We start from the raw sequence: 72,089 nt of genomic DNA on the forward strand, positions 1-72,089 counted from the left end.
GAGAGAAGGAACGAAGGGGAGGAGGGGGCGGCGGTGCTATTCGACGCCATCCTTGCCGCTTGTCCTCCTCGCCACCTCAACTCGACGCCGTCGAGCTCGCTACCGCCGGCCTTGCCTCACCCGTCACCCTTGCCAACCCTCCGCCGAGCCGGAACGCCAACCCCTACCATTGCCGCTCGACCTACAAGCCCATTCGCCTATAGCCCCCGACGACCGCCGCTACTACGTCGCTCGCTCTTGCCTCTGCTCGTCCGCTGGTCTTTGCCGCAATCTGCAGCTGCCGAGCTTGCGCTCGCCTCCTTCGAGGTCCACCGCCACGACGCCCGATCGCTTCCGTCACTGACCGCTCGCCGCCTCAGAATGTTGACGCCTGCTGCAGCCACGACCTAGAGCCTCCGTCCCTGCGCGTCTACCCGAGCACCAAATCCCGAGTCCCCGCGACGCCACCTCTGCTCCTGCTCCGAGCCGAGCCGCTGCCCTCCTGCTCGACGCCGACCAAGCCGCCGTTGTCATTCCTATCGCTACTGCCGTCGTCCACCCCCCGCGAAACTGTCGCAGCCTTGCTTCTCCGCCCAAGCTCCAACGTCGACGCCGGAATTTGCGAGCAACCCTCCGCCAAGCCGCTCCGCATCGCCACCGCCACCCGCCACATCGCTGCCGCCGTCAAGCCCGTCGCCACCAAGGAGCCCTAGGGTTTCAGCCCAAAACCGAGTCGGGCGCGAGTCGTGAACCCGGGTAGGGTTTCTATCCACATGGGCTGTCGTAGTGGGCCATATGACTTTGGGCTAGTTTAGTTTGGGCTTCTTGCTTATGGGCTTAGGGACTTATGGGCTTGTTGTGGGCACTTTTTTAAAAATAAAAGAGATTGGACCAGATTGGGCCCACTGGTTGAGCCCAATCCGAACCAAAGAAAGGCCGACCAAGGCTAGTCTAGCCTTGTCCTTCGGATGGGCCGGTTCGCCCCCTTTGGACCGACCGGACCCGATCCGCGTTGATTGGGTCGGGTCAAGCCGAACCCGATCCGGTTCGCCCTTTTTAAATTTAATTTAAAAATTTTAAAAATTATTTTAAAAATTATTAAATAAAAAATTTTGAAAATTTAAAAATGTAGGATTTGGCTGGAAATTGCCATGTTTTGCCTCCTTAGTGTAATTGAGCCTTTATTTACTTGCACATTGATTATATCGCGTGTTTAATTTGCATATTTGATTATGTTTAATTACACTTGTTTAATTTGAATGCAATTAGGATCTTGGTAACTATGATTGTTACTTTAATGATTGTGTGTCAGCATGATCACCTCACATGTTAGTGGATAGGTATAAAATCAATCCAAACTGCTTGACAAAAATCAATTTTGTTAAAATGAACAAGAGTAGGTACCGAAAGGGCACTAATTAATCAATTAGTGTAATCAACTCCCAGACGCTAGATTCTCTGGTTGCGTTGGAAGTGAGGTACACTCCTATGCCTTACTTGGTTTCTAGCTGACCCCAATAGGCTAGTGGCGACTCCTTTTGTGCAAAATTTCTAAAAAATATCCCAACATCACACGAGGTATGCGCTTGGGAGAGTCCGCGCCTAATCATGGGTTATAGGCCCGTCCTTTAGGCAATACCCCTAAACCTGTTCCCTCCCCCCAAGGGTAGGTCGCGACAGCTTGGTGACTCCACTGGGGACTTGGTTTTTAAACCTTAGAGGACTTAGGCCAAAATTAATCTTGTTCAAAAATATTTTTGTTTGGCAACAAGGATTCCAGGTACGCCCCTAATATTAAAGGTGTTAAATGTTTTTGCAGAATCGGAGGTATAAGCGGAAGTGTTTGCTCACCTTTGTCTTGCAAGGAAGTGTAGGAATGTAAGGTTTTTTTTTTTGTATGAAGTGTTGCTTCCCTATAAATTGTCATGCCTACATTTCCTACATTGCACTACACCATGGCACACACTACCAGCCGCCGGACCTGGGCCGCATAGGATCACCTAGGATGGTATTGAGGCGGATACCACTCCGACTACAACCATGTAGTACGAGTTGCCCATCTCAACCCTAAAATTACTTTCTTCACGTCGAAGGTACCCACCCCGGTCTGCAATAGCGTGACACGGGTCGGTTCTTTAACGAAGCCAGAGTCATGGGTAACCCAACCTAGCCGCGACCTTGCTGGTTTAGTACGGTGATCCCATGGCTCCATTTTGAGCCGTTTAGAGTAGAAATCGAACCACATCCCATGTGCATGTCTATGTAAAAAAAAAAAAAGAGATAAAGGTTGGCACCCATTATAAGTGTCATTTTCCTTTTTATTTGCTCATTTTATATTGCATTTTCATCTTGAAATTCGTGGAAATCAATCGAATGCCCTCGGTGATGTAGGCTTATGATAGAAAATTGACAATCACTTTTGACAAGTAAACATTTGAATGCAAGTTCTAAACATTTTGATTTGGCCCTGTTGAACACATGATTTTATTTAAATTCCTAGTTATGGGCTCAAAATCACATTTTGAAAGAAAAAATGCCAAAAAAAGGGCTTGCAAGTTGCGATTATATATTGGGGCACAGAAATTGAGATTGCATTTTTGATCAAACTCTTTCCTTCTCATATTTTGGGACTGAAATGCAAATCACATTTTGTATAGATTTCTCAAAATACAAGTCACTTCATTTTTTGCAGTAAAATCATAAAATCAATCTTTTCCAAAAAAAAAAAAAGAAAAAGAAAAAATCAATGCCACTTTTGCATACGAAACTTTTGGAATAAAAGTGGACATTTGATTGATGGCCGTGGATTGATTATTTTAATGATGCATTCTCTTATGATAAAATCTTGGCGAAATACTAAAATCCTGTAATAAGGACTGTGGGGGCAGCTACCGTCGCCTCAATTTTATTGTAAGAAGCGACCTCATTGAGATATCATTTTCTCTCATTCACGTACTGACATTGTTGTCTCTTTGCAGGTTATGCGTGGTGCTCCTTGACATTAGGACAAGATTTGATTTTTACTCTTATCTATACAAGAGTTTTTATATTTTATCATTGTTTTTATTCTTGTTAAGAATTATGTTTTCCATTTTGAGTTTTGATTGCGAATCCAATTGTTGCTTTTGTAAATTGTGCAACTCAAATTTTTAATGATGGAATTCAGTTTCATGAAAATCATCATTTAAAAAAAAAAAGAGCAAATTCAGAAGTGTTTTAAGTGAACCTATACGTTTACCTTCCAAAATGAATTTCAAGAAAACTTTGCTTAATGCCCTCTCTTCACGTAGTCGTTTTCTTGGGCTCATGGAACTCGAGGAGCAAGGATGCATCGATGCTTCGTTGGCGCCAATCTTCCAATAGAGGTGGAACGCAATGGAATTCCGTTCTGGGAAGTTTCTTTATTTGGAGATGCCTCAGGTGCCAAAATAGCCCATCGATCTCGTTCACTTTGCATGATGAGACAAATGAAGGGAGTTGTCAAGCATCCAAAAGGCGAATTCGAAGGAAGAGTAAACTGTATCGATTCCAATTACCCGTTTCTGATGCCGTTTTTAACATGACTTTCTTTTCATTGTCAAGGAGACATCAAGAGTACCAAGTTTTGTAACGTTCCAACAAATGCGATGGAGCGTTATTAAGTCTTGTTCATCTTAAACAAATAAAGATTTATATGAAATGGATGGGCAATATTATCTCTTCCTCCATAAGAGATACCTTGAGATGTTGATTGCCCGACTTTGAAAAGGATCTATCATGTTCCTAAACTTGATTCTCCTCAGCATAAAAAAAAAAAAAATGAATGACATGTCCTTTTCTTTGATACAGGACATATTCGAACAGAACAAATGTTTGTCAAATAAAGAGTGGGAGAGCAACGTCTGATTTAGAAAAAAAATCTCTCATCCCCCACCAATGAAGTGTGCTGGAACAACATTGTCAAATTCATCGAAAAGGATGTATCGTTCTTTAGTTGAACCTAACTAAGAATAGAGATAACTCGTTTCATATCCCCTTCTTATAGGGCGATAAATGGAAAAATAATTGCACCTTGACCATAGAAGCGACGCCTTCTACCAAGGAATCAGGAAAACATCAAACACTCAAAGGCGAATGCAAGGGAATGGTATTGTCAAGTTACCAAATATCCATGAAGGTGAATCCAAAAGATGTTAGCGCCCAAAGGATAGAAGCGAATGAAGGGTAATAATGTATCGTTTCCAACATTTCAATCCCTAAAGATTTTTGCACTAACATATTCTTTCACGTTCTTTACAGGGGTTACCGGGTCATCACACCGCAGGTAAGTACCCTTCTTCTCAAGTTTTTAAGTAAAAAAAAGAGAAAAAAAGAATTTCCATTACAAAAGAGAACCTTTGGCGCTTTCCTAGAGACACGCAGACACAAAAAAAATGAAAAAAAAATGAACAATTGAGAAAAGAAAAAAAAATTCTTCAAACTTTTCGAGCATCATTTTTATTTTAAAATTGCTTTCTCGTTTTGTGGGTTATTCATTTAAAATCAAATTTCCCTATGGAGATTGATCTACTCAAATGAGCTCGGCAGTGAGGTTGAGATGTTAACCATGCCAAACAAGAAGTGCTTATGATAAAGAAAAGCAAGCCCATTTCCAAACACGTCCTTCAAATACTTTTGAGAGTTGAGTGTCCTTCAAACACTTTTGAAAGTTGAGTGAGAGGCAACCTTCTCTTAGGACGAATGACTCATTCGCATTGAGCGCAAAGATCGAAATGATAAAGGCGTTTCCTTCATCAATCCCAAGCCTTGCACTAATCTCTTACTACCCCTTTCGGTGGAGTAAAGATGATCCTTCAAAGTACCCCTGTCGAGAACAACCCTACATTGGGGCAGTAAAGGAGGTTACGAGCATGTTGTAGAGCGAAAGATTGAGAAAGATACTATTACTTTCACTTGCATCAATCTTCTAGTGATAACTTCATATGAATTCTCATTAGAGCTTGACTCATCCCAAGGTGAAGAAGAGCATTTCCTTCTCTACCCAAACACTCATACCCATTGCTTTAACCAATTTGGGCCTGATTATTCATTTCTGAACCCCAAGTGGTGATCATCTCCCTTCACTGGGGTAAGGCATAAGAATTGACCAAATACATGTGAAAAGTATCTGGAAAGTCATGAGAGCTACAAAAGTCAAAGAGCAAAAAGTTTGACAAACTAGGGGCATGAAAAAGCAGTGTGCCTGGTAAAAGCAAGGCCAATGCCCGTTAAGAAAATGAGCCGAAAGGCTACATCTTATGTGAAAGAAAAATTATCAAGGTCCGAGTGCTTGCGTACAAAAGGAAAGTCATCGCGAGCGCAAAGGAAATTGAGAGAAGAGCAAAGTTCCCGTGCAAAAATGATTAATCAAGGAACTTTCGAGATGCGCCGTGTTTGAAAAGCCAAATGATTTTGAAAGATCGAGTGACTTGGTCACGATGCCATGATGATCACTGACTCTTGAAAAGCCCCTAGAAAAGTTTAAGCTTTTTGAGCCTCTCCCGAGCCAACATTACAACCCTCTTCCAAAGTCTCTTCTGATTGGGATGGTTTGAGTGAAAATGAGAATGCCACAAAGAAGCTATTGCTTGAAGGAGTGGAAGTAATTCTATCTTATCTTATCTTCCAAGTTCTCGACTTGTAAATCGATGAAGATGGCGACAAATGTTCTTTTATCAGCGTCAAAGCAATAATTCCTTTATGTAAGCCCTAACCAAGCCTATATTGTGGTCCTTTCAAAAGACCTTTTTGATCGATCAGATTGTACTCATTGGGAATGTTTCCAAAAGCCTTTGACATAGGGTATGTGAGATACCCTCAGTAATCAATTACTTTCCATGCGAATAGATGGGATCAAGCAGCCATTTTATCAAGAGTGTGTGAGAAGCCATTTCTGACTAAGAAGCTCTAGTTTTGCATGTTTAATGAGCATTTTTGATGAGCCGTAGCCGTTCTGATAAGAACTTGACTCCTAGAGAATTTGATGATTAATGATACATCCTTAAGCAAGATAACAATTTTGCGTTACATGATGCTAATTGACATTGAATATTTTTAAAAAAAATAGTCGAACTTAGCTTGATTAGCTTGTTCAATTAATGCTGTAATATTGCCAATACGTCTCTTGATGACGTCTCTAATGACATTTGCTCAAGTTGAGTTTGACAGGATTCCTCAATGAAGCCATGCAATTTTCAAGGGGTTAGCGGGTGCTTCCCTAAAAACCAAAGGTTCATGGTCATCCTTAAACCATGTCCTCTCCAAAGGTTCACGGTTAACCTTAAATCATGTTATCTCCAAAGGTTCATGGTTAGCCTTAAGCCATGCCATTTCCAAGATTGGTGGATTCATCCGTAAACCACACTTGTTTGCATCCCAGTCGAAACCCATTCGTTTACGATGAGACTATCATACCCGGTCGAAACCCGTTCGTACACGGTGAGACCTCCCTCCCAGTCGAAACCCGTTCGTACATGGTGAGACTATCATACCCGAAACCCGTTCCTACACGGTGAGACCTCTCTCCTAGTTGAAACCCGTTCGTACACGGTGAGACTATCATATCCGGTCGAAACCCGTTCGTACATGATGAGACTATCATACCCGGTCGAAACTCGTTCGTACACGGTGAGACCTCATTCCTCTCATTCTTCTCATGACCTGGAGAGCTTTGTACCCTGGAGTCTTCTCTCTTCTTATGACCTGGAGAGCTTTATATCCTAGAGTCTTCTTTCTTCTTACGACCCAAAGAGCTTTGTATCCTCGAGTCTTTTATCTTCTTATGACCCAGAGAGCTTTGTATTCTGGAGTCTTATCTTCTTCTCATGAACCGTAGAGCTTTGTATCCTGGAGTCCTTTCTCTTCTTATGACCCGGAGAGCTTTGTATCCTGGAGTCTTCTCTTTTTCTTATGGCCCGAAGAGTTTTGTATCCTGGAGTCTTTTCTCTTCTTATGACCCGGAGAGCTTTGTATCCTGGAGTCTTCTTTACATCTTATGACCTGGAGAGCTTTGTATCCTGGAGTCTTCTCTACATCTTATGACCTGGAGAGCCTTGTATCCTGGAGTCTTCTCTTCTTCTTATGACCCGGAGAGCCTTGTATCCTGGAGTCTTCTCTCTTCTTACGACCCGGAGAGCCTTGTATCCTGGAGTCTTCTCTCTTCTTACGACCCAGAGAGCCTTGTATCCTGGAGTCTTCCCTTCTTCTTATGACCCAGAGAGCTTTATATCCTAGAGTCTTCTCTCTTCTTATGACCCAGAGAGCTTTATATCCTAGAGTCTTCCCTTCTTCTTATGACCCGGAGAGCCTTGTATCCTGGAGCCTTCTCTCTTCTTATGACCCGGAGAGCATTGTATCCTAGAGCCTTCTCTCTTCTTATGACCCGGAGAGCCTTGTATCCTAGAGTCTTCTCTCTTCTTATGACCCGGAGAGCCTTGTATCCTGGAGTCTTCCCTTCTTCTTATAACCCGGAGAGCTTTGTATCCTAGAGTCTTCTCTCTTCTTATGACCCAGAGAGCCTTGTATCCTGAAGTCTTCCCTTCTTCTTATGACCCGGAGAGCCTTGTATCCTGGAGTCTTCTCTCTTCTTATGACCCAGAGAGCCTTGTATCCTGGAGTCTTCTCTCTTCTTATGACCTGGAGAGCCTTGTATCGTGGAGTCTTCCCTTCTTCTTATGATCCAGAGAGCTTTGTATCCTAGAGTCTTCTCTCTTCTTATGACCCGGAGAGCCTTGTATCCTGGAGTCTTCTCTCTTCTTATGACCCAGAGAGCCTTGTATCCTGGAGTCTTCTCTCTCTTCTTATGACCTGGAGAGCTTTGTAGCCCGGAGTCCTTCTTTTTATGACACGGAGAGCTTTGTAGCCCGGAGTGCTTTGTAGCCCGGAGTCTTTCTTCCCATGACACGGAGAGCTTTGTAGCCCGGAGAGCTTTGTAGCCTGGAGTCCTTCTTCTTATGACATGGAGAACTTTGTAACCCGAAGTGCTTTGTAGCCCGGAGTCCTTCTTCTTCTTATGACACGGAGAGCTTTGTAGCCCGGAGTGCTTTGTAGCCCGGAGTCCTTCTTCCTATGACACAGATAGCTTTGTAGCCCGGAGAGCTTGTAGCCCAAAGTGCTTTGTAGCCCGAAGTCCTTCTTCCTATGACACGGAGAGCTTTGTAACCCGGAGTGCTTTTGTATCCCGAAGTGCTTTCTAGCCCGGAGTCCTTCCTATGACACGGAGAGCTTTGTAGCCCGGAGTGCTTTTTAGCCCGGAGTCCTTCTTTCTATGACATGGAGTGCTTTCGTAGCTCGGAGTGCTTTGTAACCCGGAGTCCTTCTTTCTATGACACGAAGAGCTTTGTAGCTCAGAGTGCTTTTGTAGGCCAGAGTGCTTTGTAGCCCGGAGTCCTTCTTCCTCTTATTGACAAGACTGCGCTTCCATAATTATGAGTCATTTTCCGTCGACCTGATACATGCCTATGCAATAAGGGACTTTCTACCGTCGAAATAATTTAGGTGTCTTCTGTCTTTAAATGCAACTTCTTCAAGGCTATATTCAAAGAGGGGAAGCTGTTGACACCTAATTTGCGTTTTCAAATATATAAAAAAAATAATGAAAGAAAATAACAAAAAAAAAAAGAAAACAAAACAAAACAAAACAAAAATAAAAGCTAAAACAACAAAAAAAAGGAGAAAAACCGAAAATAGGAGAGAGACCAGAACCCGAGGGGGAGAGAAGCATCGAGAAAGAGCAAAAATGAGAGAGAGAAGGAACGAATGGGAGGAGGGCAACGGTTATGCTGTCCGACGCCGTCCTCCTTCTTTGTCCTCCTCGCCGCCTCAACCCGACGCCATCCGAGCTCGCTACCGCCGGCCCCGCATTACCTGCCACACGTGCCGGCCGGAACATCGAACCAGAACGCCGACCCCTGCCATCGCCTCTCAACTGCGCACTGTTCGCTGCGGCCCCTAACGACCGCCGTTCTTTGCGTCGCTCGCTCTTGCCTCGCTCGTCCACCGGTCTTTGCCGCTATCTACAGCTGCCGAGCTTCCGCTCATCTCCTTTGAGGTCCACCGCCACGACGCTCGATTGCTTCCATCACGATCACTCGCCACCTCAGAACGTTAACGCTTGCTACAGCCACGACCTAGCGCCTCCATCCCTATGCGTTTGCCCGAGCACCAGATCCCGAGTCCCCGCGACGCTACCTCTTCTCCTGCTCCTCGCAGAGCTGCCGCCCTCCTGCCCGACGCTGCCCAAGCCGCCGTCGCCATTCCTATCGCTGCTGCCGTTGTCCACCCCCGCGAAGCTGTCACAGCCTCGCTTTGCTCCGCCCGAGCTCCAACGTCGACGCCGGCATTCACGAGCGACCCTCCACCAAGCCGCCCCGCGTCGCCACCGCCACCCGCCGCGTCGCCGCAGCCGTCAAGCCCATCGCTACTGCCGTCAACACCGCCAAGGAGCCCTAGGGTTTCGGCCCAAAACCGGGTCAGGTGCGGGTCGCGAACCGGGTAGGGTTTCTATCCACATGGGCTGTCATAGTGGGCCATCTAACTTTTGGGCTTGTGGGCTTGTGGGCTTGGGCTGGTTTAGTTTGGGCTTTTTGCTTATGGGCTTAGGGACTTGTGGCCTTGTTGTGGGCTCTTTTTTTTTTTTTTTTTTAAACGAAAGAGATTGACCAGATTGGGCTGCTGGTTGGGCCCAATCCGAACCAAAGAAAGGCCCGACCAAGGCCGGTCGGGCCTTGTCCTTCCGGACGGGCCGGATCGGCCCCCAATTTGGACCGACCGGACCCGATCCGCGTCGGCCGATCAGGTTGGGTCAAATCGGACCCGACCCAATTCGCCCTTTTTTTTAAATTTAATTTAAAAATTTTAAAAATATTTTAAAAAAATATTAAATTAAAAAATTTTGAAAATTTAAAAATGTAGGATTTGGCTAGAAATTGCCATGTTTTGCCTCCTTAGTGTAATTGAGCCTTTATTTACTTGCACATTGATTATATCGCGTGTTTAATTTGCATATTTGATTATGTTTAATTACACTTGTTTAATTTGAATGCAATTAGGATCTTGGTAACTATGATTGTCACTTTAATAATTGTGTGTTTGCATGATCACCTCACATGTTAGTGGATAGGTATAAAATCAATCCAAACTGCCTGATAAAAATCAATTTTGTTAAAATGAACAAGATTAGGTACCGAAATGGCACTAATTAATCAATTAGTGTAATCAAGTCCCTGACCCTAGATTCTCTGGTTGCGTAGGAAGTGAGGTACACTCCCATGCCTTACTTGGTTTCTAGCTGACCCCAATAGGCTAGTGGCAACTCCTTTTGTGCAAAATTTCTAAAAAATATCCCAACATCATGCGGGGTATGGGCTTGGGAGAGCCCGCGCCTAATCATGGGCTATAGGCCCGTCCTTTAGGCAATACCCCTAAACTTGTTCCCTCCCCCCGAGGGTAGGTCGCGACAATTTTGACGAAACTTTCTCACCTATGGCCATGCTAAAATCCATTCGAATTATGTTGGTTATAGCTGCACACCTAGATTACGAGATATTCCAGATGGATGTCAAAATGACTTTTCTAAATGGTTTTCTCGAGGAGGACATCTATATGTGTCACGCCCTGACCCTCGAGCATGTGCCCATCCCTCAGTGGTCAATAAAATTTTGTGACATCCCAGGACGTGTCGCCAACCCATACGTTTTAATGCACATGTGGAAGCGAATTACTAATCCCCTGACAATAACAAATGTGGGATAGAAAAGCATGACAACAAATTTCAAATCAAACACATTATTAAAAACCACAATCTGGTTTACAAGTAGAGGCCAACTCTAGGGTCTAAGTACAGGAAGTCTATCTTCAAAAAGAACTTCTGAGCCATCCATGCTCCTGACTCTTCTGCCTCAAACTCTGGGTTCTTCACCCTAGGGACCTGAAAATGTTATCCCACAACGGGGTGAGACGACGTCTCAGCAAGTTCACCCCCTAAGTTCCGATTAAGAAGAAAATATGCCCCAAGGGCTACCTAAGCACAAGCACAAGCACAAGCCAGAAAACTTACCTTTGCCTCAGTCCCTTCCTGCAAGTCATTACAATTCAACCACTCAACCAATCAATACAACTCAAATCAAGTCATCAAATCAGATCGAACGATCAATCAATCGACTCAGTCGATTCCATGTCATCAAGATTGTCTCTCGGTCAATCCATTCAATACTATCTATCAACTAATACTATCTATCCAATCGTTTCCTTGAAATGATCACTGCTCACCTAAGCTGATACAAAAGAATGCTCGCCAAAGTTGATAAGGATAGATAGTATAGCTCACCGAAGCTAATATAGATAGATAGTATAGCTCATTGAAGCTGATATAGATAGATAGTATAGCTCGCCGAAACTAATAGGTATATCCATATATCATTGCTCACCAAAGCCGATGTCTATATTACTCACCGAAGCTGCTAGATAATATTTGCTCACCAAAGCTGCTAGATAACTATAATGCTCGCCGAAGCTAATATCCATAGTGCTCACCGAAGCTGCTATAATCTTGCTCACCGAAGTTAAACTAAAATAAATTACTCCTGGCCAAAGATCTTGTGCTTTGCACATCAATTCCTCAATTAAATACCTAACTTGGCCTAATTTCATCGTGTAAAAATGTACCCAATAAAAATAATCGTGTGTGGGTACACGCTCGACCTGATCCAAAAATATAATATCTTTATTTTAGAATATCCCACTATTTATACAATGTCTGAAAACATTTTTGGCGTTGTAAACTGATACCCCGGTAATTTCTAATTAATTATTGAAATTATTCAATTTTGGGATGATTACCCAAAATTACAAACAACACTCAATTTGCACATCTAGCATTCAATTAAATAAAATAATCATACAATTACAATAAGCATAAAATTCCGGTCACTGGTTATCCCGATCTAATTTCCTGAATATACTAATTAATTAGATAATTACGAAAATTAATTAAATAAATACCAAAAATGCAACTTAGGCCGGAAAAGCCTAATTAAATACTGAAATGGGCCTGGAAAATTTCTGAACCTGTCTAGATAATTACACTAGTCTAACCACATAACATGCAATATCGAACAATCAAACGGCTAATCTATTCTAACTAACCACATAATCTATGCTTAACTTAAACTAATCAACTCTTAAGCATAATTAACTCCCTCAGCGGAGATTAGTGAGTAAACTCACCGGATTAACACGAAAACCAATTCACGGCGACGGTGACGTGACGGCCGCCAATAAACTCCGAAGCGGCGACACCAAAGGAGGCCAAACCGAGGCCGAAATTGGCCACGCAAAGCTCACGGTTGAGCTAAGTTTTTGCTCCTGCGTTGTGGGTCTTGCTGGTCGAGGCTTCGAGAGGGCTAGCCCCGTCTCGGTTGGGTTGGGCTGAGCGGACTTCGGCGCAGCTGATCGGTGGTGGACACGGGATGGGCTGGACGTGCGTGAGCTGCACAATCCAACGGAGAAGACGGGTGAAACATAGAGGGACGGTGGGCTAACTTCAGGAGTTGCTGTAGGAAAATGAATAGGGGTCGAACGACGCTGCTTAGATGGAGCAGAACTCGCGCGAAGGAGAAAGGAAAGAGGGAGCTACAGTGTTGACCAAGGGCGGTGACGTTGGCGACGTGTGGCAGTAGGCAATAAAGAGGGAAGCAGCTAATGGCATCAGTGGAGTTGCTGGTGCACAAAGAGAGGAAGCAGGCATGCGAGAGATAGAGAGAGAGAGACACCGATTGGAGGGGGAAAAACGTGCGAGAAATGGAGAGATAAGGATGATTGAAAGTCAAAGAAATAAAGCAAAAGAAAGACCAAGCTTGTAGGGGACTGTCGGTTGGGGGAAATGTGAGAGAGAGGGAGTCGTGCGCGATAAGGAGAAGGGAGTGACGTGGGCGTGAGGGGGTCCGGTGGAGGGGAGGAAAAAGATAATTAAAACACAAATATTTTTAGCTCAATTTCACACAACATTATCAATTGGTCATCCAAGGCCAAATTCCACACCAACTTGTCCCAATTGAAGTCCAAATAAAGATCAAAATGTGACAGCCCCTCAGGCCTACGAATTTCCCTCAATTCCAAATTCTATTTCCTTTTTCCCGGAATCCGATTTGTTAGCAAATCTCTCCGATTGGTGTACAATTTTGTTGAAGAAAAAGCCCACACAATTTCCTTTCACCAAGTAGCTCACACAGGAAGCAAAAAATCCCTTCAATTTGGCTAATCCAAATTTCCGTTCATTTTCCGAATCGTCCGAATTGATTTTCCATAAAAATCCCGAACTCGCTGAAAATTCCTCGAAAGATGAGTCGACGTTCCTAAAATAACTTGTGACATGACCGAACTTTCAAATTCTAAAATCGAGTTCAAATTCACGGTTAATTTTAATTGAATGCAATTTTAGCGTGATCTAACCTACTGGGTAGCTTTTAGGGATTTTTAGTACAATTGACCCGTGGTCGATTTTCTTCTAGCCACAATGCATCTCTTCAACACATTGGCGACTCTCGGTGGTCGTGAAAATCTCGAGCTTTCAAATACGAGGCATAGGATACCAAAACGACAGAAAAATCGATCTAGTGCCGATTGACGAGAATTTTGCAATCTGGTGGAATCACCCACACTCTAATCACCTATCTTAGTTGAATCGACCTATCTTTAGTCTCTAATAGATTTTCGACGGTGCCGTAATGACCCTTACAGATTAGCATGGTCGAGTAGTCGATTTCTAGTCAAATTCTCAAATCTATTGTGTGAAATTCCCTTACGGCTTCGCCTGATAGGCTAGTTATCTCGTGAGTGGCCAACTTAGAGAAAAGAACTATAGGCACATCGATGAAAGACCCAACTTATCCAATCGAAATCAAAACTGAATTTTCATGATGTCACAATATGGAACAGCCACGAGGTTTTGAATCCAATAGTGAAAAACGAAAGGTGTGTAAGCTTAAGAGATCCCTTTATGGACTCAAACAAGCCTCCAAAAGTTGGAATATCCGTTTTGATGAGGTAATCAAATCATTTGGCTTCATCAAAAATCCGGATGAACCTTGTGTATACAAGATGATCAGTGGGAGTGCAATTGCATTTCTAGTTTTGTATGTCGATGATATACTTTTGATTGGAAATGATGTACCAATGATATCATCGATAAAACTATTCTTGTCACAGAAATTCTCCATGAAAGATTTAGGAGAGGTAACTTACATTTTAGGTATCAAGATATATAGAGATAGATCAAGACGATTGATTGGCCTCTCACAATCTACGTACATAGACAAAGTGTTAACACATTTTAACATGCAATGTTCCAAAAGAGAATTATTGCCTTTTAGGCAAGAGATCCGTCTTTCTAAAGAGATGTGTCCCAACACTCTTGAGGAAAGAGAGTGGATGGCAAAGATACCATATGCATCTGCTATTGGAAGCATAATGTATGCCATGCTATGTACTAGACCTGATATTGCACATGCTGTAAGTATTACTAGCAGATATCCGTCTGATCCAAGAGAAGAGCACTGGATAGCAGTCAAGAATATTCTTAAGTACTTGCGAAGGACTAAAGATTTATTCTTAATATATGGAGAATGAGAATTTAAAGTTATAGCTTATACTGATTCCGATTTTCAATCGGATCTTCATGATTATAAGTCTACGTTTGGGTTTGTCTTTACATTCAATGGTAGCGCAGTTAGTTGGAAAAGTTCCAAACAAAGCATAACTGCCGATTCCACCACTGAGGCAGAGTATGTAGCCGCTTCTGAAGCAGCAAAGGAAGCCGCTTGGATGAAGAAGTTTATTTCTGAACTTGGAGTCGTTCCCTCAATTGAGCAATCAATTACATTGTTTTGTGACAACAATGGGGCAATGGCTCAAGCCAAGGAACCAAAGTCTCACCAAAATTCCAAGCACATTGAGAGACGCTTCCATCTCATCAGAGAAATTGTTGGAAGAGGTGATATCGCCTTGCAGAAAATTGCCTCTGCAAAAAACGTGGCAGATCCCTTCACTAAGGCCTTACCTCAATCTTCTTTTGAAAGGCATATTGACAAAATGAGTTTGAGGTACCAGACAAGTTGGCTTTAGTGCAAGTGGGAGATTGTTGGATGTATGCCCTAAAGCTACTATGTAATAGTTACATGTTAGGGATTTCAATTGTACTATCATTATTATTATTTAATTAATGGCCAATTATTTTATTTTTATGAATGATTCCGTAAGATCGGTTACAACTAGACTTATTCTTGAGACGTCAAGAATATATGTGACGGGTTTATAGTTAGGCTAAATCTTTAAATCGTTCCTGGTCAATGGATTATTGAGTGGATATTAATAATTCTGTTAAGACCGGTGTGTTCTTATCTTCACCATTAAGTATTAGATACTTAAGGGAATGATGAGTCGCATGTCATTAGGTATTATGATGCCTAAGATTGAATACAGGTGTTTGTATTAGACAAGTTCACTGAACGTGACGCATATGGAATGATTAGTAACATGGAAGCTTTTAGCGTGGTCAATGTCTAATTGTTCATGCTTTGGTCTTGTGTATATAATCCTTAGACCTGAGGCACAGTGTTAACTTGTGTGTTGAACAACTATGGTTCACGGGCGCACATAATGCCTGGTCATTGATCCGTCTTTATACTTGATGGTCATAGTTTGTTCATATACGAAGTTGCACGTGTGCGCAATATGAAATTTGTCTCCTTGTTACATGCAAGGTATAATAATAATGTCCTATGTGATCTAATTATGACACTGCATTGAAATCCTCGGCCGGGGTTATAACCGAGAATAAATTGTTTATGTCTCAAATAAAATGCATGTCAATTAGATTTGTGCCAATGATCGAATTGGTGACTTGACAAATATTCCATGGTCTTTGTTTGATCGGGACATAGTAAGACAGAGGGATTGAATTACACTGTAGCCAAAACTGACAGGTTCATTATGTTCTTAAAGCATTCACACTATCTAGGTAGCCATGACATATTGCTAAATGTCAATCATGGCTTGAAGGACCCAAAGATTAATAGGGACAATTAATTCTTTTGGGAGTACTAATGTGTTAGTAGAAGTCTTACTACCAGCTTAGTGATGAACTTAGGGATGTCACACACCATAAACAATTAGGATAACGTGGAACAAGAGAGAAATAATGTTGCAAACGTGTTTACAATTACTGCAATAGAATTGAGTCGATTTGAAATTAAATTAAATTAGATTTAATTTAATTTAATTTGTATTATAGTCACGAGCCTACTTGCATATGATGCACACGCATGTCCAAAGTGAATATATGTTAATGTATTCCAAACGTACATATAAAAATTATGTTCTTTTTAGTTTTTAAGGGGATTCATTAATTATTTGTTTATTTATTCATTTAATTAATTAATTAATCAATGATATTTGTGTTTCCTTTTTAATAATAATAACTAATAATAAAAAAAAATATGAAGCTTCGTGCACATGCACGATCGTGCTTCGAGAGATGGAGATCAACAATGGTTGCTGATCCCACGATCAGCAACGGTTGCTAATGTCACGGTCAGCAACGGTTGCTGATTTGTGAAATACTATCCGAAAGTCCGCAAAAAAGAGTTGCTCAAAACAAAAAGAAAAATGTGTGCATGTTCTTGTGTTTTTTTGAAACGCGAGAAAGAAGAATGATTCTCTCTCATTCGGGCCGTGACTAAAAACATCAAGGATATGGTGGATTATCTCCATGAGATTGCTAGCACGATCATAGTGGTGATTATCCGAAAGTTTTCTCTTCCGTTCGACGTCCATTTTTTGTGTGTCTGAACAAGAGGTCCAATGTTTGTGGGGCTCAAACTGTAGAACATTCGAACCAATTTGTTTAAAGCGTGCTTCGAGAGGTAATTCGTTTAACTCCCTTTTTATATTCAGATTTTTTATTAAAACGCACGAACAACACCTTCGGAGAATCATGTATAAAATATAATATCTTTATTTCCGCTGTACTTTTTTTAAAAATTTGTTTACCTATACATGATTCATGAAACCCCAACAAATGCGATCTATCCAAATCTATGCTTATCTAGTAGAAACATGACAGATAAATGTGGAAAAGAAATGGTGCATAAGAACATTCCAATTTGACAATCATTGTACCCTTGTAGCTGTAAAGTTATCTGGTAGCTTTGTGGACATGCATTGTGATTGTTCATTGATTTCTGTTAGTTTCCAAATCCCTGATTTGTCTCCTGACTCAACAGCAATTCTAGGCTTCATATTGGCCATGTTCTTACTGTTCTATAGAGCTCAAGCGAGAGGACATCATTGAAAGGTGTCCAACAAACATGCACATACAAATGCAATTACTACATTCAAGTAACATAATAAGCAACAAAGAAAGCCCCTTGAAAATATTTAACTACCTAATCCATACGAGAGCCCCTCTTTTACTTGCATACATGAGCACAATGCATGCATGATGGGAGCAGATGCAATACACACCTACCTAGTTCGTGCTCCTCGTTAAAGCTGCCAATATTTGACGCAGACTGTTCACACAACAATACCGAACACGAAACATGTAGACACAACCCATTAGGACACATCACAATATGTTTAACCAATTTGTTGACCAGTTATTTACATGTTTTTGTCTAATTCGATGGGTTGACATGTCTAATAGAAGTCATGATGATTTGACACAATTTCACAAACACAATTAAGACAAGCAGACACAAATTGACAACCTTAGCCATTTTGCTCCTTTTTCTCTCCATCAGACTTTCTTGTAAACCTTCCAATCCTCCATTATTTCATTAGTTTATCATCTAGTTTAGGGTATTTACAAACCTCAAAACTAAAAGTTTCTCCTGAAGATTCTCAATGCATGATCACATGTTGCAATAGCACCAAAATGAGAGCGCTTTTTGAAGATTTTAGCTCAAAGGCATGTGCAGAAAGATAATTAAGAAAGAGAAATGCAAGAAGGGGTGTTATGTTCCAGCTTCACTTTATAATTCAGGAAAACTGAAATCCCTACTTCCATGAACAGAAGACTTAAAATAGCGTGAAGTACATATAATAAGTCCTAGGAGTTCTAGTTACGAATGTTGAGAAAAGCATCCCATACATAACAGATAATTGATCAACCAGTTAAAATAATTCTCTTTGTAGATGGAACTATTCATTAATAAATGAAAAAAAGATAAAGAAAAAGCAAGAACAAATAAGTACTTCATCTAAGATTCCAAAAGGTCTTGGTCTCTTCAAAACATGTTCAGAATCTGCTGTTTGGTAGTCGATGGCTGAGTTGTTGGCTAGAGGAGTCCTAGAACACTTTAAGAGAACTGTATCACCAGACAAAAAGTAAGTAAAATGCCAAATTAATAGCCTGAACTTGTAGAAATTACAAATCAAGTTTCACAGCTTTTCCACAACGTATTACAGAAGGGAGACACTCAAGCCAATCAAAAAGAGTGAGTTTCTCAAGAAAGGTTAGTTAGGAAAGATCTAGCAATTGTAGGATCTGGTAGGTGATACCTAGAGACAGTACACAAGAGCGCAGGTCCGATAGTTTTTTACGCTTATCTAAATCAAGATTGACTAGCAAAACTTGTTCAGCTGGTCCTTCCGAATTTTTCCCTCCTGAAGCTCTCAACTCTTGGAGTTCTACCAATATTCCCCTGTCATCAAGTAATTCTGTCATGGGATTCCACTAATGTCCAACATCCTCAAGTTTTTCACATTGCCAGTATTTTCTGGTAATTCCATAATCATTGTAGATGTAGTTCCGTCAATGATTCCAACTTTCTGGTTGAGTATGGGATTTCTCTCAACAAGTGGCATCCGAATAATAACAAGCGTTGCAGAGATGTGAAGGAGACTACAGTGTCTGGAAATTAAGCATGTTTATCGCATCCCCTTAGGTCTAGGAGAGATAGAGATGCTAGATGGCCTATGGAGCTTGGGATGTAGGCTAGTGATGCAAAATAAGAGGCATCAAGAGTCTCAAGCTTCTTCAAAGAACCAATGAAGTCAGGTAATTTTTCAAATGTTGTAGATTATAAACGCAGCTCGGTCAATGATTCTAACTTTCCGATGGAGTCTGACGTTCTCTCAATAAGTGTCATTCCAAAATTACAAGCTCTACAACGATGTGAGGGAGCCTATAGTGTTTGGAAGTTAAGCAAGTTTATTGCACCCCCATAAGTCAAGGAGAGACAAAGATGCTAGATGGCCCATAGAGCTTGGTATGCAGGCTAATGATGCACAATCAGAGGAATCAACAATCTTGAGCCTCTTTATAAAACCAATAAATTCAGGTTATTCTTCAAATGTTGTAGATTTTAAACGCAACTCGGTCAATGATTCCAAAATTTCAGTGGATTCAGGAATTTCTCTAAACGAGTGGCATTCCAATAATCACAAGCTCCGTAGCGATGTGAGGGAGCCTATGATGTCCAAAAGTTCAGCAAGTTTATATCACCCCCTTAAGTCAAGGAGTGATAAAGATGCTAGATGGCCTATGGAGCTTGGTATGCGGGCTAATGATACACAATAAGAGGCATCAAGAGTCTTGAGCTTCTTCAAAGAATCAAAAAAGTCAGGTAATTTTTCAAATGCTACAAATTTTAAATGCAGCTCACCCAATTATTCCAACTTTCTGATGGAATTTGGCATTTCTTTCAATGAGTGGCATTCCGACAATAACAAGCTCTGCAACGATGTGAGGGAACCTATGGTGCCCAGAAGTTTAGCAAGTTTATTGCAACCCGTTTGGCCAAGAGAGACAAAGATGCCACACAACCTATAGAGCTTGGTATAGAGCTAATGATGCACAATAAGCGGTATCAAGAGTCTTGAGCTTCTTTAAATAACCCATAAATTCTGGCAATCCTTCAAATGCAGTAGATTTTAAATGCAGCTCGGCCAATGATTCCAACATTCCGATGGAGTCTGGCATTTCTCTCAATGAGTGGCATTCCGATAATAACAAGCTCTGCAAACATGTGAGGGAACCTATTGTGTCCGGAAGTTGAGCAAGTTTATCGCACCCCCTTAGGTCAAGGAGAGACAGAGATGCTGGATGGCATATGGAGCTTGGTATACAAGCCAATGATGCACAATAAGAAGCATCAAGAGTCTTGAGCTTCTTTAAAGAACCGATAAATTTGGGCAATTCTTCAAATGCTGTAGATTTTAAGTGCAGCTCGATCAATGATTCCAACTTTCCGATGGCGTCTGGCATTTCTCTCAACGAGTGGCATTTCGATAATAACAAGCTCTGTAGCGATGTCAGGGAGCCTATTGTGTCCGCAAGTTGAGCAAGTTTTTCGCACCCCTTAGGTCAATGAGAGCAGATATGCTAGATGGCCTAAGGAGCTTGGTATGCGATTTAATGATGCACAATAAGAGGCATCAATAGTCTTGAGCTTCTTTAAAGAACCGATAAATTCAGGAAATTCTTCAAATGCTATAAATTTTAAATGAAGCTCGGTCAATCATTCAAACTACCCGATGGAGTCTAGCATTTCTCTCAACGAGTGGCATTCCGATAATAACAACCTCTACAGCGATGTGAGGGAGCCTATGGTGTCCGGAAGTTGAGCAAGTTTATTGCCCCCCTTAGGTCAAGGAGAGACAGAGATGCCAGATGGCCTATGGAGCTTGGTATGCGGGCTAATGATGCACAATAATAGGCCTTAAGAGTCTTGAGCTTCTTTAAAGAACCCATAAATTCAAGCAATTCTTCAAATGCTGTAGATTTTAAACTCACCCCGATAATGATTCCAACTTTTCGATAGAGTCTAGCATTTCTCTCAACAAGTGGCATTCTGATAATAACAAGCTCTGCAGCTATATGAGGGAGCCTATTGTGTCCGGAACTTGAGCAACTTTATCACACCTCTTACGTCAAGGAGAGACAAAGATGCTAGATGTCCTATGGATGCGGGCTAATGATGCACAAGAAGAGGAATCAAGAGTCTTGAGCTTCTTTAAAGAACCAATAAATTCGGGCAATTCTTCAAATGATGTAGATTCTAAATGCAGCTCGGTCAATGATTCCAACTTTCCGATGGAGTCTGGCATTTCTCTCAACGAGTGGCATTCCGATAATAGCAAGCTCTGCAGCGATGTGAAGGAGCCTATTGTGTCCGGAAGTTGAGCAAGTTTATCACACCCCCTTAGGTCAAGGAGAGACAGAGATGCTAGATGGCATATGGAGCTTGGTATGCAGGCTAATGATGCACAATAAGAGGCATTAAGAGTCTTGAGCTTCTTTAAAGAACCGATAAATTCAGGCAATTCTTCAAACGGTGTAGATTTTAAATGCAGCTCAGTCAATGATTTTAACTTTCCGATGGAGTCTGGCATTTCTCTCAATAAGTGGCATTCCAATAATAACAATCTCTGCAGCGATGTGAGAGAGCCTATTGTGTCTGGAAGTTGACCAAGTTTATCGCACCCCCTTAGGTTAAGTAAAGACAGAGATGCTAGATGGCTTATGGAGATTGCTATGTGGACTAATGATGCACAATAAGAGGCATCAAGAAACTTGAGCTTCTTCAAAGAACCAATAAATTCGGGCAATTCTTCAAATGATGTAGAGTTTAAACCCAACCCGATCAAAGATTCCAAATTTCCGATGGAGTCTGGCAATTCTCTCAACGAGTGGCATTCCGATAATAACAAGTGCTTCAGTGATGTGAGGGAGCCTATGCTGTCGGGAAGTTGAGCAAGTTTATCGCACCCCCTTAGGTTAAGGCGAGACAGAGATGCGAGATGGCATATGGAGCTTGGTATGCGGGCTAATGATGCACAATAAGAGGCATCAAGAGTCTTGAGCTTGTTTAAAGAACCGATAAATTCAGGCAATTCTTCAAATGCTGTAGATTTTAAATGCAGCTCGGTCAATGATTCCAACTTTCCGATGGACTGGGGCATTTCTCTTAACAAGAGACATTCTGATTATAACAACTTCTGCAACGATGCGAGGCAGCCTATTCCGTCGAGAAGTTGAGCAAGGTTATTGCACCCCCTTACGTCAAGGAGAGACAGAGATGCTAGATGTCCTATGGAGCTTGGGATGCGGTTTAATGATGAACAATAAGAGGCATCAAGAGTCTTGAGCCTCTTTAAAGAACAGATAAGTTCGGGCAATTCTTCAAATGCTATACATTTTAAGTGCAGCTCCATCAATGATTCCAACTTTCCGATGGAGGCTGGCATTTCTCTCAACGAGTGGCATTGCGATAATAACAATCTCTACAGCGATGTGAAAGAGCCTATTGTGTCAGGTAGTTAAGAAAGTTTATCGCACCCCCTTAGGTTAAGGAGAGCCAGAGATGCTAAATGGCTTATGGAGCTTGGTATGCGGGCTAATGATGCACAATAAGAGGCTTCAAGAAACTTGAGCTTCTTTAAAAAAACCAATAAATTCAAGCAATTCTTCAAATACTGTAGATTTTAAGCATAGCCCGATCAATGATTCCAACTTTCCGATGGAGTCTGGCATTTCTCTCAATGTGTGGCAGTCCAGTAAGAACAAGTGCTCTAAGGATGTGAGGGAGCCTATGGTGTCAGGAAGTTGAGCAAGTTTACCGCACCCCCTTAGGTCCATGCGAGACAGAGATGCGAGATGGCCTATGCAACTTGGTATTTGTGCTAATGATGCACAACAAGAGGCATCAAGAGTCTTGAGCGTATTTAAAAAACCGATAAAATCGGGCAATTCTTCCAATGCTGTAGATTTTAAATGCAGCTCGATCAATGATTCCAACTTTCCGATCGAGTCTAGCATTTCTCTCAACAAGTGGCATTCCGATAATAACAATCTTTGCAGCGATGTGAGGGAGCCTATTGTGTTCAGAAGTTGAGCAAGTTTATCGCACCCGCTTAGGTCAAGGAGAGACAGAGATGCTAGATGGCATATGGAGCTTGGTATGCGTGCTAATGATGCACAATAAGAGGCCTCAAGAGTCTTGAGCTTATTCAAAGAACCGATAAATTCGGGCAATTCTTCAAATGCTGTAGATTTTAAATGCAACTCGGTCAATGATTCCAACGTTCCGATCGAGTCTGGCATTTCTCTCAATGAGTGGCATTCCGATAATAACAATCTCTATAGCAATGTGAGGGAGCCTATTGTGTCTGGAAGTTGAGCAAGTTTATCGCACCCGCTTAGGTCAAGGAGAGACAGAAATGCTAGATGGCATATGGAGCTTGGTATGCAGGCTAATGATGCACAATAAGAGGCATTAAGAGTCTTGAGCTTCTTTAAAGAACCAATAAATTCGGGCAATTCTTCAAAGGCTGTAGATTTTAAATGCAGCTTGATCAATGATTCCAACTTTCCGATGGAGTCTGGCATTTCTCTCAATGAGTGACATTCCGATAATAACAATCTCTACAGCGATGTGAGAGAGCCTATTGTGTCCGAAAGTTGAGCAAGTTTATGACACCCACTTAGGTCAAGGAGAGACAGAGATGCTAGATGGCTTATGGAGCTTGGTATGTGGGCTAATGATGCACAATAAGAGGCTTCAAGAAACTTCAGCTTCTTTAAAGAAACAATAAATTCGGGCAATTCTTCAAATACTGTAGAATTTAAACTCAGCCAAGTCAACAATTCCAACTTTCCGATTGTTTCTGGCATTTCTCTCAACGAGTGGCATTCCAATAATAACAATCTCTTCCGCGATGTGAGGGTGCCTATTGTGTCCGGAAGTTGAGCAAGTTTATTGCACCTGCTTAGGTCAAGGAGAGACAGAGATGCTAGATGTCCTATGGAGCTTGGTATGCAGGCTAATGATTCACAATAAGAGGCATTAAGAGTCTCGAGCTTCTTCAAAGAACTGATTAATTTGGGCAATTATTCAATTGCTGTAGATTTTAAATGCAATTCGGTCAATGATTCCAACTTTCCGATGGAGTCTGGCAATTCTCTCAACAAGTGGCATTCCGATAACAACAAGCTCTGCAGCGATGTGAGGGAGCCTATGGTGTTGGGAAGTTGAGCAAGTTTATTGCACCCCCTTAGGTCAAGGAGAGATAGAGATGCTACGTGGTCTATGGAGCTTGGTATGCGGGTTAATGATGCACAATAAGAGGCATCAAGATTCTTGAGCTTCTTCAAAGAACCAATAAATTTGGGCAATTCGTCAAATCCTGTAGATTTTAAACACAGGTCGGTCAATGATCCCAACTTTCCGATGGAGTCTGGCATTTCTCTCAACAAGTGGCCTTCCAATAATGACAATCTCTGCAATGATGTGAGGGAGCCTATGGTGTTGGGAAGTTGCGCAAGTTTCATGCACCACCTTAGGTCAAGGTGGGATAGAGATGCTAGATGGCCTATGGTGTTTGGTATGCAGGCTAATGATGCACAACAAGAGGCATCAAGAGTCTTGAGCTTCTTTCAAGAGCCTATGAAGTTAGGTAATTTTTCAAATGATGTGGATTGTAAACCCAGGTTGATCAATGATTCCAACTTTCCGATGGAGTCTGATGTTTCTCTCAATGAGTGGCATTTCGATAGCAACAACGTCCCTAGCGATGTGAGGGAGCCTATGGTGTCGGGAAGTTGAGCAAGTTTATTGCACCCCCTTAGGTCAAGGAGAGACAGAGATGCCAAATGGTCTATGGAGCTTGGTATGCGGGCTAATGATGCACAATAAGAGGCATCAAGAGTCTCGAGCTTCTTTAAAGAACCGATAAATTCGGGCAATTCTTCAAATGCTGTATATTTTAAATGCAACTCGGTCAATGATTCCAACTTTTCGATGGAGTCTGGCATTTCTCTCATCGAGTGGCATTCCGATAATAACACGCTTTGCAGCGATGTGAGGGAGCCTATGGTGTCCGGAAGTTGAGCAAATTTATCACACCCCGTTAAGTCCAGGAGAGATAAAGATGCCACGTGGCCTATAGAGCTTGGTATGCAGGCTAATGAGTGGCAATAAGAGGCATCAAGAGTCTTGAGCTTCTTCAAAGAACCAATTGATTCGGGTAATTCTTCAATTTCTGTAAATTTTAGGTGCAACTAAGTTAATGACACAAGGGAGCCTAAGTATTTTGGAAGTCCTGCAAGTTGTTCACAACATGCAACTTTTAGAGTCTCCAGTTTTGTCAAATTGCCTCCCGCAATAGGAATCTCCCGTATCATAGTGTCATTTGAGAGAAGCTCCCTCAATTCTTCCATTCTACCGACACCAAGCGGTAGTTCCTTTAGTTTTGAACAACCATTGACATTCAAGGAGATGAGGGTGTTGATGTCATTAATAGAAGGGTGGATCTTTTCTAGATCCTCACAATCTTCAAGAATCAAAATTTCCAAGCTCCTAAAGCAGACAAGTCTGGAGTTGTTCTCAGAGCACAACCCATAAGGTTGAGAACTTTAAGTTTGGTTGCCACCTAAATGAAAGAAAGAGAGTATACCTCCATGAGATTGGATATAAATACCCATGCTCCACTGCTCCTCCATAGTTGTCTTATTTAATTTTTGTCATTTCTTTTTTTTAGTATTTTGGCTACACGAAAATATGTATATTTTTAGGCATATTATTGCAAAGAGAACATCAGGGATGTATGAGTGCTAACTACAATTATTGGTAAAATCGTTTCGTAGAAAATATGATGCCTAGTTTTTCAAAGTTATGTCGATGCTATTATTTGTTAATTAGAGATATGCAAATTTTATTATAAAAATAAATGGCTACTTTATTCACGAAAATAAAAGTTTAGATGCTATATGTGCAAGATACAAAAAAATGTTATATTAAAAATATTTAAATGCCATTGGAAGGATGATTTAATGACTCATATAACAATACATCTTTATAATTGTGTTGTACGGTGACTTCAACATTGAACAATTATAATGAACAAATATTGTGTGCAACAAGTCAAAGCAATTCACGTATTATCTACATTACTCTAAAAATAACAATGAATTTTGAATTCTAGTATGTATGTACAAGTCACTGTGAGGAAGTTTTTGTTTCTCCTTGAAAGAAGATCCATACATACATATAACAAGACTTGCTAAAAGGACATACTTTTGCATGGGAAGAAATTAAGCGGAAGCCATAAACCACTTAAATTAAAGTTAACATAGACATAGTATTGTAAATATATTTTTGATATATTTTAATTAATATAGTTAAAAAAAAAATTAGCGTGTCTTACGGTAAGTATGACTGGCTGTTAAGACATTGAAGGGCAGAAGCTTCTGGCATATTTTAAGTGCCTAAAATTCCTCTTATGCTTAGAGGAAAATCCATCATATGAAGAAGGATTTTTAGAAGAAAGAAAGGAGAACTTGGTGCAATTGCACCTGTCGATAACATGTGATTATTTATAAGAGACATGCTACGTCTTACCTTTAGTGGAGCCCATCCTCCCCAGTCCTCCGAAATCTAACTACTCTGCAAATCGAGCACGACTAATTTCTTCGGGTGAAAGTTCGCAACTCCAAAATCCAAGCAACAATTCCTCCATTCAATCCATCTTAATTGAAGAAGTGAGTTTTGAAAATTTCCGGTGAGATTCACACCATCGATTTGAAGGAATCTTAAGTTGGTCAAATCTTTAAATTTCTCAGCTGTGTAACTTCCTCCCCTATCATATTTGCTCAGACAAAGGGCCTCAATCATACTAGTGCCCTGCAGTTGGAAAATATTGTAGATTGTAGTACTGAATAATGGGATGAGACCAACTGTCTATAAGAAAAGATGCATTGATTTCAAATTTTCTGTCATACTATTATGATGCAGGGTTCTCACCTTCAACTTCATGACATGACAGGTTGTGATTGCATATTATTTGTCTATCCTATGTAAAACGCGAAGCTCAAGGGAGGGTCCTTGAATTTTACTTTCCTATCTCGTATCCTTTATGTGTGAAACTACATGGCTCTTACGGTTCAAATATATCTATCAAACTTGCCATCAAATCAAGTATCAATACTAAAGAATCCCAATCGTAGAATGCTCATTTTTTTCTTATGTATCTTGTTTGCAATTCTCAATAACAAAATGAAAACAAGAATTCCATCCCAAGAAGTACGCATATGTTTTACATTCCTTTCTTATAATGTATTTTAACAATGAGTGTTTTTCATTGTATGGGGCAGAAAACATATATTAAATGTTATATAAATGGTTTACCTCTTTTTATTTAGTACAGTTGTTTGATGCTATCTTTTCATTACGTGTCGATTTGTAACAGAGAAATAACAGTCATGTTTGATCAATTTGCCCATAGATTAATAAGATCTTGCTAACAGACAATTGGACATGGAGATTAATTATATTACGTCAATATTACTTCTTTGCAAGCATATGGTTGTGAAGTTGTTTACTTTTATTACTAATTATCATTCTTTTATGAATTTCCAAAAAAGTTGTACGTGTAAAGCTATTTTATTACTCAACTGTAATATTCGATGATTTTCTATTTAAAAGTAGGGTCATGTATGTATTAAGATATTTAAATTCTAAGTTTAATTAGTATTATTCCTAGCAAAAAAAAATTAATAGGTATTATGTTAAAAACCTTAGTTCTGACAATACTTCAACATTCAAATTTTTTTTATAGTTATTGGATTGAAGATCTATGCTTGTCAGTATAAGTTTTGTTGAAAATACACGGTTCTCAAATTAAATTAGTATTTTTAAAACATATCATTGCAAATATATATTCTTATAGAAGTACAATGTAACGTTGTAAACAAATCTATAATTTCATCTCTAAAAATTCTTGCATACACTTTTCACGGAAATCGTGAACTTGGGGATTAATTTTCAGATATGTCTATTTATACAAAGATATCATAATAACTGTTCTTCTATAAAATTGTCGGGATCATGAAATTTGTCGGGAAGTGCTGATTACTCTTCCAAACGAAGTCATTTATTTTTATAGTCTTTATTCTTGACCATACACTATTTTTTGAATAATAAAGGTCGGATCCAAAATAATATAGTGCCAATATTATTTACTTCATCCAAAATAGTACGTTTATTTTAAATAGTGTAGATAAGTAGAGCCTCCATCGAAATTCTCATGAACGAACATGTTTATTCAAAGTATTACATTTAAAGATGTATCACTTTTTAATTTTTTTTTAATGATTACTTAGGCTTCCTTGATTTTTAGTACGGTTCGTTTGTTATTCTACTACCGTTTCTCTGATTTATCAAATTAAAAACAGAAGTACACATTGATCAGTGTCAATGACTTTATTGTTGCATCAAAAAACATTTCTCTTCGAAAAACGGCATTTAACCAATAGTACAATATTCCTATTTGATGAATAGATATTTCTTGGGAGTTACGTGCTTGGAACAGACGCTCCTCTTTACATTTTCAGTTGCATATTTGTAAATGACTTTATTTAACGGTACATGTATTATATTTAGTTCTTTTCTTTCTTTGCCCTTAGCGGTATCAGTTAATATTATTTACTTCTTTTATGTTTACAATAACCTTTTTTTTTCTGAAAGGGCAAGTTTGAATAGACACGTTTCTTCGTATTTATGATAGTAATTTAGAACGAGTTTGTTTTTGAAATAGTATGTTTGTTATGTGATTTGCAATTCATCTTCTTTTTCCAATTAAATAAATAGCATGACCACATGAATTTTCAAATAGACTCAACTTCAATTGTACAATAAAATTCAACAATTTTTAAAGATGAAATACATATCATGTGTCCTTGGAGCTATGCCATGACTCATAACTCAACAATTTTCTGGCTATCTAAAAGATATTGAGAAATGCCTCTAGTCACATGCAGTGCACATGTAATCTTTACTATTAAAATTTAGCAATTTTTCCATTTTCCATCTATAACCTTCCCATATTTATTCTTATAATTGAATGACCTTCGACATCGTGTTCCCGTTAACACATTATTTAAGTACTTACTAACATACTTAGTTACTTCTAACACCTTATTTAAGTACTTATTAACATGCTTAGTTACTTCCATTTGTCTTTCCACTTCTTTATTTTTATTTCTTAATAACACATACTTCTTTATGCAACATCTTTTGCTTTTTTTTTCTTGGTGATAATTTCTTTATATAGTGTCTTCCTTATAATGGAACAAAAGAATGTTTAGATTCTCTATTTTTAGAGTGTGTAGATTGTATTAGTAGTAGAAGTCTACAGCAATGTAATATATCGTATTTTTTAGGATTCAGTAGAATGTAAATACATTATTAACTCAATATGATTAGACTACTCTTTGTGGAGGAGCTTTAAAAGAAAGAGAGAAAATAAATAAATACGGATGGATCAAAAGAAGAATCTGAGTAAAATATTTACGGCTCTCTTAGTCCTGTTATTGGAAAAATTCTACTTTTTCTTCTAACGTCTCATTTTGATCCAAAGATCTTACCACATAACCTATGTCATTTCGGTGTACACATATACTAAGCTTGAGTTACGCATGCGCGTACATGTATTATATAGCAATGCATTATCATGACACATTTAGATTATTGGAGCACGTTTGATTACAGCAATAGCAATTATAGTCTATTACAATATTTACTTGCCGTAATAGCTATTCCCAAAATTCATGTCTCTTTTCCCACCCACTCTATCAATGTTAGATTATTAATTATAACTAAGATATATATTAATTATAATCATATTATAGTATTTATGTCAAGATAACATCAATTATACTTATCTTGACTTTTATGACATCTTATGTGATTAATAAATAAAATTGTTTAATAATACGTAAATAGTTGATCAAAGAGTGATTATGTTATCATAATAGTACGTAATTATCTATTATGTTAGAAATTATATATAACATACTAATCAGCATAATATTAGTTGGTCCCCGTTAGGTACGGTTATCTAAATTTTTCATATTAAAATTACATTATCCCTGACATAATGAAACTCTTAATTACTAATTACATTAATTAACACTCAGTTGTGATATAATTATGTTTATCACACCATCAGTCATGTAATAGATATTTTTAAGTTTTATGGAATCCCATATTACATAATTAAGTTAAAATCAAAATCATGACTTAATTATTAAATTATAAGATATTTTTTATATTAAATTGCAATATCTTGATGATATATATGTTGCATTGCACTCATTATTGGCTATTAAAATGGTAATCGTTATAATATCAGATTTATTTTAATACAATCACATGTTATGTTCTTGATTTTTAATTATAATCATAAATAAATTATTAGAAGATAAATAAATGTGATGCAATATATTATATAATCAATAAATTCTATGGGGTCATAAACTTATGAATCATGATAGATTATTAAAGTGATAATCACTCTAATTATGATTTAGGTGCATTTTGGTAATTCTAAATGCTATTTTCCCCTTATTTACATATGTCGTTTATGACACCAAAGATTATAATAACTATTACATTACTTTACCAATCAGCATATAGCTATTACAACTTTATCACATTTCAGCATTATAGCTATTACATTACAGCCTTACTCCATTACTGCACCCATAGGGGCTATTAGTGTAAGTCGTTGACTACCACTCTAGTTATTGCAGATTCACCGAATTGAGAAGAATATAGAAGATCGAGATCTAAAACTACAGTGCGCAATTGAAGCTAGAAGTATTTTGAGTGTTAAATGTCTAAGTAAGATATCTATGCTTCTATTAGTCCCATCTAAAAGTATATTGAGTGTTACTAGGGACGACCACTGTGATTGGAAAGGCGTCCCATTGTGACTCAAAAATAACCATCCTCACAAAAAAATAAAATAATAACTAACAGGCTTTACAAGTAGATGAATTAATAAAATTGTCCATCATACAAGGTAAAAAAAATGTGTTTAAAGGGCTCTATCACATGACAACATAAACTTCAATAGTAAATATAACGATGTGTATAATAAGTGATAGCCGTTATGATTGAAAGTTCTATGGATACTCATTATGAGAAAATATTTTGTCATATTTTATAAGTAAATTATAATAAAAAAACAGATAAAAAATTTATATAAAATGATGGCTCGTGTTCAACAAATAAATGATAGAAATGTACTAAATATGTGCTAAATAAATTGCTTGCAAAGGATTAAATGACGTAGAAATATTATTATACCGGGTAGTCAATATTTGACAAATAAAAGATAGATAAAAGAATCACACGATAGCCCATATTTAGCAAATGATGATATAAAATTTACTAAACCTTTTTTTTTTAATAATAAGATGCTCACTAAGAGTTGAACATGATAGTGAATATTTGACAAACAAACGCTATTAGTGGATTAAAAGAAAAATTATCCATGATCGCAAAAATAAAAAATAATATTAGCAAATTCATAGAAAAAATTGTCCACTATTGTGGAAAGTCAATAGAATGAAAATAATATATGTTTAGAGGGTTACACTGCAAGATTGTGCATATATCTTAAATAAATATGAAAGTCACATCAGCAAATTGACTGAGCTGACTATTGGTAGACAACAAAGAACTCGCTTACACAAACTGTGAAAGATAAATGACTACATTATAATAAATAATAAAAAAAAGATAGGGGACTAAATCGCATAAATAATAATACTTAGGACACTAAAAGTATACTTAATCCCAATCTTAAAAAATACGTGGCCAAGATAATAGCTAATTAGTAATCACCACAAATGAACGGAGGTCTCATTTCTCATAGCGAACAAAACATAAGAAGTCAATACTCAGTAAAAGAAAAAAGAAAGAAAAGACCTCATAAGAAATCAAAGCAAAAATTCAAACATCAAACACGTGCATCAAACATTAATGTGGGAAAAGCTTGGCCGCCAACAATTTATAGAAGCCAGCTTTTTTTTTTTTTTAAGTGCTCTGTTAAACATTATATTTCTATAATTTTGCAGTTGCATTGAAGTTACCGAAAGACAGTGTCCCCATCACTATATATATAATCAATAACCAAGAAATTGCTCCTCAATTACGTTCGAGAATCAGGTGAGAACAGCAATTAATCGGAAGAGCTCTTTTGCTAGTAGAAGCGACAATTTTTTACACTAAATTTTATCTTAAACATGAAAGAGAAAATGAACTCCCATTCACTGGCTAAGACAAGTGGATAAAACTCTTACCTTGTTATTGTCACTCTTACCTTGTTATTGTCAATCACATCTGCAGCTTCCTCACTAATCCATAATCTGCTACGATTTTGAGGTTCCTTTTGATTTTCTAGACGAACAATTTCCCTTCCAAAATCTCTCAGTTGATCATGCATCATTAGTTTGCCGTCTTCGTCAATTTTAATTAGGGACATAAGACTCAATACTTCAATCCCCTTCTCCGGAAAAAAACTGCAGTCATCCCACATATAAGTCGAACTTTCTTTAGATGATTCAATAAAAAAACATGCTATGTCCAAAAAAATCTGTTGCTCGTCATATTCCAATGCATCGTAACTTATCCTCAATGTCTTTTGCACTTTCTGGTCGGGTGCTTTCTTTAACTTCTTTAATGTATATTTATTGCGAAAAGGCGAGCGATCGAACAATAATATAGACAGATGAAGAAAATAAATCGGACACCGATTTACATGGTTCATCGTAAAGACCTACGTCCACGGAGAGAGCAGCAACGAATTTCACTATAGATCAAGCGATACAAAGAGATTACACACTCAAGCCACTCAAACACTCTCTCAGTGTTTCCCAAACCCCAATTTAACCCCAAACCCAAAGTGCTTATAAATAAACAATTCACTTGGTATAAACTCACGGCACAAAGTTACCGCGCGTTCAAGCTCAAAACAATACGCTCTACGAACGGATTCGCGTATCTCCTCAAAGCTTCGGGTGGAGGACTTGCAGCTTAGTGGACGTGCAGCTTCGTAGACTTCGGCGGACGTACGACGCTTCTTCTTCGTAGGGTTTCTTTACCGACTTGAAGCAAGCCTCCTAAGAAGGAAAATAGATTCTGCTTTTATACGTGTGCGTGTGCGCGTGTTCCCAAGGTCAAAGGTTTGACCTTGGGCCCCACCATTAAACCAATCTTCATTTGCAGAGGGAATCATGTGCAGGGCTTCACTATTCTTTTCTTCGGATTCCGCTGACTTCTCAGCAAAGAAGAAACTTTACTTCAATTTATTTTATATTTCCTATTTTGTAAATTTTCAATAGTCCAGCGAATCTCAAACTCGAGTCATAAATTTAACAATCTTTCCATACTCTTTTTGTCCTTCCACATAAGAATGAACCTATAATTTCAAGAGCTAAGGGAAGCCCTCCAGTAGTAGATACAATATCATGAGAGATGTCTTCATAATCTCTTTGAGGAGAATTCTTTCTAAAGGCATGTCTATTAAATAAAATCAATGATTTATCCAAAGGCAACTCATTGAGTGGGTACATGTGGTCTGCCCTAGCCTCGTCAAGAATCCTCTTGTTTCTAGTTGTTATGATGACTATGGGCCCGTTTGTTTGTATTCTTTTTTTTGTTTTTAAACACTTTTTCTGTTTTTTTTGTTCTTTTGTTCCCGGAACAAAAAAATGAAAAAACAAGAAACACAAAATTTGTGTTTTTGTTTTACAAACACAAATCGAAACAAAAAGGAACAAAAGGGAACATGTCTCCTCCGAGCCTCTCCTCGTGCAACGTCTCCACCGTCGTCTTCTCCGGCGCCTCCCACTCTCCGGCGCCGACAGCCGCCTCCCACTCTCCGGCACCGACAGCCGCCTCGTCTCGAGACCATCCGGCTTCTCCACCGTCCGTCCTCTCCGACGCCGACAGGCCGCTGCGAGCGTCTCCACCTGCGAGCGGGTGACGGAGCCGGGTCGCCGGTCGGCCGGGCGGCGGGCGGCTGCGGTGCGGGGCTCGGCCGTGGGGTCTCGAGCGGCGGACATCTAGGAGCGGAGCGGCGAGGACGGCCGGTCGAGTCGTGGGCCGGCGCGGGGTCGACGATCGAGCGGATCTCGAAGTCGTGGGTCATGGCGCGGTGAGATCTGATGCGGCGGTGGCGAACGGAGGCTCGAGACCTGCAGATGCGTCGATCGGGCGTGAGGCGGAGGGGCGGTCGCCGATGCGGTGGCGGCGAGGTGGCGTCGAGCGCGGTCGCCGATGCGGTGGAGGGAGACGACGGTGTGGCTCGGGTCACCGGCGGCCCGGCGCGGCGAGGCCGACCTCACGCCCGGGCCGGGCGAGCTCGATCTCGCCCGATCCGGCGAGGCCGAGCCGCCCGGCGGCCGGCGACGCCAAGCATCGCCGGGCCGCGACGCCGAGCCTCGCCGAGGGCCGGCGAGCCTCGGCTGCCAGGCCGGCGAGGCCGCCGCCAAAAGTAGAAAAAAAAAGGAAAAAGGAAAAGAAAAAAGAAAAAGGAAAAAGAAAAAGGAAAAATAAGAAAGAAAATAAAATATTAAAATTAAAATATTAAAATATTAAAAGAAATAAAAAAATTATACAAACTTACCAAACGTATTTCTATTCTTATTATATTTCGAACAAGTTTACCAAACGCGTTTTTGTTCGAAATTGTTCCCGGAACAAACACTTTTTTTTTTTTTGTTACTGTTCCCCGGAACAATTTTTAAACGAAACGCAAACAAACGCACCCTATACTTCCAGCTTTAAACCAAGTACTGTCTCCAGCCAGAGCATTCAATTGAGTATTATCATCTATATCATCAAGAATAATGAGTACTTTCTTACTTATAAATCAAGATTTGATGACACTAAATTCCCTCGTACACATTAGACACATCATATGGACTTCTCAATATATCGTAAATGAGCTGCTTTTGTAGGTATTCAATACTCTTGCGCATAGATGTTTCTCGTACATTTTCCATGAAGCTATGATGTTCAAAATGAATAGAGAGATCGATGTATAGGACCCTTGCGAGAGTTGTCTTACCGATACTGCCCATTTCATAAATTCCAATAATCCTTGTCTCATTAAATTTGGGATCTATCAAGCTTATGATCTCTTCCACCCGCTCACCAATTCCAACGAACTGTTCGGGAACAATAAGTTGAAAAGTTCTTCTTAACTCCATCGTAACTCTTCTGACAACCGATTTAACCAACGTGGCTTCATGCCTATAAGATAACAATATAAGTTTCAATATATGATGGCAATAGTGATATTCTTTTTCAAGATCTAGTTATGAAAAACTAAACAATGTTTTGGTGGAGAATGATGTACCCATTTTCAAATTTCTCTAATTCCCATCCTTTCAAATAGCTGACTTCTTGTAATGCTTCTTCCCATTCTTTCACAACCATGTCACCCAAGTTCTTTCTATTTTCCTTGATAGCATCTCCGAATCTCCTTGTAGGATGCCGCACCTGCGACGGTTCAACTTTGTAAAATATGGGCAACACTATTTGCCATTTGCTTCTCTTGCACTTCAACATCTGAGTCAGCTCACGAAGGCACCATTTGCTGGAAGCATAGTTCTCTGAGATAATCGCAATTGAGATCTTGGACTGCATAATACTGTAGAGAAGTTTCGGACCAATCTCCTCACCAAAACGGAGCTCATTATTGTCTCTGAATACATGAATTCCTGCATGAACAAGACTAATATAAAGGTGATATGTAAAGCCTTTGCGAGTATCTTTTCCTCTAAAACTCAAGAACACTTCATAATCATTTCCACCCATCTCGTTGGTTCTGCCTTCGTAATCACCTACAAGTGGAGAGGATGACGAGGAAAAAGCCCCGGGATTCGGATCTTCGGAATGAGTGGGTTCATTTCTTTCCATCTCGAGATAATTGGAGGAGCATAGCCTACAAAGGCAGTAAAAGAGGTTGAGGAAGACGCCCCACATATGGAATCTTTTAGGCTCCGCCTCCGCATCCGTAATCACCTACAAAGGCAGTGAAAGAGATTGATGGAGAAGAGCCTCAAAGGAAACCAGGAAACAGTGAAGAGAAATATGGAATCCCACATCCGGGAATTGCTGAAATGTCTGTCAAAGCTCAATTCGTGGCTACATTCAAACAAAAATAAAGTGTGATTGACCAAATAGAAGATTGATCGAGCAAAGCCTTGAAAAAAAGCGCTGGCTTTCACAGTCCAGATCTTGGAATGCAGAAATGTCTCCAAGGACTCAAACCGAAACTCATCTAAAGAAAATGGAGCAATCGAATACCTGAGAAGTGCTCAAACAACAGAATCCACCCACCGCTGCGATCTTCGGCTGTTCTCAGCCTTCGACGTCGGATTAGCTGTACTCAACACCCTCTACCGTGCGTGCTTAAACAATGCTGAGTTATTGGCGTCCAACTGTCCCAGACCCTCTTATCCTCGAAAACAGAGTAGAAATTTGCCCCGTGGATTCTGCCCAAGTCGTCTCTTCAAGCGGACCCACGTCGCTCCTCCTCTCCACTTTGCTTCACCGCTGCGACGGCCAGCTGCTCTGAAACCGAAGCCCACGAGTGGTCCCCGCCTCGCATCTCGAAGAAGCCTTCGGCCACTCGGAATGTACCGAATTGCCCCCTCAAGCTCACGTAGCGAGTGGTCCAAGCGAGTTCCCGATTTGGACTTTCGGAGATGCTAGATGGCCTATAGAGCTTGGTATGCAGGCTAATCATACACAATAATAGGGCTTAAGAGTCTTGAGCTTCCTTAAAGAACCCATAAATTCGGGCAATTCTTCAGATGATGTAGATTTTAAGCTCAACCCGATAACGATTCCAACTTTTCGATAGAGTCTGGCATTTCTCTCAACGAGTGGTACTCCGATAATAACAAGCTCTGCAGCGATGTGAGGGAGCCTATTGTGTCCGGAACATGAGCAAGTTTATTACACCCCCTTAGGTCAAGGACAGACAAAGATGCTAGATGGCATATGGAGCTTGGTATGCGGGCTAATGATGCACAATAAGAGGAATCAAGAGTCTTGAGCTTCTTTAAAGAACCAATAAATTCGGGCAATTCTTCAAATGATGTAGATTTTAAATGCAGCTCGGTCAATGATTCCAACTTTCCGATCGAGTCTGGCATTTCTCTCAACGAGTGGCATTCCGATAATAGCAAGCTCTGCAGCGATGTGAGGGAGCCTACTGTGTCCGGAAGTTGAGCAAGTTTATCACACCCCCTTAGGTCAAGGAGAGACAGAGATGCTAGATGTCCTATGGAGCTTGGGATGCGGGCTAATGATGCACAATAAGAGGAATCAAGAGTCTTGAGCTTCTTTAAAGAACCAATAAATTCGGGCAATTCTTCAAATGATGTAGATTTTAAATGCAGCTCGGTCAATGATTCCAACTTTCCGATCGAGTCTGGCATTTCTCTCAACGAGTGGCATTCCGATAATAGCAAGCTCGCAGCGATGTGAGGGAGCCTATTGTGTCGGGGAAGTTGACCAAGTTTATCACACCCCTTAGGTCAAGGAGAGATAGAGATGCTAGATGTCCTATGGAGCTTGAGATGCGGGCTAATGACGCACAATAAGAGGAATCAAGAGTCTTGAGCTTCTTTAAAGAACCAATAAATTTGGGCAATTCTTCAAATGCTGTAGATTTTAAATGCAGCTCGGTCAATGATTCCAACTTTCTGATCGACTCTGGCATTTCTCTCAACAAGTGGCATTCCGATAATAGCAAGCTCTGCAGCGATGTGAGGGAGCCTATTGTGTCCGGAAGTTGAGCAAGTTTATCACACCCCCTTAGGTCAAGGAGAGACAGAGATGCTAGATGTCCTATGGAGCTTGGGATGCGGGCTAATGATGCACAATAAGAGGAATCAAGAGTCTTGAGCTTCTTTAAAGAACCAATAAATTCGGGCAATTCTTCAAATGATGTAGATTTTAAATGCAGCTCGGTCAATGATTCCAACTTTCCGATCGAGTTTGGCATTTCTCTCAACGAGTGGCATTCCGATAATAGCAAGCTCTGCAGCGATGTGAGGGAGCCTATTGTGTCCGGAAGTTGAGCAAGTTTATCACACCCCCTTAGGTCAAGGAGAGAGAGATGCTAGCTGTCCTATGGAGCTTGGGATGCGGGCTAATGATGCACAATAAGAGGAATCAAGAGTCTTGAGCTTCTTTAAAGAACCAATAAATCCGGGCAATTCTTCAAATGATGTAGATTTTAAATGCAGCTCGGTCAATGATTCCAAATTTCCGATGGACTGGGGCATTTCTCTCAACAAGTGGCATTCCGATAATAACAACTTCTGCAGCGATGTGAGGGAGCCTATTGTGTCCGGAAGTTGAGCAAGTTTATCACACCCCCTTAGGTCAAGGAGAGACAGAGATGCTAGATGTCCTATGGAGCTTGGGATGCGGGCTAATGATGCACAATAAGAGGAATCAAGAGTCTTGAGCTTCTTTAAAGAACCAATAAATTCGGGCAATTCTTCAAATGATGTAGATTTTAAATGCAGCTCGGTCAATGATTCCAACTTTCCGATCGAGTCTGGCATTTCTCTCAACGAGTGGCATTCCGATAATAGCAAGCTCTGCAGCGATGTGAGGGAGCCTATTGTGTCAGGAAGTTGAGCAAGTTTATCACACCCCCTTAGGTCAAAGAGAGACAGAGATGCTAGATGTCCTATGGAGCTTGGGATGCGGGCTAATGATGCACAATAAGAGGCATCAAGAGTCTTGAGCTTCTTTAAAGAACCGATAAATTCGGGCAATTCTTCAAATGTTGTAGATTTTAAATGTAGCTCAGTCAATGATTCCACCTTTCCGATGGACTGGGGCATTTCTCTCAACAAGTGGCATTCCGATAATAACAACTTCGCAGCGATGTGAGGGAGCCTATTGTGTCCGGAAGTTGAGCAAGTTTATCACACCCCTTAGGTCAAGGAGAGACAGAGATGCTAGATGTCCTATGGAGCTTGGGATGCGGGCTAATGATGCACAATAAGAGGAATCAAGAGTCTTGAGCTTCTTTAAAGAACCAATAAATTCGGGCAATTCTTCAAATGATGTAGATTTTAAATGCAGCTCGGTCAATGATTCCAACTTTCCGATCGAGTCTGGCATTTCTCTCAACGAGTGGCATTCCGATAATAGCAAGCTCTGCAGCGATGTGAGGGAGCCTATTGTGTCCGGAAGTTGAGCAAGTTTATCACACCCCCTTAGGTCAAGGACAGACAAAGATGCTAGATGTCCTATGGAGCTTGGGATGCGGGCTAATGATGCACAATAAGAGGCATCAAGAGTCTTGAGCTTCTTTAAAGAACCGATAAATTCGGGCAATTCTTCAAATGTTGTAGATTTTAAATGTTGCTCAGTCAATGATTCCAACTTTCCGATGGACTGGGGCATTTCTCTCAACAAGTGGCATTCCGATAATAACAACTTCTGCAGCGATGTGAGGGAGCCTATTGTGTCCGGAAGTTGAGCAAGTTTATCACACCCCTTAGGTCAAGGAGAGACAGAGATGCTAGATGTCCTATGGAGCTTGGGATGCGGGCTAATGATGCACAATAAGAGGAATCAAGAGTCTTGAGCTTCTTTAAAGAACCGATAAATTCGGGCAATTCTTCAAATGATGTAGATTTTAAATGCAGCTCGGTCAATGATTCCAACTTTCCGATCGAGTCCGGCATTTCTCTCAACGAGTGGCATTCCGATAATAGCAAGCTCGCAGCGATGTGAGGGAGCCTATTGTGTCCGGAAGTTGAGCAAGTTTATCACACCCCCTTAGGTCAAGGAGAGACAGAGATGCTAGATGGCATATGGAGCTTGGTATGCAGGCTAATGATGCACAATAAGAGGCATCAAGAGTCTTGAGCTTCTTTAAAGAACCGATAAATTCGGGCAATTCTTCAAATGTTGTAGATTTTAAATGTAGCTCAGTCAATGATTCCAACTTTCCGATGGATTGGGGCATTTCTCTCAACAAGTGGCATTCCGATAATAACAACTTTTGCAGCGATGTGAGGGAGCCTATTGTGTCCGGAAGTTGAGCAAGTTTATCACACCCCTTAGGTCAAGGAGAGACAGAGATGCTAGATGGCATATGGAGCTTGGTATGCGGGCTAATGATGAACAATAAGAGGCATTAAGAGTCTTGAGCTTCTTTAAAGAACCGATAAATTCGGGCAATTCTTCAAATGATGTAGATTTTAAATGCAGCTTGGTCAATGATTCCAACTTTCCGATCGAGTCTGGCATTTCTCTCAACGAGTGGCATTCCGATAATAGCAAGCTCTGCAGCGATGTGAGGGAGCCTATTGTGTCCGGAAGTTGAGCAAGTTTATCACACCCCCTTAGGTCAAGGAGAGACAGAGATGCTAGATGGCATATGGAGCTTGGTATGCGGGCTAATGATGAACAATAAGAGGCATTAAGAGTCTTGAGCTTCTTTAAAGAACCGATAAATTCGGGCAATTCTTCAAATGCCGTAGATTTTAAATGTAGCTCAGTCAATGATTCCAACTTTCCGATGGAGGCTGGCATTTCTCTCAACGAGTGGCATTGCGATAATAACAATCTCTGCAGCGATGTGAGAGAGCCTATTGTGTCTGGAAGTTGAGCAAGTTTATGGCACCCCCTTAGGTTAAGTAAAGACAAAGATGCTAGATGGCTTATGGAGCTTGGTATGTGGACTAATGATGCACAATAAGAGGCATCAAGAAACTTGAGCTTCTTTAAAGAACCAATAAATTCGGGCAATTCTTCAAATGATGTAGAGTTTAAACCCAGCCCGATCAAAGATTCCAAATTTCTGATGGAGTCTGGCAATTCTCTCAACGAGTGGCATTCTGATAATAACAAGAGCTGCAGCGATGTGAGGGAGCCTATGGTGTCGGGAAGTTGAGCAACTTTATCGCACCCCCTTAGGTTAAGGCCAGACAGAGATGCGAGATGGCATATGGAGCTTGGTATGCGGCTAACGATGCACAATAAGAGACATCAAGAGTCTTGAGCTTGTTTAAAGAACCGATAAATTCGGGCAATTCTTCAAATGCTTGTAGATTTTAAATGCAGCTCGGTCAATGATTCCAACTTTCTAATTGACTGGGGCATTTCTCTTAACAAGCGGCATTCCGATAATAACAACTTCTGCAACGATGTGAGGCATCCTATTGTGTCGGGAAGTTGAGCAAGGTTATCGCACCCCCTTAGGTCAAGGAGAGACAGAGATGCTAGATGTCCTATGGAGCTTGGGATGCGGGCTAATGATGCACAATAAGAGGCATCGAGAAACTTGAGCTTCTTTAAAGAACCAATAAATTCAGGCAATTCTTCAAATGCCGTAGATTTTAAATGCAGCTCGGTCAATGATTCCAACTTTCCGATGGAGTCTGGCATTTCTCTCAATGAGTGGCATTCTGATAATAACAATCTCTGCAGTGAAGTGAGGGAGCCTATTGTGTCCGGAAGTTGAGCAAGTTCATCGCACCCCCTTAGGTCAAGGCAAGACAGAGATGCGAGATGGCCTATGCAGCTTGGTATTTGGGCTAATGAAACACAATAAGAGGCATCAAGAGTCTTGAGCTTATTTAAAGAACTGATAAATTTAGGCAATTCTTCAAATGCTAAAGATTTTAAATGCAGCTCGGTCAATGATTCCAACTTTCCGATCGAGTCTGGCATTTTTCTCAACGATTGGCATTCCGATAATAACAAGCTCTGTAATGATGTGAGGGAGCCTATTGTGTCCGGAAGTTGAGCAAGTTTATCACACCCCTTTAGGTCAAGGACAGACAGAGATGCTAGATGGCATATAGAGCTTGGTATGCGGGCTAATGATGCACAATAAGAGGCATCAAGAGTCTTGAGCTTCTTTAAAGAACCGATAAATTCGGGCAATTCTTCAAATGCCGTAGATTTTAAATGTAGCTCGACCAATGATTCCAACTTTCCGATGGACTCGGGGCATTTCTCTCAACAAGTGGCATTCCGATAATAACAACTTCGCAGCGATGTGAGGGAGCCTATTGTGTCGTGAAGTTGAGCAAGTTTATCGCAGCCTCTTAGGTCAAGGAGAGACAGAGATGCTAGATGTCCTATGGAGCTTGGTATGCGGGCTAATGATGCACAATAAGAGGCATCAAGAGTCTTGAGCTTCTTTAAAGAACCGATAAATTCGGGCAATTCATCAAATTCTGTAGATTTTAAATGCAGCTCGGTCAATGATTCCAACTTTCCGATGGAGGCTGGCATTTCTCTCAACGAGTGGCATTGCGATAATAACAATGTCTGCATCGATGTGAGAGAGCCTATTGTGTCCGGAAGTTGAGCAAGTTTATCGCACCCGCTTACGTTAAGGAGATCCAGAGATGATAGATGGCTTATGGAGCTTGGTATGCGGGCTAATGATGCACAATAAGAGGCTTCAAGAAACTTGAGCTTCTTTAAAGAACCAATAAATTCAGGCAATTCTTCAAATGCTGTAGATTTTAAGCCTAGCCCGATCAATGATTCCAACTTTCCGATGGAGTCTGGCATTTCTCTCAACGTGTGGCAATCCTGTAAGAACAAGTGCTCCAGTGATGTGAGGGAGCCTATGTTGTCGGGAAGTTTAGCAAGTTTACCGCACCCCCTTAGGTAAAGGCAAGACAGAGATGCGAGATGGCATATGGAGCTTGGTATGCGGGCTAATGATGCACAATAAGAGGCATCAAGAGTCTTGAGCTTCTTTAAAGAACCGATAAATTCGGGCAATTCATCAAATTCTGTATATTTTAAATGCAGCTCGGTCAATGATTCCAACTTTCCGATGGAGTCTGGCATTTCTCTCAACAAGTGGCATTCCGATAATAACAAGCTCTGCAGCGATGTGAGGGAGCCTATTGTGTCCGGAAGTTGAGCAAGTTTATCACAGCCCCCTAGGTCAAGGACAGACAGAGATGCTAGATGGCATATGGAGCTTGGTATACGGGCTAATGATGCACAATAAGAGGCATCAAGAGTCTTGAGATTCTTTAAAGAACCGATAAATTCGGGCAATTCTTCAAATGCCGTAGATTTCAAATGTAGCTCGCCAATGATTCCAACTTTCCGATGGATCGGGGCATTTCTCTCAACAAGTGGCATTCCGATAATAACAACTTCGCAGCGATGTGAGGGAGCCTATTGTGTCGTAAGTTGAGCAAGTTTATCGCAGCCTCTTAGGTCAAGGAGAGACAGAGATGCTAGATGTCCTATGGAGCTTGGTATGCGGGCTAATGATGCACAATAAGAGGCATCAAGAGTCTTGAGCTTCTTTAAAGAACCGATAAATTCGGGCAATTCATCAAATTCTCAGATTTTAAATCCAGCTCAATCAATGATGCCAAATTTCCAATCGAAGCAGGAATTTCTCTCAACGAGCGGCATTCCGATAATAACAAGCTCGCAGCGATGTGAGGGGAGCCTATTGTGTCCTAAGTTGAGCAAGTTTATCACAAACCCCTAGGTCAAGGACGGACAGAGATGCTAGATGGCATATGGAGCTTGGTATACGGGCTAATGATGCACAATAAGAGGCATCAAGAGTCTTGAGCTTCTTTAAAGAACCGATAAATTCGGGCAATTCTTCAAATGCCATAGATTTTAAATGTAGCTCGACCAATGATTCCAACTTTCCGATGGATCAGGCATTTCTCTCAACAAGTGGCATTCCGATAATAACAACTTCGCAGCGATGTGAGGGAGCCTATTGTGTCGAAGTTGAGCAAGTTTATCGCAGCCTCTTAGGTCAAGGAGAGACAGAGATGCTAGATGTCCTATGGAGCTTGGTATGCGGGCTAATGATGCACAATAAGAGGCATCAAGAGTCTTGAGCTTCTTTAAAGAACCGATAAATTCGGGCAATTCATCAAATTCGTAGATTTTAAATGCAGCTCGGTCAATGATTCCAACTTTCCGATGGAGGCTGGCATTTCTCTCAACGAGTGGCATTGCGATAATAACAATGTCTGCATCGATGTGAGAGAGCCTATTGTGTCCGGAAGTTGAGCAAGTTTATCGCACCCGCTTACGTTAAGGCGATCCGAGATGATAGATGGCTTATGGAGCTTGGTATGCGGGCTAATGATGCACAATAAGAGGCTTCAAGAAACTTGAGCTTCTTTAAAGAACCAATAAATTCAGGCAATTCTTCAAATGCTGTAGATTTTAAGCCTAGCCCGATCAATGATTCCAACTTTCCGATGGAGTCTGGCATTTCTCTCAACGTGTGGCAATCCTGTAAGAACAAGTGCTCCAGTGATGTGAGGGAGCCTATGTTGTCGGGAAGTTTAGCAAGTTTACTGCACCCCCTTAGGTAAAGGCAAGACAGAGATGCGAGATGGCATATGGAGCTTGGTATGCGGGCTAATGATGCACAATAAGAGGCATCAAGAGTCTTGAGATTCTTTAAAGAACCGATAAATTCGGGCAATTCTTCAAACGTCGTAGATTTTAAATGCAGCTCGATCAATGATTCCAACTTTCCGATGGAGTCTCGGCATTTCTTTTAACGAGCGGCATTCCGATAATAACAATCTCTTTAGCGATGTGAGGGAGCCTATTGTGTCCGGAAGTTGAGCAAGTTTATCACACCCCTTAGGTCAAGGACAGACAGAGATGCTAGATGGCATATGGAGCTTGGTATGCGGGCTAATGATGCACAATAAGAGGCATCAAGAGTCTTGAGATTCTTTAAAGAACCGATAAATTCGGGCAATTCTTCAAACGCTGTAGATTTTAAATGCAGCTCGATCAATGATTCCAACTTTCCGATGGAGTCTGGCATTTCTTTTAACGATCGGCATTCCGATAATAACAATCTCTTTAGCGATGTGAGGGAGCCTATTGTGTCCGGAAGTTGAGCAAGTTTATCACACCCCCTTAGGTCAAGGACAGACAGAGATGCTAGATGGCATATGGAGCTTGGTATGCGGGCTAATGATGTACAATAAGAGGCATCGAGAAACTTGAGCTTCTTTAAAGAACCAATAAATTCAGGCAATTCTTCAAATGCCGTAGATTTTAAATGCAGCTCGGTCAATGATTCCAACTTTCCGATGGACTGGGGCATTTCTCTCAACAAGTGGCATTCCGATAATAACAACTTCTGCAGCGATGTGAGGGAGCCTATTGTGTCAGGAAGTTGAGCAAGTTTATCGCAGCCTCTTAGGTCAAGGAGAGACAGAGATGCTAGATGTCCTATGGAGCTTGGTATGCGGGCTAATGATGCACAATAAGAGGCATCAAGAGTCTTGAGCTTATTTAAAGAACCGATAAATTTAGGCAATTCTTCAAATGCTAAAGATTTTAAATGCAGCTCGGTCAATGATTCCAACTTTCCGATCGAGTCTGGCATTTCTCTCAACGATTGGCATTCCGATAATAACAAGCTCTGTAGTGATGTGAGGGAGCCTATTGTGTCCGGAAGTTGAGCAAGTTTATCACACCCCCTTAGGTCAAGGACAGACAGAGATGCTAGATGGCATATGGAGCTTGGTATGCGGGCTAATGATGCACAATAAGAGGCATCAAGAGTCTCGAGCTTCTTTAAAGAACCGATAAACTCGGGCAATTCTTCAAATGCTGTAGATTTTAAATGCAGCTCGGTCAATGATTCCAACTTTCCAATGGAGTCTGGGATTTCTCTCAACGAGTGGCATTCTGATAATATCAATCTCTGCAAAGGAAGTGAGGGAGCCTATTGTGTCCGGAAGTTGAGCAAGTTCATCGCACCCCCTTAGGTCAAGGCAAGACAGAGATGCGAGATGGCCTATGCAGCTTGGTATTTGGGCTAATGAAACACAATAAGAGGCATCAAGAGTCTTGAGCTTATTTAAAGAACCAATAAATTCGGGCAATTCTTCAAATGCTGTAGATTTTAAATGCAGCTCGGTCAATGATTCCAACTTTCCAATGGAGTCTGGGATTTCTCTCAACGAGTGGCATTCCGATAATAACAATCTCTGCAGTGAAGTGAGGGAGCCTATTGTGTCCGGAAGTTGAGCAAGTTTATCGCAACCCCTTAAGTCAAGGCGAGATAGAGATGCTAGGTGGCCTATGGAGCTTGGTATGCGGGCTAATGATGCACAATAACAGGCATCAAGATTCTTGAGATTCTTCAAAGAACCAATAAATTTGGGCAATTCGTCAAATCCTGTAGATTTTAAACACAGGTCGGTCAATGATCCCAACTTTTCGATGGAGTTTGGCATTTCTCTCAACGAGTGGCATTCCAATAATGACAATCTCTGCAATGATGTGAGGGAGCCTATGGTGTCGGGAAGTTGAGCAAGTTTCGTGCACCACGTTAGGTCAAGGTGAGTTAGAGATGCTAGATGGCCTATGGTGTTTGGTATGCAGACTAATGATGCACAATAAGAGGCATCAAGAGTCTTGAGCTTCTTTGAAGAACCTATGAAGTTAGGTAATTTTTCAAATGCTGTGGATTGTAAACCCAGGTTGATCAATGATTCCAACTTTCCGATGGAGTCTGACGTTTCTCTCAAAGAGTGGCATTTCGATAGTGACAACGTCCCTAGCGATGTGAGGGAGCCTATGGTGTCGGGAAGTTGAGCAAGTTTATTGCACCCCCTTAGGTCAAGGAGAGACAGAGATGCCAAATGGCCTATGGAGCTTGGTATGCGGGCTAATGATGCACAATAAGAGGCATCAAGAGTCTCGAGCTTCTTTAAAGAACCGATAAATTCGGGCAATTCTTCAAATGCTGTAGATTTTAAATGCAACTCGGTCAATGATTCCAACTTTCCGATGGAGTCTGGCATTTCTCTCAACGAGTGGCATTCCGATAATAACAAGCTCTGCAGCGATGTGAGGGAGCCTATGGTGTCCGGAAGTTGAGCAAGTTTAACACACCTCGTTAAGTCCAGGAGAGATAAAGATGCCATGTGACCTATAGAGCTTGGTATGTAGGCTAATGAGTGGCAATGAGAGGCAACAAGAGTCTTGAGCTTCTTCAAAGAACCAATTGATTCCGGTAATTCTTCAATTTCTGTAAATGTTAGGTGCAACTGAGTTAATGACACAAGGGAGCCTAAGTATTTTGGAAGTTGTGCAAGTTGTTCACAACATGCAACTTTTAGAGTCTCCAGTTTTGTCAAATTGCCTACCGCAATAGGAATCTCTCGTATCATAGTCTCATTTAAGAGAAGCTCCCTCAATTCTTCCATTCTACTGACACCAAGCGGTAGTTCCTTTAGTTTTGAACAACCATTGACATTCAAGGAGATGAGGGTGTTGATGTCATTAATAGAAGGGTGGATCTTTTCCAGATCCTCACAATCTTCAAGAATCAAAATTTCCAAGCTCCTAAAAGCGCAAGTCTGGAGTTGTTCTCGAGCACAACCCATAAGGTTGAGAACTTTAAGTTTGGTTGCCACCTAAATGAAAGAAAGAGAGTATACCTCCATGAGATTGGATATAAATACCCATGCTCCACTGCTCCTCCATAGTTGTCTTATTTAATTTTTGTCATTTCTTTTTTTTTTTTTAGTATTTTGGCTACACGAAAATATGTATGTTTTTCTTTACCAAAAAAAAAATATGTATGTTTTTAGGCATATTGTTGCAAAGAGAACATCAGGGATGTATGAGTGCTAACTACAATTATTGGTAAAATCATTTCGTAGAAAATATGATGCCTAGTTTTTCAAAGTTATGGCGATGCTATTATTTGTTAATTAGAGATATGCAAATTTTATTATAAAAATAAATGGCTACTTTATTCACGAAAATAAAAGTTTAGATGCTATATGTGCAAGATACAAAAAAAAAATGTTATATTAAAAATATGTAAATGCCATTGGAAGGATGATTTAATGACTCATATAACAATACATCTTTATAATTGTGTTGTACGGTGACTTCAACATTGAACAATTATAATGAACAAATATTGTGTGCAACAAGTCAAAGCAATTCACGTATTATCTACACTACTCTAAAAATAACGATGAATTTTGAATTCTAGTATGTATGTACAAGTCACTGTGAGGAAGTTTTTGTTTCTCCTTGAAAGAAGATCCATACATACATATAACAAGACTTGCTAAAAGGACATACTTTTGCATGGGAAGAAATTAAGCGGAAGCCATAAACCACTTAAATTAAAGTTAACATAGACACAGTATTGTAAATATATTTTTGATATATTTTAATTAATATAGTTTTAAAAAATTAGCGTGTCTAACGGTAAGTATGACTGGCTGTTAAGACATTGAAGAGCAGAAGCTTCTGGCATATTTTAAGTGCCTAAAATTCCTCTTATGCTTAGAGGAAAATCCATCATATGAAGAGGGATTTTTAGAAGAAAGAAAGGAGAACTTGGTGCAATTGCACCTGTCGATAACATGTGATTATTTATAAGAGACATGCCGTCTCTACATCTTACCTTTAGTGGAGCCCATCCTCCCCAGTCCTCCGAAATCTGACTACTCTGCAAATCAAGCACGACTAATTTCTTCGGGTGAAAGTTCGCAACTCCAAAATCCAAGCAACAATTCCTCCATTCAATCCATCTTAATTGAAGAAGTGAGTTTTGAAAATTTCCGGTGAGATTCACACCATCGATTTGAAGGAATCTTAAGTTGGTCAAATCTTTAAATTTCTCAGCTGTGTAACTTCCTCCCTATCATATTTGCTCAGACAAAGGGCCTCAATCATACTAGTGCCCTGCAGTTGGAAAATATTGTAGATTGTAGTACTGAATAATGGGATGAGACCAACTGTCTATAAGAAAAGATGCATTGATTTCAAATTTTCTGTCATACTATTATGATGCAGGGTTCTCACCTTCAACTTCATGACATGACAGGTTGTGATTGCATATTATTTGTCTATCCTATGTAAAAACGCGAAGCTCAAGGGAGGGTCCTTGAATTTTACCTTCCTATCTCGTATCCTTTATGTGTGAAACTACATGGCTCTTACGGTTCAAATATATCTATCAAACTTGCCATCAAATCAAGTATCAATACTAAAGAATCCCAATCGTAGAATGCCCATTTTTTTCTTATGTATCTTGTTTGCAATTCTCAATAACAAAATGAAAACAAGAATTCCATCCCAAGAAGTACGCATATGTTTTACATTCCTTTCTTATAATGTATTTTAACAATGAGTGTTTTTCATTGTATGGGGCAGAAAACATATATTAAATGTTATATAAATGGTTTACCTCTTTTTATTTAGTACAGTTGTTTGATGCTATCTTTTCATTACGTGTCGATTTGTAACAGAGAAATAACAGTCATGTTTGATCAATTTGCCCATAGATTATTAAGATCTTGCTAACAGACAATTGGACATGGAGATTAATTATATTACGTCAATATTACTTCTTTGCAAGCATATGGTTGTGAAGTTGTTTACTTTTATTACTAATTATCATTCTTTTATGAATTTCCAAAAAGTTGTACGTGTAAAGCTATTTTATTACTCAAATGTAATATTCGATGATTTTCTATTTAAAAGTAGGGTCATGTATGTATTAAGATATTTAAATTCCAAGTTTAATTAGTATTATTCCTAGCAAAAAAAAATTAATAAGTATTATGTTAAAAACCTTAGTTCTGACAATACTTCAACATTCAAATTTTTTTTATAGTTATTGGATTGAAGATCTATGCTTGTCAGTATAAGTTTTGTTGAAAATACACGGTTCTCAAATTAAATTAGTATTGTTTAAAACATATCATTGCAAATATATATTCTTACAGAAGTACAATGTAACGTTGTAAACAAATCTATAATTTCATCTCTAAAAATTCTTGGATACACTTTTCACGGAAATCGTGAACTTGGGGATTAATTTTCAGATATGTCTATTTATACAAAGATATCATAATAACTGTTCTTCTATAAAATTGTCGGGATCATGAAATTTGTCGGGAAGTGCTGATTACTCTTCCAAACGAAGTCATTTATTTTTATAGTCTTTATTCTTGACCATACACTATTTTTTGAATGATAAAAGTCGGATCCAATATAATATATTGCTAATATTATTTACTTCGTCCAAAATAGTACGTTTATTTTAAATAACGTAGATAAGTAGAGCCTCCACCGAAATTCTCATGAACGATATGTTTATTCAAAGTATTACATTTAAAGATGTATCACTTTTTACATATTTTTAATGATTACTTAGGCTTCCTTGATTTTTAGTACGGTTCGTTTGTTATTCCACTACCATTTCTCTGATTTATCAAATTAAAAACAGAAGTACACATCGATTAGTGTCAATGACTTTATTGTTGCATCAAAAACATTTCTCTTCAAAAACGGCATTTAACCAATAGTACAATATTCCTATTTGATGAATAGATATTTCTTGGGAGTTTCATGCTTGGAACAGACGCTCCTCTTTGCATTTTCAGTTGCATATTTGTAAATGACTTTATTTAACGGTACACGTATTATATTTAGTTCTTTTCTTTCTTTGCCCTTAGCGGTATCAGTTAATATTATAAATCTATCCTTTTTCGACCAAAAAAAAAAACTTGCCTATTTATTTAATTGGAAAAAGAAGATGAATTGCAAATCACATAACAAAAATACTATTTCAAAAACAAACTCGTTCTAAATAGCATGACCACATGAATTTTCAAATAGACTCAACTTCAATTGTACCATAAAATTCTCTTCCACAGAAATTCTTTCTTTTTAAAGATGAAATACATATCATATGTCCTTGGAGCTATGCCATGACTCATAACTCAACAATTTTCTGGCTACCTAAAAGATATTGAGAAATGCCTCTAGTCACATGCAATGCACATGTAATCGTTACAAGTAAAATTTAGCAATTTTTCCATTTTGCATCTATAACCTTCCCATATTTATTCTTATAATTGAATGACCTTCGACATCGTGTTCCCGTTAACACATTATTTAAGTACTTATTAACATACTTAGTTACTTCCATTTGTCTTTCCACTTCTTTATTTTTATTTCTTAATAACACATACTTCTTTATGCAACATCTTTTGTTCTTTTTTTTCTTGGTGATAATTTCTTTATATAATGTCTTCTTTAGAAAAGAATGTTTAGATTCTCTATTTTTAGAGTGTGTAGATTGTAATAGTAGTAGAAGTCTACTGCAATGTAATATGTCATAATTTTTAGGATTCAATAGAATGTAAATACATTATCAACTCAATATGATTATACTACTCTTTGTGGAGGAGCTCTAAAAGAAAGAGAGAAAAGAAATAAATACGGATGGATCAAAAGAAGAATCTGAGTAAAATATTTACGGCTCTCTTAGTCCTGTTATTGGAAAAATTCTACTTTTTCTTCTAACTTCTTATTTTGATCCAAAGATCTTACCACATAACCTATGTCATTTCGTTGTACACATATACTAAGCTTGAGTTACGCATGTGCGTACATGTATTATGTAGCAATGCATTATCATGACACATTTAGATTATTGGAGCATGTTTGATTACAGTAATAGCAATTATAGTCTATTACAATATTTACTTGCCGTAATAGCTATTCCCAAAATTCTTGTCTCTATTCCCACTCACTCTATCAATGTTAGATTATTAATTATAACTAATATATATAGATATATTAATTACAATCATATTATAGTATTTATGTCAAGATAACATCAATTATACTTATCTTGACTTTTATGACATCTTATATGATTAATAAATAAAATTGTTAAATAATAGGTAAATAGTCGATCAAAGAGTGATTATGTTATCGTAATAATACGTAATTATCTATTATGTTAGAAATTATATATAACATACTAATTAGCATAATATTAGTTGGTCCCTGTTAGGTACTGTTATCTAAATTTTTCATATTAAAATTACATTATCCCTAACATAATGAAAATCTTAATTACTAATTACATTAAATAACGCTCAAATGTGATATAATTATGTCAATCATACAATCAGTTATGTAATAGATATTTTTAATTTTTATGGAATCCCATATTACATAATTAAGTTAAAATCAAAATCATGAAATAATTATTAAATTATAAGATAATTTTTTTTTATATTAAATTGCAATATCTTGATGATATATGTTGCATTGCACTCATTATTGGCTATTAAAATGGTAATCGTTATAATATCAGATTTATTTTAATACAATCACATGTTATGTTCTTAAGTTTAAAATATAATCATAAATAAATTATTAGAAGATAAAAAATGTGATGCAATATATTATATAATCAATAAATTCTATGCGGTCATAAACTTATGAATCTTGATAGATTATTGAAGTGACAATCACTCTAATTATGATTTAGGCGTATTTTGGTAATTTTAAATGCTATTTTCCCCTTATTTACATATGTCGTTTATGAAACCAAAGATTATAATAATTATTACATTACTTTACCAATCAGCATATAGCTATTACAACTTTATCACATTTCAGCATTATAGCTGTCACATTATAGCCTTACTCCATTACTGCACCCATACGGGCTATTAGTGTAAGTCGTTGACTACCACTCTAGTTATTGCAGATTCATCAAATTGAAAAGAATATAGAAGATCGAGATCTAAAACTACCCTGCGCAATTGAAGCTAGAAGTACTTTGAGTGTTAAATGTCTAAGTAAGATATTTATGCCTTTATTAGTCCCATCTAAAAGTATATTGAGTGTTACTAGGGAGGACCACAGTGATTGGAAAGGCGTCCCATTGTGACTCAAAAATAACCATCCTCACAAAAAAAAAAAAAAAAAAAATTAACAGGCTTTACAAGTAGATGAATTAATAAAATTGTCCATCATAGAAGGGGAAAAAATATGTTTCAAGGGCTCTATCACACGACAACATAAACTTCAATAGGAAACATAACGATATGTATAATAAGTGATGCCGTTATGATTGAAAGTTCTATGGATACTCATTATGAGAAAATATATTGTCATATTTTATAAGCAAATTATAATAAAAAACAATAAAAAGTTTATATAAAATGATAGGTCGTATTCAACAAATAAATTATAGGAATGTACTAAATATGTGCTAAATAAATTGCTTGCAAGGGTTAAATGATGTAGAAATATTATTATACCATGTAGTCAATATTTGACAAATAAAAGATAGAAAAAAGAATCACACGATAGCCCATATTTAGCAAATGATGATATAAAATTAGCTAAACCTTTTTTTTTATTAGAAGATGCTCACTAAGAGTTGAACATCATAGTGAATATTTGACAAACAAAAGTTATTAGTGAATTAAAAGAAAAATTATCCATCATCACAAATATATATATATATATTAGCAAATTCATAGAAAAAAATTATCCACTATTTACATTGCAAGATTGTGCATATATCTTAAATAAATATGAAAATCACATCAGCAAATTGAATCACATCAGCAAATTGACTGAGCTAACTATTGGTAGACAATAAAGAACTTGATTGCACAAACTGTGAAAGATAAATGACTACATTATAAGAAAAAAAATATATAGGGGACTAAAATGGGTAAATAATAATACTTAGGAGACTAAAAGTATACTTAACCCCAATCTTAAACAAGACGTGGCCAAGATAATAGCTAATTGGTAATCACCATAAATGAACGGAGGTCTCGTTTCTCATAGCGGACAAAACATAAGAAGTCAATACTCAGTAAAAGAAAAAAGAAAGAGAAGACCTCATAAGAAATCAAAGCATTCAAATATCAAACACGTGCATCAAACATAAATGTGGAAAAAGCTTGGCCGCCAACAATTTATAGAAGTCAGCTTTTTTTTTAAAAGTGCTCTGTTAAACATTATATTTCTATAATTTTGTAGTTGCATTGAAGTTACCGAAAGAGAGTGTCCCCATCACTATATATATAATCAATAACCAAGAAATGGCTCCTCAATTACGTTCCAAAATCAGGTGAGAACAGCAATTAATCGGAAGAGCTCTTTTGCTAGTAGAAGCAACAATTTTTTACACTAAATTTTATCTTAAACATAAAAGAGAAAATAAACTTCCATTCACTGACTGAGACAAGTAGATAGAACTCTTACCTTGTTATTGTCGATCACATCCGCAGCTTCCTCACTATTCCATAATCTGCTACGATTTTGAGGTTCCTTTATATTTTCTTTACGAACAATTTCCCTTCCAAAGTCTCTCAATTGATCATGCATCATTAGATTGCCATCTTTGTCAATTTTAATTAGGGACATGAGACTCAATACTTCAATCCCCTTCTCTGGAAAAAAACCGCAGTCATCCCACATATAAGTCGGATTTTTTTTAGATGATTCAATAAAAAAGCATGCTATATCCAGAAAAATCTGTTTCTCTTCATATTCCAATGCATCGTAACTTATCTGCAATGTCCCTTGCACTTTCGCGTCGGGTACTTTCTTTAATTTCTCTAATGTATCTTTCCATATTTTTTCTGACCTTCCATATAAGTATGAACCTATAATTTCAAGAGCTAAGGGAAGCCCTCCAGTAGTATATACAACCTCACGAGAGATAACTTGATAATCTCTCTGAGGAGAATTCTTTCTAAAGGCATGTCTATTAAATAAAATCAATGATTTATCCAAAGGCAACTCGTTGAGTTGGTACATGTGGTCTGCCCTAGCCTCGTCAAGAATCCTCTTGTTTCTAGTTGTTATGATGACTATACTTCCAGCTTTAAACCAACTTCTGTCTCCGGCCAGAGCATTCAATTGAGTATTATCATTTATATCATCAAGAATAATGAGTACTTTCTTACATATAAATCGAGATCGGATGACACTCTTTCCCTCGTACACACTAGGCACATCATATGGACTTCTCAATATATTATAAATGAGCTGCTTTTGTAGGCATTCAATACCCTTGTGCATAGATGTTTCTCGTACATTTGCCATGAAGCTATGATGTTCAAATTGAATAGAGAGATTGTTGTACAGGACCCTTGCAAGAGTTGTCTTACCGATACCGCCCATTCCATAAATTCCAATAATCCTTGTATCTTTAAATTCGGGATCTATCAAGCTCATGATGTCTTCCACCCGCTCATCAATTCCAACGAACTGTTCGTGAAGAATGGGTTGAAAAGTTCTTAAATCCATCATAACTCTTTTAACAACCGCTTTAACCAATGCGGCTTCATGCCTGTAAGATAACAATATAAGTTTCAATAAATGATGGCAATATTGATATTCTTTTTCAAGATCTAGTTATGAAAAACTAAACAATGTTTTGGTGGAGAATTATGTACCCATTGTCAAATTTCTCCGATTCCCATCCTTTCAAATGGTGGACTTCTTCTAGTGCTTCTTCCCATTCTTTCACATCCATGTTGGCCAAATTCTTTCTTTTCGCATTGATAGCATCTCTGAATCTCCCTGTAGGAAGCCGCACCTGTGACGGTTCAACTTTGTAAAATATGGGCAACACTATTTGCCCTTCGCTTCTCTTGCACTTCAACATGTGAGTTAGCTCGCGAAGGCACCATTTGCTGGAAGCATAGTTCTCCGAGATAATTGCGATTGAGATCTTAGACTGCGTAATACTGTTGAGAAGTTCCGGACCAATCTCCTCACCAAAACGGAGCTCATTATTGTCTCTAAATACGTGAATTCCTGCAGCAACAAGACCATTATAAAGATGATCGGTAAAGCCTTTGCGAGTATCTTTTCCTCTAAAGCTCAAGAACACTTCATAATCCTTTGCTTCCATCTTTTTGGTTCCGCCTTCATAATCATCTACAAGTGGAGAGGACGATGAGGAAAAAGCCCCGGGATTCGGATCTTCTGAATGAGTGGGTTCATAATCCTTTCCTTCCATCTTTTTGGTTCCGCCTTCATAATCACCTATAAGTGGAGAGGACGATGAGGAAAAAGCCCCAGGATTCGGATCTTCTAAATGAGTGGATTCATTTCTTTCCATGTCGAGAGAATTGGAGGAGCATAGCCTACAAAGGCAGTAAAAGAGGTTGAGGAAGACGCCCCACATATTGAGTCTTTTAGGCTCCGCCTCCGTAGTCACCTACAAAGGCAGTGAAAGAGATTGATGGAGCAGAGCCTCAAAGGAAACCAGGAAACACTGAAGAGAAATATGGAATCCCACATCTGGGAATTGCTGAAATGTCTGTCAAAGCTCAATTTGTGGCTACATTCAAACAAAAATAAAGTGTGATTGATCAAATAAGAGATTGATCGAGCGGAGCCTTGAAAAAAAAAGGGCTAGATTTCACATTCCAGATCTTGGAATGCAGAAATGTCCCCAAGAACTCAAACCGAAACTCATCTAAAGAAAATGGAGCAATCGAATACCTGAGGAGTGCTCAAACAACACAATCCACCCACTGCTGCGATCTTCGCCTGTTCTCAGCCTTCGACGTCGGATTAACTGTACTCAACTCCCTCTACCGTGCGGCTTAAACAATGCTGAGTTATTGGCGTCCAACTGTCTCAGACTCTTTTATCCTCGAAAACAGAGTAGAAATTTGCCTCGTGGATTCTGCCTATGTTGTCTCTTCAAGCGGACCCATGTCGCTCCTCCTCTCCACTTTGCTTGACCGCTGCGACGGTCAGCTACTCTGAAACCGAAGCCCACGAGTGGCCCCGCCTCGCATCTCGAGGATGTCTTCGGCCATTGGGAATGTACCGAATTGCCCCCTCGAGCTCACGTGGCGCGCGGTCCCAACGAGTTCCCGGTTTGGACTTTCAGAGCGATTGCTTTTGGCTTTTGACGAAGGAGATGGGAAATACGCAATGCTCCTTGACAGCGCTAATTGAGGTGGCTCTATTTCGGCCTTTTTCTCTAATGACTAATGAGGCGCATTACCTCTTTCTAAATAAAAGAAATTTTTTTATTTTCCACGTGGATTTTTTAATTATTTTTTATTCATTTTTTAAAAATTAGATTTAAAAACTAAAAAAATATTTATTCATTTTATCTTATTTTTACCAAAAACATTAAAAAAAGTTAAAATATTTATTTAAAAAAAAAAAAAAAACAGAGGATCCTCTCCCCGCCGCCGCCGCCGCGCCGCCGCCCATCGCCGGAGTGGCCGGGCGACGGGCCGCCGGCCCGGGCGGGGGTGGCCGGCCTCGCCAACCCCAAGCAAGGGCGGTGAGCCTCGCCGCCCGAGCGAGGGCCGACGAGGCCTTGCCCAGGCGGGCGACGACTTGCCCGAGGGGGCGACGGTCCGCCCCCCGCGAGGGCGGGCGGGCCCGATCCGGGCACTTGCGCCAAAGCCGAGCGAGGGTGCCCCAATCTGAGCCCGTCGACCCTCGCGGGGCCGGTGGTCGTCGCCCGCACCGGGCGAGTCGTCGTCGCCCTGGGTGAGGCCTCATCGCCCTGCCGCCGAGCGAGGGCCGACGAGCCCCTCACCTGGGCGGCGACGATCAGCCGGCCCTCGCCTAGGGCCGGCTAGGCCCGCCACCCCGCCTGGGGGGCCGGCGACCGTCGCTCGCCCTCGACGATGGGCAAGAACGGCGGGGAGGGGGAGGAGCCGCACCGATTTTTTTTTAAACAATTTTAAAAATAATTTTTTAACTTTTCTTTTTAGTTTTTGGTGAAAATAAGATAAAATGAATAAATCTAATTTTTTTTTAGTTTTTAAATCTAATTTTTTTAAAATGAATAAAAATAATTAAAAATACACCTGGAAAATAAAAATTATTTAAAATGCCGCGTCATCATTTTTAACGGAAAAGGCTAATGGCGTTGATTTTAGGACTCGTTTGAAACAATTTGACAAGTTTTAGGACTTAAATGCACTTTTTCCAAGTTTTAGGACTGAAATGCATTTTCGTGACAAGTTTTAGGACCTCTTAAACACTTATCCCAAAAATGTAATAAATGTTTAACATTTAAAAATTAAAAATAACCATATTCTTTAAGTTAAATTACTAAAATAATTGTATAATTACCTATGTGACGATATTTACGTATTTGAAATCTTTCGAGTGTTTTCCATTAACAAAAGTTTGATTGTGACCGTTGCTAGGGAATAGAAAGTAAAAATTAGTATACGAAGACTAGATACGCAATGTCTATAAGCATAAACTATTTCATATTTGGGGGCTTGTTTCTTACCCCAATACTTTGCATTAATGGAGAATTTGTTGATCTGTGAATTCAAATTGCTAAGATCTAAAATATATTCAACAACGTACTCTAATAATGGCTTAACATAAATGATTGCACAAGTAATTTCAAGTCAAACCTTATGTACTATAACTAGACTTTCAACTCGACTCAACTTTTTTATTCTTTTTTTTGTCAATTCTGAACCTAATTCATCTGTGAAAAATAAGCTGCGAGTACATGCTCGGTTAGATAAAACTGAAAAATAATTACTGAAAATTTCGAGTGCTGAATTTCAAATATGGACCATTTTAAGTACATGCGGAAGGTGCGGGGAACCTATGCACCTGCCAACACGACTTGATTATAAAATCGGGGCGTGGAAAGTATTTTTTTACTCACAGTGTGGCACACAACACATGGGGCTTTCTTTTTCCCTCATCTCTTCTGGCGATGGCTTCACGGACCGATATTATTACTCGAGCACTTGTTGGGTTTTGTCGTTTTTTATCGGTCATTTATTTATTGGATGGGGTATTTGTCACTGTCATTGTTATCATTATCACTTAAACAATGTCATATTTGAGTATTACACTAAATATCTTAGCCATTAGTATGTGTATATATCTTTAATAAAGAAGGTAATGCAAATGAAGCAATCTTAAGGTATTTCACAACTTTTTAGTCATTTTGCTTTGTTGGAATGTAAGAGCTGTTCTCTCTTTTAATATTCATGATCCAATAAATATAAATCCTCCTCATATTAATGAAAAAAATGGAGAAGAACAACTCATGCTCGTTGTAGTTGTTTATCATTAGTGATTGGATATTATGAACCAACTATACTGCAAAATCATGACCTAGATCAATTATTTTGCTTTATAATATTGCATCATAACCAATGGTTTTAATTTTTTTTTTCCTACGTAGAATCTATGTTGTTAGCATCTTTAATGTACTATCTCAAATTACAAATGGAAAAAAAAAGTGATAAATCAATGGATATGGTAGTTCATTAGTATGAGAATTTACCGGTTATGTGTTTCATTATGAAAAGAATAAGCAAGTATATGCATATAATAAAAATCAAATAGCAAAGAGAAAGCAAAATAACGTTTAGGGAAGACCATGAAATGCAATATCTTTCGCATTATAAAGTTCATTTTTTCCTGCTAATCGTGCTTTTACTAACTAGTGCGTGTGATCAATGGATATAATCGGGGCAAAATAAATTTTATAAATTGTTTATGCTGTCGAGAGAAAAGATATATGCACACTCAAAGCTGCTCGAGAATAAAGAAGTGTAGCAACAAAGGATGAAATTAGTGAGGTGCTAGACTTTTATTGGTTTGGAAGGCAAAATATTTAGAGTGAATGAACCGACCTTCTATTATTAGAAAGAAATAATGGAAATTTGTCTACCTAGCTAGGGTTCCCTCTTCATACCAAGATATAATATGATTATTAGTGACTATTTGTGCAGAGTCCATAATTACCTACTACTCTATGAAAATGCGTACTGCAACTTTTATGTTGTGTTTTAGCAAATACTTCATAGTTAGAGTACCTCTAAAGTTACTGCAATTTAAAGTGTTACAATTGTAAAATATGTTTTATCACATACAAAGATTGCAACACTTCACAATACAGCACAATTACGTTTTAATTATAGTTATACCAATGTAATCGAGACTAGAAAAAAAAAAATTAATCATTTATGTTGTCCAGAGGAAATATATATGTTTGCCCACTATTGTGACCTCCATCAATTCTTAGCCTCTGATGTTGGATACGCAATGCTCTTTAATGTGCATCCTTGAGCAACGCCGAGCAACGCAGAACTGTGTGGAAGGTGTCTTGATTTAAAGTGTGAGCACAATCTTACCCTGACTCGACTTGACTTGACTCGAATTGCTTTTTAATTAATAAAGAAATAGGAAAAAAACCAAAGGGCAATCATTGCACGCGTAATTTCCACGGCAATTTTGCAGAAGGTGCGCGGAACCATCCTATGCAAGTGCTTCTTGACTTAATTTGCTTTTTTTCCTATTAATAAAAGAAAAGGAAAAGGAAACTAACCAGCAGGACTCCCATGCTCCCGGTGCTCATAGACATGAGTCAATCACAAAAACATATTCTGACGTAAATGTCGGTAGGACCCTTTGTTAAGATATTTGTATCAGGAAAGTTTTCGATCCAAAATCAACTTTTTTTTTCTCTCTCACAAGAGATTCTTCCAAAAATGTACGTAATGCTGAGTTGCCATCCAAATGGTCCAAGACGCATGCTACACGGAAAGGATCATTATTGCACACTAACATCATGCGGAAGGTTCGTGTGCATTTTGACTTGACTTGCATTTTTTTATGAATAAAGAAAAAGAACCGAAAACCAATCCAACAATCGATTCTGATTGTGTAGATTGCGATAATGCCTACTCTCTCTCTCTCTCTCTCTCTCTCTCTCTAGCATGGATGTGCAGGATCACTGTCCGATTCGACTTAAAATCACGAAGATCCCTTACTCACCCATGTTAGTGCCTAACGATCATGACATGCATATTGACATAGAGTTATGAAGAGAAGACCTATTTTATCAAAAAATCAGAAGACGACCACCAAATTCATGTGCATAGAGTCACCTCGTTATATGTTGTTTAAGGTTAATTGAAGATTCAATGTGGACATTGTACCAAATATTGGAATCGGGTGAGACCCTATATAGATTATCGAGAAAATTAAAAAACGATATGATAGTATATATGGGCAGGTTTGTTTATACTTGCTTGGACAAGTTGAACGATTACGATGATTGCATAATTAACAACTAATTGAGCTGTTGCCTTATGTTAGATCCATCTCTATACACACCATAAACAATCCAAACATTTTGATTGGCGTCCGGCTATAACATGTGAACAATGAAATCCATAGATTTTGAAACTTCTACCAAGTATGTGTGAAGCTTTAATCGAAATTTGAGATTCAAAACGTTTGACTTGACTCCTGAGTAGAATATGTTTTTGTTAGCATGTTTAATAGGTACAAATGGAAAAGGAAAACGAGACATGGAAACATAACAGACATTGCAGTTCTCAAGAACGACAGTTCACTGATTACATGTATCTTTACGTAAGAAATTTATAAGTATATCATGTGATGAAGGTTAAATAGCACTCAATAAACAAATTAAATTTCTGAGAAAGAATATGAAATGCAATTATTTTTTTCGCATCGTAAAGTGTATTTCTTTTTTTTCTTTTCTTTTTTTGACAATGATTTTAGTAATTAGTGGGTGTGCTGGATGGACAAATCCCTGCGTACGCTGTCCAGAGGAAAGATGAATGTTCGCCCACTGCTTTGGTCTTCACTAATTGTCAGCATTTTACTTGACCAGCCTCGCCTTTTCTATCGATAAGAGAAATAGAAAAGAAATCCAAAGGGCAATCATTGCCCGCATAATTTCCACTACATTTTGCAGATGGTGGCAGATGGTGCCGGGGACCAACTTATGCTTCTTGACTTGACTTGCTTTTTCTACTAATAAAGGAAATAGAAATGAAAACCAACGATCAATTCTCCACCATCTAATTTCCACGGGCCAATCAATGCACGAGTAATTTCCATAGCAGTTTGCAGAAGGTGCGTGGAACCATCCAATACCAGTGCTTCTTCACTTGACTTTGCTTTTTTTTCCAATTAACAAGAGAAATAGAAAACTAACCAGCATGGCAATGCTCCCTCGCTCCCGGCGCTAATATACACAAGCCAATCACAAAAACATCACTCGTTGCATTTTATTTCCACGGCATTACGCGGAAGGTGCGTATTCTCTGCCGACTAATTTCAATAAAATTAAAAAAGTAAATTGCGATAGCATTTAATGATGATGGTATGCATATTGGCATATAATTTTGAAGAAGAGATCCATTTTATCATAAAATCATAATACATCCTTCAAATTCGTGCATAGAGCTTCCTCGTTACTGTTGTTTAATGCCAATTGAAGATTAGACGTGGAAATTTTACTGAAGACGGGAATCGGCTGAAACTCTATGTCCCGGTTCAAATGGAGCTACAAGCATATTAGCACATATTAGCACATTTAATCTAGCAAAACTTGTGAAGAATCTACAATTTATGGATATTGATTATTGAGACAATAAAAAATGAATTGATAGTAAATATGGGAAAATTTGTTTGTCCTTGCTTGGGCAAATTGAATAATTATGACGATCTTGTTTGCACAATCAATAAATAATTAAGTTACTACATTATTGTAAATCCATCTCACAACGTAAATAAGATGATTATGTCAACCGTTCTTTTTAATTAATAAAGAAATAAAGAAGAAGACTAAAGGGCAATCATTGCACGCGTAATTTCTGCAGCATTTTGCAGAAGGTGCACGGAACCATCCTATGCAAGTGCTTCTTGACTCGAATTGCTTTTTTTTTTTCTATTAATAAAAGAAAATGAAAAGAAAACTAACCAGCAAGACTCCCATGCTCCCGGTGCTAATAGACATGAGTCAATCACACTAACCAACATAGCAATTCTCTTATGCTCCCGGTGTTAATATACATGGGTCAATCACAAAAACATCACTCCTTGGAGTATTATTTCCGCGGCATTATGCGAAAGGTGTGTATCCTCCACCAACTAATTTTAATAAATAAATAAAGTTGATTACGACAGCATTTAATGATAATGATTTGCTTATTGGCATTTAATTTTGAAGAGGATACCTATTTTATCATAAAATCAGAATACAAACCCTTCTACAGCCACCTCTTTTCTGCTGTTCAATGGCCTTTGAAAATTAGACATGAAAATTTTGCTAAAGATGGGAATCGGATGAGACTCCATATCCCAGTTTGAATGGAGTTACAAGCATATTAGCACATTTAATATAGTAACAATCTGAAGAATCTACCACATGGATATTGGATTATCGAGATAATTAAAAATCAATTGATTAAAAATATGGGAAGATTTGTTTGTCCTTGCTTAGGCAAGTTGGACGATTATGACAATTTTGTTTGTACAATCAACAACTAATTGAATTGCTACATTATGTTAAATCCATCTCACGACCTAAATGAGATAATTTTGGTCAACCTTCTTTTTCCTTTTCACAGACTCCGAAGGCCTTGTAATTGGCCCGTCATCTTGGGTTCATATTTGGGAATACATGTTGATGCCACACTATCTTGGCACAAACCTTAAATAATCCAAACTTTGCAATTGACTTCTTGCAACAACATGTGATTAATGAAATTCATAAATCTAAAGCTTTGAGCAAGTGTATGTGAAGCTTTTATTGAAATTCAAAATCCAGCGCACCTGACTGGACTTGCATTTTTAATTAATAATAAAATATAGAAAAAATTAACGAGCAATACTCGTTATAGGTCGCTGTCATTAGCGATTGAATAGTATGAACTAACTATACTATGATGTCACGACCTTGACCAATTACACTGTCATAAATGTATTATCTTAACCAAATGGTTACTGTTTGTTTCCTAAGCAGAATAAAATTTGTTAAGATGTTTAATATACTAACTCAATTTATTTATAAAAAAAAACAAAATAACAAAATAACACATGTTAAAGTGGTGGACAATGTAGTTCATGAGAATGACAGTGTACTGGTTACGCGTTTCGTTATGAGAAATAAACAAGAAAATGCACATAACAATGATGATTTTTTTTTTTTTTTTTGGGTCGAAAAATAATAATGATGATTACGTAGTGAAAAATAAAACGAAATATATTTTAGGGAAGAATTTGAAAGACGAATTTTTTTCTTTTGGTTGCCCGTACAATCAAACCTTGGTTCTAAAAAATGGAGCACTTTTGCTATGGAAAGAAACTTGCCTTCAAAGATGATTGCCAATTAATCAAAATATCTTACATGATTGAATCTTCTGCTAAGACAATCTTTGAGATAGACAATCAATATTTCCTTAAGAGGCAATCCATACCAAATTACAAGTTGTTAAAAATGTGATAAAATGTCTCAAAGAATAATCTTGTAAATCAATTTCATCCTTATACTTAGCTTTTGTAGGACTCGGCTGATATCCAGCCTGTTGCCTTGTTAATATCCAGCCTTTGCCTTGCTGACATCAGTGCAGTTCACTTGCTAATTTCACACAGATATAAACTCTCCATTTTTTGTTAAATAAGAATTATTAGACAAGAAGAATCCTTTCAACATGGGTGTTACCTAAAACACAAATGCTTTTCTTGCGATTACCAAGAACGGTACAAACATGGATAGTTTTGTTAATTTTAAATTCTATATGGAGGTTTTGTCAACACTTTTAAATGGTAATGACATTTTTTTTATGATTTGGAATTGGTCCATGGTGTGGCTTCTTGGACTTATTTTTTGTTGTTTCTTATACTCCGACACGAGAATATCTGTGGTGTCTCATCATGTTTATTTGATCTAATGGTCCTGTCACCCCTATGTCCAATTTTCTATGAGTCTAAGGGTGATCATAATAGCACTGGCCAATCATAAATTATCGAGTTCATGTGTTAAACTTAAGTACTCACTGCTGACATAGGTGATCATAATGATGTCAAAATGCTGATCATTGACTTCAAACTTCTCCTGGCTGTTCGATAAGATAAGATGGTGCATAGTCATTTTTCACATTTTAAGCGATATTCTACCGATTGTGATAATGCACTGTCCATGTGAATTTGTGACAAAGAAGTACCTTTGAACTTGAGTATATATCAAGATGAAAAAGTGCCCCGTAGGATATACATCGATGGACAAGTGCTTACTAACCTTTGCTTGATTCATCAATCTTTACGTTTAAAATAAGTCAATATGATATTCTCCCATGCTTGTGATGTGCCAAGGGTCGTCCTTTGATTTTATTGCAAGGTTCAATTACATTGCTAAAGATTTCAAGCATGGCACGTACTTGATCTGATTGCGAGAAATAAACATTATCAGATATGTGGTTTCGTATTGCAACATAATCAGGGATGGCCATCTGTGAACTGACTGTGAAGAATATTTTCGTTCTGCTCCATCTCGGTTTTGCCGACTATGCCAGCAGCAAGATGAGGCGCCAGCCTGCTTTATTTGTGGAACGCAGGAAAATATTTGGGTTTGATATGTGGTTTTGGAAGATGTGGAAGGTGTACGATATGCTGGAATCTTCGCTCTCTCTATATTTAGTGTTTTGGTAGGCTGTCTCGTTACAGCTTTTCCTTTTTGGATTTGTAGATGCAAATATAAGCACGCAATCAGCCATTGGAAAGATACACAATATTGCTATTCTCTAGATTTAAGAACACAGCAAATTTGGGACTATGTTGGGGACACTTACGTTCATCGACTTAACGAATCAAAAGTTGACGGAAAGCCTTGGGAGATGAATTTGTACTGTGAATCAATTGAAGGAAAATTGTGGTAGTTGCGGTTGTAGTGAGGATTCCGAAATTAGTGGGTTGATCTTCAGCAGCAAAATTGAAGCAATAGCTTCATGCGCCCTCTTATTTGTATGCTGTGAACATTTTTGCTATCCAATTCTACTTTCCATGCAAAGATTTGGAGTTTGTACTCAGTTAAGTGAAATGTTTGAAGTTTGCATGTGCGTGATTCTTTTACCGGTGCTGGCAGGTGATAACGAAAGATTTTGTTTCTGGTTTTGTGCTTCATATGTTCATTTTGTTGGCCAAACGTCACATGTCCATTATTGGGCCCGCAAAATGTATATTACCTCTATTATAATTATCACTTACGTCGTTTACTCTGACACTGTAGATATAGTTTTTCATAGATGCACGCCGACTATATACATCTAGCTTCAACTCATCTGGAATCGCAAAGAAAATAAAGCACGCGGATGCCTATCTCAATTCTCCCTGCTTAACATATAGTCTTGTACATTGTACTATTTGACAGATCAGCCACGGTTATAAGCATTACTCCTGAAAGTTCTCTCCCACTTGTGTTTTTGTTCTAGGTATTCAATGGTTCTAAGCACCACATATTTTAGGAGAAAACATAATAGAACATATATTTTAGTTATTTCCGATTCAAAACAATTCTCCATTTTCTGTTTTCTTATTTTTAAGTGACCTCATTGTACTCTTGGAACTTCTATGGGAATGGCAGAATTGTTGCAAAGGGAAGGAAAGTAATTACGTTTGTACCTCTCCAGTTCTTCAACGAGTGAGTCCAGGATCACGAGGCGCTTATTCTTTATAAATCGAAGGCACCTTCAACACATATTCACTTCTCCAACATCACAAATGATTTTTCCTAAAACAAGTACATACAGTTGACACGAAGGAGCACTATCATCACCAAAGTGCCAATTTCAAGACAATCTCTCGCAATTGTCATGTGTCTTTATCAGAATTTTTTCGATTGAAAGTGATAAATCAAACGGTCCAGCAGACATGGAGCAACAAAAACTGCTAAACTCCAGCATATGCAGCAACAGGGCACCGCCAATTCATATAGCTTGTAAATTTCGGGAAGTCACTTCTCCATGAGCATTCTACCGATTCTTATGCAAGTTCAAAAACAACAATAAACTCTTCCACTATCAGAGACAAAGCGATGACATCGACACTTCCAAGAAAGAAGTAAATCCTCATTTGCTAATTCTGAGCGAGCTCTTAACTGGTTCATACATTGATTGTCATACGCAAAAACTATCAACTAAAGACAGGGCATAAGTATAACTTGCCCACTTCATATTGATTGTCGACCATGATTTCCCTTGACAGCACGCGTGAAGTAGAATATGTGATGCACAGAGAATAAAGCAGGAAGTAGACGACACAAATAAAATATCATTTTAGTGGGTGCTCTCAGATTTATTGCCTGCTTCTGGACAATGAAATTGACGAAGGTGGAGTAATCAATAACCGAAGGACAAGACAGGAATGGCGAAGCAGGTAACGCGCAATGATTTTATGACAAAGTATCGACCCCATGACAACTGGAATTTGAATCACTTAGCTTTCCCATGATTCAGTTTAAGAAGACGTGCAAAATCCTGAACAAAAAAACAAAGGAGTGAAGGCAGTCAGCTCTAAAAATCAGTTGGAACAGAAACAAGCTGTGGCATGAGGTGATCCGATTTTTAACAACACGCGGTGGATATAGCTCTATTGGTACGTCAATCCATATTGGTAACATATGGCAGTATCTTCAGATGACAGTGCTGTTGCAAGTGGAGATCACCTGGATAGCCATTATGGCAAGGTAGGTTTACCACAGCAATTATAATGGCAACGATGGACTGCAAGGCATGGACAGAAGCAAAGCTTGGCGGTCGAGGACATTGTGGGGGTGACTCAGCGGCAAGGACATGGCTAGCAATCAGCCCTAACATTGCTCTAGTTAGTGACCGAAACATGTGTCGGCTTAAGCTCGTGATCTGAATTGGCATGATCGCGATTCACGCTCAAGGATGTCGTCTCAATTCTGTTCAACAGGGTGTACTATGATCATCACCAAAGATCATGTGTGCGCCAGTGACTCCAAGTCTTCTCGTCTCACCGACCACCACCAATGACCAAAGGATCCCAGGAACCACTGAGAAAACAAACAGAGAGTCGGTTTCATTCTCGGCAACTATGGCATATACTCGTAATCACGTTTGAAGATTAACAAATCAAACAATATCAAGTGAGGATCACTCATGTGCTTTCAAATCGGACGATTACTGGAATCAATTCCCAACAAGGTCTCAGACACATTTCATCGAACAGATTATGGTCAATCGGTTGCGGAACAGATCATAGCCATTCCGAATTCAAATCTATAACTAGACTCAACCTAAATCAGTACATGATATTCGAGGTCAAAGAAAAAAATTCAACTATGAACAATTTCATCATAATAAGAGAATCGGACTCTCGGCCTCTAACTCGTGACAACAGAACAGGAGATGCTACCTGGTTAATCAAGTGGACTGAGGCCGCGGTTGGCGCACGAATCACTGAAAGAAGCTCTGGAACGTGTCGATGATCGAAACCTGAACAGATGGAGGAAACAAAGGAGATGAGTCGCGGCATTGAAGAGGCTGTTGACGCCGGCGACCGCCACTGGAATCAATTCAGAACGCTTGAAATCGCGAACTGAATCGAACGGAATCGCTTTTTTTTAGATGAATGGTGCTCTCGATGAAATGAACAAACGTGCTCCTCCGTGAGACTGATGGTCGACGGCGGCAACCAGCGAAGGAGTTGGAACTTGCAATCTCCTCCTGAGATTGGATCAAACGATGAAAATTAAAGAACGACCTTTCTCAGTTTAGTTGTTATGGTTCCACCGATCAAATCAAAGCATTATCGACAGTGACACTTAAACTATGAGACACATTAAACATACATTCATATTTATGTTATGTGACAAGTTTATACACCAGCAGGAAAAGAAAAAGGAAATTTTGACTCTGCCATCAGCTCTGTTTTTTTATATTGGTATTGCCTCTTCTTTTTCGCGATTAAGCACTTCGATTGACATTTTGTTGAATTCGGACTTATTATAGCTCTTAGAAATACTTCTTCTATCAAAGTGCCTTCCAATGCTATTGGCATTCTCCTTTCATAATTCTTTGCTTGAAGGTTTCGAATGAACAATTTGACTCTCATAGAAATTGCTAAATAACTTATTCATATTATGACTATCTAAAAATATATGAATTATTTTGAAAAATGTGTAAATAATTAATATTAGGTGTACGGATCGTTTTTTGTTTTTGTTTTAAGAGACTATTTGGTATGGCAACCTTGACTATGAAAAATGTGAGCTGCAGCTTTTGTAAAGTGTTTGACAAACATTTCTCAATTGTAGCTTCGAATGTCAGCTGCTAGTTTACTTCAGCTCCCTCCTCGAGCGATCTCGAAATTCACAAATTTGCAGGTCGATGCCAATTATATCCACCAGACCAATGTGATTAAGAAAAAAAAAAGCGGGGAGTTCGAATTTTTAATTTTTAATTTTTGCAATTGTTAATTATAGTGATCCGAAGCTTCGTTTTTTTTTTTTTTCCCCTCATTTAGCACTCCCACCACTCAATTAAGCAAATTATGGCCCCAAAAATAAATCAAGCAAAGCTGAGAGGCCCACAATATATCTAGAAATTCAAGAACCCATTATTTTTATTTTCCAGCACATCAGAGAATTACTATCGCCTATTAAAGATTATGATTACATTGAAAAATTCTAGCACTTAATAATATGGAATGATTATACTTAAGGTTTTATCCCTAAATTTTTCACTACTAGACTAATTAAATAGTAAGCTGCGCCATCATCCAACAATTTAAGATTTATAAAAGTTGACAGTAATCCCACAAATCTCACTTGATATCATAACCATTCATTTTTTAGGAGGCGTCCATCCACACTTGTCACTTCAATTTCACCCTCAATTCCACAGCTATAGAGACTCTTCCGCTGTTAATTTCAGAGAATAGGATTGTTGTCCAAAGACACCGGAATCCTCTTCACACATTGCCATATCAAGGACCTGGGAGCCATCGCTGCTCTTTGTTAATTTGGCCCCTTCCATCAAGTATTTCGAAAAACTAAGACCCACCCACGAACCGCCTCTGGCAAGTCAAACCCAGAAATCTTGTTAGGAATAGAGATCGGACGCCATAGCACATGCCGCCCATGCCACCACCTCCGGTGAACCACCGAGCCCAAGCCTTCGAGAGTTATTTCATCCATTTTCGTTGCTCATATTCATCAAATCTGTCATGGTATTAGAGATTGAGGTCTGAGTTCAAATCTCTACAAACCTCATTTGCCCCCCAATTGAATTTTCACTATTAGTACTAGGAAAAAGACCAGACTAAACGCGAGAGGGTGTTAAAATAATTAAATATTAAACCGCTATCATCTAATATCTTAAACTTTAAAAAAAAAAAAAGATCCCATAAAATCTCACTTTTACATTGGTCAATAACAAAAGCAATTCTTTAATTATCGCCTATTAGCAATTTTTTTTTTCCTTTTACAGATGTTTACGTCCATTCGAAATAGCAAGGGGGGATCAGCTTAAGCAAGCCACGAGATTTGAGGATGAATGTGTGTGTGTGCGAGAGAGAGAGAGAGAGAGAGAGGGAGAGGGAGACACGTCGTCAGGACTCAGTATGAAGTTGCACGTCTTGCACAGCGGGGGAGAGGGAGGGAGGGAGGGAGGGAGGGAGGGAGACACGTCGTCAGGACTCAGTATGAAGTTGCGCGTCTTGCATTGCGTCGTGAATTAAAGAAGCATAGCAGAGGGTGACGTGCTAACATGTCAGAATTGATAGAGCAAACGGGATGATCACTGGCCAACCAAATCCAATCCAACGGTGCCATTTAGTTTGACCCGAGGACAGGCACCGGCCAGGGGTGAGTGGCCTGCCATGTTTGTAATTTGGTTATTTTATTGAATCCAATGCATGGATTAAATACAGAGTTTAGGGAACTGCTTCCAGGATCCAGCGCGCCCTGTGCCCAATGCCCCGCTCCACATTTTTTCTTGAAATTTGACTGTGTCTCATTCATGCTCCAAGCTTTCTGATCCTCCTGTCCAATGTCTCGCCCTCGTTCCCTCCTCCTGATTGTGTGGCTTCTTCTTGCTTTCAGCGGTACTTCCCGAGCTCAAGTTGAACGTGACGATGATTTGGCCGCTGTCAAATTGGATTTAAGCCTCAAGTTCGAGAACGGGAGGCTCAGGAAAGCCTACATTGCCCTGCAAGCATGGAAACAGGCCATCTTCTCTGACCCATTCAACTTCACTGCCAACTGGCACGGCCCCAATGTCTGCTCCTACAAGGGTGTCTTCTGCGCTCCCTCTCCATCCAATTCTTCCCTCCGAGTGGTAGCCGGTATCGATCTTAACCATGCCGACATTGCTGGATTCTTGCCTCGGGAGCTTGGCCTCTTGAGGCATCTTGCTCTCTTCCACCTCAACTCCAACCGCTTCTGCGGTAGCGTGCCCTCCACCTTCCGCCACATGAAGCTGCTGTGGGAGCTTGACCTCAGCAACAACCGCTTCGTCGGCCAGTTCCCAGAGGTGGTTCTGAGGTTGCCGTCCCTCAAGTACTTGGATCTCCGATTCAATGAGTTCGAGGGTGGTGTGCCTTCCAAGCTCTTTGACAAAGATCTGGACGCCATCTTCCTCAATGACAACAGGCTCCGATTCAGCATCCCACAGAACCTGGGCAAGTCGCCAGTGTCCGTGCTGGTGCTGGCGAACAACGACCTTGGGGGATGCATTCCCAGTAGCATTGGGGAGATGGGCAAGACCCTGAACGAGATCATCCTGCTGAATGACAACCTCACCGGATGCCTTCCTCCACCGGTGAAATTGCTGAAGCAAATCACCGTCTTCGACGTGAGCTTCAACCGTCTCCAAGGACCACTCCCCTCTGGCATTGGAGCAATGAAGACGCTGGAGCAGCTCAATATCGCCCACAATGTCTTCACTGGGGTCATACTGAGCAGCGTGTGTCGACTGCCCATGCTGCAAAATTTCACATACTCTTTCAACTATTTCAATGGGGAAGCCCCAACTTGTTCTAGTGCTCGAATTAGAACACTAGATGGACGACAAAATTGTATTCCTAGAAAGACAGACCAGAGATCTTCAAGAGAGTGCTCCTCTGCGGCTGCACGCCCAGTGAAGTGCAGCCAGTTGAAATGCTCTGATCGGTCCGCTTCATCTCCAGAGTCGAGAATTAGAAAGCCTTCCCCACCACCACCTGCTCGAACCCGCTCGCCTCGCCCTTCCATTGGCCCTTCACCCCCACCCCCAACCTCAAAGTCTTCTCCTTCCACAAGATCGCACCAGCCTCCGCCACCCCCCACAGAGAAAGTTTTACCTCTTACCCATCTTCACCCACCACCACCGTCGCCACTCATGGTTCCTTCAAGTCCACCTCATGCTCAGGCTCAGGGTCCACCATCCTTCACCCCACTGCCTCCACCTCCAGAAGAAAAGGTGTCACCGAGCAAACATCTTGTGCCGCCTCCACCAAAATCAGAGTCTGCGCCTTCTGAAGAGTACTCTCCTCCCCCTCCTCCTCCTCCTCCTCCTCCCCCCTCCTCCACCTTCCCCTCCCCACAAGCACTTAACAACT

General features: G+C 39.4%; 6 protein-coding genes across 6 annotated transcripts in view; 1 reads left to right on the forward strand and 5 right to left on the reverse strand.

Moving 5' to 3' along the window:
- Positions 1-20,928: 20,928 nt before the first annotated feature.
- LOC120291276 (disease resistance protein RPV1-like) lies at positions 20,929-21,960 on the reverse strand. The gene has a single exon (XM_039308433.1). The coding sequence runs from the start codon at positions 21,958-21,960 to the stop codon at positions 20,929-20,931; it is 1,032 nt and encodes a 343-aa protein (XP_039164367.1).
- Positions 21,961-24,433: 2,473 nt separating this feature from the next.
- On the reverse strand, positions 24,434-33,907 carry LOC120291277 (disease resistance protein RUN1-like). Its single transcript, XM_039308435.1, has 3 exons — positions 33,694-33,907; positions 25,153-25,329; positions 24,434-25,038 (listed from the first exon to the last, which is right to left on the reverse strand). Exons 1-3 carry the CDS (start codon positions 33,905-33,907, stop codon positions 24,434-24,436), a joined length of 996 nt encoding a protein of 331 aa, XP_039164369.1.
- A 3,395-nt stretch (positions 33,908-37,302) lies between these two features.
- On the reverse strand, positions 37,303-38,719 carry LOC120291279 (disease resistance protein RPV1-like). Its single transcript, XM_039308437.1, has 2 exons — positions 38,026-38,719; positions 37,303-37,922 (listed from the first exon to the last, which is right to left on the reverse strand). The coding sequence occupies exons 1-2, from the start codon at positions 38,717-38,719 to the stop codon at positions 37,303-37,305; spliced, it is 1,314 nt and encodes a 437-aa protein (XP_039164371.1).
- A 3,136-nt stretch (positions 38,720-41,855) lies between these two features.
- On the reverse strand, positions 41,856-43,007 carry LOC120291280 (disease resistance protein RPV1-like). The gene has a single exon (XM_039308445.1). It carries the CDS (start codon positions 43,005-43,007, stop codon positions 41,856-41,858), a length of 1,152 nt encoding a protein of 383 aa, XP_039164379.1.
- Positions 43,008-43,929: 922 nt separating this feature from the next.
- On the reverse strand, positions 43,930-56,296 carry LOC104438728 (disease resistance protein RPV1). The gene is made up of 7 exons (XM_039308446.1): positions 56,196-56,296; positions 55,139-55,908; positions 53,940-55,032; positions 45,810-47,299; positions 45,007-45,172; positions 44,604-44,793; positions 43,930-44,267 (listed from the first exon to the last, which is right to left on the reverse strand). The coding sequence occupies exons 2-7, from the start codon at positions 55,873-55,875 to the stop codon at positions 43,930-43,932; spliced, it is 4,014 nt and encodes a 1,337-aa protein (XP_039164380.1). The 5' UTR covers positions 55,876-55,908; positions 56,196-56,296.
- Positions 56,297-70,454: 14,158 nt separating this feature from the next.
- The window catches only part of LOC104428903 (leucine-rich repeat extensin-like protein 2), a 2,712-nt gene continuing 1,077 nt past the window's right edge, over positions 70,455-72,089 (forward strand). The window contains exon 1 of the mRNA XM_039308447.1: positions 70,455-72,089. This exon is cut by the window's right edge and continues 3 nt beyond it. Coding sequence (XP_039164381.1) covers positions 70,541-72,089 — 1,549 coding nt within the window. The 5' untranslated portion in view covers positions 70,455-70,540.

The sequence above is a fragment of the Eucalyptus grandis genome, chromosome 3 (assembly GCF_016545825.1).
Source record: "Eucalyptus grandis isolate ANBG69807.140 chromosome 3, ASM1654582v1, whole genome shotgun sequence".
Taxonomy (NCBI): domain Eukaryota; kingdom Viridiplantae; phylum Streptophyta; class Magnoliopsida; order Myrtales; family Myrtaceae; genus Eucalyptus; species Eucalyptus grandis.

What these genes read in the sequence shown, in the direction of transcription:
- LOC104438728 (XM_039308446.1), bottom strand. Translation starts at nt 55,875, where the DNA reads ATGTGGGGCGTCTTCCTCAACCTCTTTTACTGCCTTTGTAGGCTATGC. An exon ending in ATGTGATCGACAATAACAAG is followed by an intron (nt 47,300 to 53,939) that starts GTAAGAGTTCTA and finishes TCTTTCATTTAG; the next exon opens with GTGGCAACCAAACTTAAAGT. An exon ending in CCCTCACATCGCTGCAGAAG is followed by an intron (nt 44,794 to 45,006) that starts TTGTTATTATCG and finishes TCTCTGTCTGTC; the next exon opens with CTTGACCTAAGGGGGTGTGA.
- LOC120291277 (XM_039308435.1), bottom strand. Translation starts at nt 33,907, where the DNA reads ATGTCCGCCGCTCGAGACCCCACGGCCGAGCCCCGCACCGCAGCCGCC. An exon ending in GCGGCTGTCGGCGCCGGAGA is followed by an intron (nt 25,330 to 33,693) that starts GTGGGAGGCGCC and finishes TGATTCTTGAAG; the next exon opens with ATTGTGAGGATCTAGAAAAG. An exon ending in GGAGATTCCTATTGCGGGAG is followed by an intron (nt 25,039 to 25,152) that starts GCAATTTGACAA and finishes TAAAATTTACAG; the next exon opens with AAATTGAAGAATTACCCGAA.
- LOC120291276 (XM_039308433.1), bottom strand. Translation starts at nt 21,960, where the DNA reads ATGCCCCAGTCCATCGGAAAGTTGGAATCATTGACCGAGCTGCATTTA.
- LOC120291280 (XM_039308445.1), bottom strand. Translation starts at nt 43,007, where the DNA reads ATGCCACTTGTTGAGAGAAATGCCCCGATCCATCGGAAAGTTGGAATC.
- LOC120291279 (XM_039308437.1), bottom strand. Translation starts at nt 38,719, where the DNA reads ATGCCCCAGTCCATCGGAAAGGTGGAATCATTGACTGAGCTACATTTA. An exon ending in GACTCTTGATTCCTCTTATT is followed by an intron (nt 37,923 to 38,025) that starts GTGCATCATTAG and finishes CGGACACAATAG; the next exon opens with GCTCCCTCACATCGCTGCAG.